This window comes from Nicotiana tabacum, chromosome 2 (assembly GCF_000715075.1).
Source record: "Nicotiana tabacum cultivar K326 chromosome 2, ASM71507v2, whole genome shotgun sequence".
Taxonomy (NCBI): Eukaryota; Viridiplantae; Streptophyta; class Magnoliopsida; order Solanales; family Solanaceae; genus Nicotiana; species Nicotiana tabacum.
This window is the reverse complement of record NC_134081.1, coordinates 34522745-34594833: the sequence shown is the minus strand read 5'-3', so window position 1 is coordinate 34594833 and position 72089 is coordinate 34522745. Positions and strand designations below refer to the sequence as shown.

The following is a 72089-nucleotide window of genomic DNA, read 5'->3' as shown; positions in this document are numbered from 1 at the left end:
TTTAATCTCCCTTTTTAAACTTTCAATTTCAAACTTTAAATCATCGAAAGAAGCATCTCTAGTTGGTGTAATTTTATTATTAAGTCGGTTATTAATTTCTGACAAAAAATAAGGCGCAGAATATTCAAATTCATTCTTTTGTTTTTCAAAAGGTTTTGAAGAACTAGAACTTGAACTTGCAGCCAAATTTATAATTTTTTCACGAAGTTTATCATCAGTAACTTCTTTTAAAAGTTCTATTACATTATCAGATGTAATAGTTTTCATGTTCAAATCTTGAAATTGAGATTGTAATTTATAAAATTCATCATCATCACAAGTACATGTATTACCTTTGCAAGCTGTACAAGTATTATTAATATTTATATCACTACCAGATAAATCAAGTAAATTGACTTCAGCTTTAGCTTCAGATTCTGACTCAGAATTATAATCAGATTCTGATCCAGAAATGTATAACAAACCATAAACCTTATCACGTAACTCATCGTCTAGTTCTAAGGTTTTCAGCTTTTGAAGCTTACAATTTGGAGATATATGGCCAAATTTTCCACATTTATAACACTTAATATCAGCAAGATCTCGCTTAGACCTATTTTTCGTAAATCTAGTAGACTTGCGATGAGCTTTCCTAGCATCACGCTCTTCTTTTGATCTATATCTCGATCTCTTTTTCTTATAAGGACTGTCTGGGTTAGGATATCTATGATACCTATTTTTCTTTTTCTTGCTATGAGCAGAAGTCTCGGGTAAACCGAACTAGGTGCAAAAGTCTCCTAATTGTGATTTTTCCTTAAGCTTATCTATCTTAAGCTGTCTAGATAATTTTAACTCATTACACAAGTTTAATCCTTCTTGTGTGCATACTCCTATTAATTTTTCATAGGTATAATCTTTGTACGAAATTTTCCCGTAACTACCCCTTAGAGTTTTTCTTACTCTTTCAGCAAATAAGGAGGAAAGGCCATCTATAAACTTAGCTTTCCAATGTTCATACTTATTTTCGGGTAATTTCATTACTCTACTCATAAAAGTATCTTTATACCATCTAAACTCGCTTAAGGTCCTACATCTAAGGCCATTTAGCAGAGTACGGACAGTCTCATTCTGATTGGTAAATCTACCATTGAAATGTTCTAATATGGTAAGAACAAGGGTGTAAACAGCATCTTCTCTATTTTTCACTAGAGTCATGCCTAAGTTATCAACTCCTTCATCAGTGGCTATTGCATTAATAACCATCGCATTTTCTTCAGTAGTTAAATAATTATCTCACCAGCCACGAAGCTGGCAAGTAAAACCTGCAATAATTATTTTGCAAATAGTTCTATCTGTATTTTTTTTACACTTTTACGGATAGTTGCATACATAAGCATTCTATGCACAAGAATAGTCAATTGTCTATCAGTTAAACTATCAAAATTCCATTCATAAATTTCGGAACCACTATAAGACGTATTAATCTGATTCCAATCTCATTCTTCTATTAACACATCTTGAGGAGTAGGGCGATTATAATAATAAGTTTGCATTCTGGGTTTATCAGCATACTTACTATTCTTTTTGGGATAACCTCTCAGTTTATTAAACTCTGACCAGACTTCATCTTTATAATCAGAAGTAGTATCTAATTTATCAGCAAAATTTTTTGATAAATCAATAGGTTTAATATTTAAACCAGATAACTTTTTATCAAGAAGTTCTTCTAAATCATTTAACGATTTGAATTTAAAATCCTGAATCTCAGGGGGTCTTTGAACATGAGTAAGAACAATTTGAGCTTCTGATTTGCTTCCTGAAGTAGAGGCAATATCAGTTATCTTCTTGCTAGTACTCATTTCCTTTATCAAAACTGTTAATTCATTAAATTTTTTAACAAGAGAACTGATATGTTCACCCAAAACTTTAACATATAAACTTAAATAATTATTTTGAGAAATTAAATTATTAATTTCTGCGATGCTGACTGCAGCAACATCTTCATCAATAAATTTTTAAAATGCAGTAAATGTAATACCTGTATTATTAGGTAAAACAAAAGGTACTTGAGGTGGGTATATGGCTTTAGTAATATTACCACTTCCATCTTTATAAGATCTTTCTAAAACCTTTATGTAAAGCGGTAAATAAGTGGTTATAAGCCAAGGAACAAAATACATAATTTGATTATGTAAAGCACAAGTTTCATAAAATTTTTGAGAAATATTATTTAAATCTTCTTTACTATAAGTATCAAATGGGGATACTTAAAATAGTGTGTAAAGATGCAGCATGATTTCGAGCTGGTCCATAGACTGGTTCAACAGGAGAAATATGTTGAATTGCAGGTAAAAGTCTATGATTGGAAAATGAATGCCTATTATAATTAGGACTAATAGTAGGCAAAAGTCTATTATTATAAAATGACTGCCTATTATAAGTGGAACTATTATCATCAAATTGAATGCAAATCCTACCATCCGGATTTTGAGTAATATGAGAATATTCAGTATTACTGACAGCATTTGTTATTTGACTTGGGGATATAACTGAATCCAAAGTCCAAGTAGTTGAGAAATTAATTTCTCCCCACTTAATAGGTCTCCTCGTGGTGACCTTAGACTTTGCAAAATTGGTTTCCACCAATATAGTCTGATCGGATGTATCATACAGTTTACATCTAGGGTTTAACGTAGATAATAATTTAAAATAAATTCTATAAGATAAACATATAAGTTCAGATCCAGGCGCATAATTATAACCATGCGTTTTCACATTTAATGTCAATGCATCAAGTATATTAACATTAGATAGAGATAATTGAAGATTGGGTTGAGTATTAAAATATACTGGACCGTAGGCCACAGTAGATTCAATAGAACCCATCAGAGACTGTCTAAAATTCAGATTTCTAGCATCTCTAAGAGCAGCCAAAAACATCTCTGGTAACCCTTTAAGGGTTAATGGCTTAAAAGCAATTTGAACCATACTAACATGCAGATAATTATACTGATTTTTATATAAATCTACATCTTGTTTCTTTAACAAACGAATAGTCTGTTCAGACGAGTTTAAAGCTAAAGATTGCTCAGTAGTTTTAACTAGTTGTTTTGAAGAAAGTTTATCAAACCATCCATAATCATAAATTATTTTAATAGGGACTTTAGGAATTGTCCATTTGTTTAATAAATCAAGGTTTTGAGGTATATCTACCTCTTCAAGTCTAGTATTTTTCATACTAGTTTCTCCTAAATTCATAACAAAAAATAACATATCTATGCCGAATACTTCAGATCTATCTCATATATACCATGAAAGTTCCTAGGCTCTGATACCATATTATATAGTATATATATAAGCTATATTCTATATATATATATATATATATATATATAAGCTTATATATATACTATACTATACTATATATACATCTTAAGTTATACTAGATATACTAGATATATATTTAGTATAGTTTAGTATAGTATAATATATACTATATTATACTATATATATAGCTTAAGATATATAAAAAGATAAAAATATTTTAAAGAGATATTCAAAGCAATGCGTTATAATTTTATTATAGCATTAAAAACTCATGGCAATATCTTTCTTAGTCTTCCTCCCCCCTATGGAATGAGCACAACAAAGTGCTAATACCACCATTGAGAAGAAAAATAACTAATCAAGATGTGCCAAAATACAAGTTACATATTAATTTACATGGTATCTCTTACAAATTTCATAAATCCTTCAAGGTCCAGAGGAATTTCCGTTGGTGGTGGCGGAAAAGAAGCTTGGTCATCACCGCTTCCAGGCAAAGCATCATCCTCCGCAAGTTCAGTTAGCATTTCTTCGTAAGCTTCGTCTACCTCTGGTTGTGATTCAGCAAGTCCAAAATTTCTTCTTTCCAAACGGATCCAATCTCTGAAAAGTACTGATTTTTCCAAGCTCTCACTCATAGACGCTCTATAATCACCGAGTTGAAGTCTTGCTTGACCGAAAGCGCTCTCTGATACCACTGTTGAAGCTTGAATAGTTAAAATATCTCGGGCCATCCTTGAAAGAATCGGAAAGTGTTTTTCTTTGTCCTTCCACCATTTCAAAATATTAAAGGAGCCGTCGGGATTCACTTCCTCAATTCCCTGTGACAAATAAACTCCAAGATCATTTAGTTGTGAAAAATCACTAGTACTAGAACCTTGAGAACCCCTGAACCCCGCCCAAGCAATAAGTGCTCTTACTCTCGTAGATCTTTTAGATGATTGAGAACTAGAAGAAGAAGGAGTTGGAACATTTGGTATAGCATGATCTAATGCAACTTGATAAGTATTATAAATAGTTTGAATATTTATTTTCATTGAGGCTATTGCGTCCGGAAGTTTAGACAACTCCTCATCTTCAAGTGTTAAACCATTATAAACAGTTTTATATCAAAATTGAGGATCTCCTAATTTCATAGTAGGATTTAACAATGCAGCAACACCATAAATAGGAGGAATAGGGGGAAAAAATTTAAACTTTTTTCTCATAGAATCAATAGCAAGTTGATAAATTTTTTCACCCTCTGAAAAATGATCAAACAAATTTGCTAGTTCTGCAATATAAACTAAACAGTTAGAAATAGTAGGATAATATTGCCCAGAAAATTCATTTATAGTAATATAAAATTTTTCTAAAAAATCTACAAGCATTTTAACATTAGCTCAATCCGCATTTGTAAGGTGCTCATCATCATCACTTACATGAGCATTAAACGTTGAGTTTATGGGGTTTTTATATTCATATGCAACAACTAAACTTTCATACATGTAATTCCATCTAGTTGGACAAGGTTTAGGAACCTTTCTTTCTCTTAGGCCAAATTCATCGCATCTTTTAAAATATTCTCTAAGTCTACTTTTACGGTTTGAATAAAAAAACCAATTAAGAGCCATTTTAACCTTTTCAATTTCAACATTTAAAATTCGCATACCATCACCCACAATTAAATGGTAAATATGACAAATACATCTAACATGAAAAATGTTACTAAATGCAGGACTTAGTGTGGTGGTAAGTAAGGCTACAACATTTATGTTACTAGTAGCATTATCCATTGAAACTGATATTATTTTATCACTAATGTAAAAATATCTACAAATATCCGTAATCGTGCTAGAAATAAACTGCCCTGTGTGGCGTGAATTAATTATTTTATAAGCAATAATACGCTTTTGCATTATCCAATCCTCATCAATCCAATGACTGGTAACAGTAAGGTAATCACACTCATTACTACTTCTACCAATATCAGTTGTAATAGCAACACGATAACTTATATGAGTAAATAAATAGCATAAATATTGTTCATATTCATGTTTATATTTATAAATATCTCTCTTTACGTTTGTGCGAGGAAAACCTTTATAAGTAGGATTATAAACTTTTCTAATATAATGCACAAAGTGAGGGTTAGAAGAAAAACTATAGGGTAAGCACATAACAGTAACCATTTTTGCCAATTCTTCCCGATCTTTTTTTGGATCATAATATAAAATACCATCGGTAACAGTGTTAATTCCCGGTTGAAATTGATTTGACCCGGTACTAAGGTCAGCCTGACTAGGTGCACTTGTCCCCTCGGCCAAAACTTTCATACGAAAATATCTAGCTTTATCTTGAGGGTGTAGCAATATGTGTCTAGTCAAACTTCTCGTCCCCCCCACCCCCGACTTCCAACATATTTAAAAACTAACTCTTTGCTACAAGTTTTACACTTAGCCCTATTTTTTTCTCTTAGTTGAGTAAAAAATGGCCAAACAACAGATATTTCTGCCCGTTTAGAAGGTTGTCTAGAAAAAGTAGGGGCATTAACAGGAGGGTCAGACGGGGCATCATTTGGATTATTATTAGTTGGGTTAACTTCAGGAGCAGGACTAGTGGGTGTATCATCATCCGGTTGCGTTTCATCAAAATCTATTTCTTCATCATCATTTTCATCAATAGTTGGATTACCATAAAGAGCATTCATATATTCATGGTTTAATTATTCACCGGGTGCAATATTATGGCAAAATTGACTCTCGGTAAATTATAATAAACTATTATCGCTATCAAGAATAGCAAGTGTAGGACGGGTAACAGGTTTGGGTCGGGGAGCCGGGGGAAGTGGAGGAGGAACAGATTGGCCACTAGATTCACCACTCGTGAATTTTTCCTTATTTTTACTAAATATTTTTTTTAAGGAATAAGCCATCTTAATTAATCAAGCAAAGTAAATAAAACAAACAAAACTATAATATTAAAACTTAAGAATTGGAACGAGTTTACCAAATTGATGAACAATTTGTTGAAAATTAATTATCGTTGAAGACTTGAAGATTTCAATTCACCAACTTCACAATTTTGCACAAATTATAACAATTAAGTAAGCAATTATAGAAGAATATTAGAGAGAGATTGATATTTTGTGAGAAAAATAAAAGAATGAGGGGGTATTTATAGTTGAAAATAGGGAAAAAGTGAGATTATAAAAAGTTTGGGGGGTTAAATGGCTAATTTTGGCAGACCAAACGGCTAATTTTTAAATGGCCAAACGGTCAAATTTATTTTTTTAAAAACAATTATCTGTTGGGCCTGGATAGGCCCGTTTAGGACCACTTGAACCGGCCCACTTCTCAGCCGGTCCCGGTCCCAAACGGTCCCGGTCTCGCGGGCCTCGCCTATGGGACCGACCCACTACCCAGCCCTCCTTTCCACGGTCCCGGTCCTATCCGGTTAGGACCGTTTGGGCCCACCGTCCATTTGGGCTTGCGATCCTGGGCCGATCCCGGTCCTAACTGGCCCACATGCCACACTTATTCTGAATAGATATTTATGTAGGAGAAAGTGTGAGATTTAGAAAATCGTTTGTTTTTACAAAGGCTTCTAATTTGTCTTAAAATACATAATTTAGAATTCACAAGATGAACACATAAGAATCATTTACTACTACAATTTGCAGAGGCGGATCTAGGATTTCTAGTATATGGGTGCACTACTAAAAAAAAGAGAAAAAAATATATTAAGTGAGAATTGATCCCTACTGCTCTTGGTAAATAACTCAACCTTCAACCAAGGTGACCATTACTCAAATGGTCACGCAACTATCCAAAATAACTTGCTAAAGGCATTTTTCTTTTGTTTGTAATAGCAAAGTCAGTAAACTATGCCTCTAGCACTGAGAAGGCCACTCAACTAGATTTCTCAGACTTTTGATTGCTAAATACCTATTTTACCCTTTAAATTATAAACTTTTATCTTCTTTTTATTTTTTTTTACTTTTTAATATTATGATTTTTTTTCTATTTTTAATTTATAAAATGGACTTACCTATAGAAAAAATAAATTTATTTGTAATTAAAAAAATAAAAATAGTATTTAAGGATATAATATTGGAATAATAAAATATTGAGTATAGTAAAAAAATTAATTAGAATAATTTGTTCGTACTAATAATTTTGATATTAACAACAAAAACTCAAAAAATTATTTACACAATTCAGAAGAAAGAAAATAAAAGTTTTATAATATATATTTCATACACGTAATATAAAAAATAATTATTTAAAATAAAGATATTTTTATAATATATATTTATATATATTTGAATATTAAACTCAATTATACTATTTTTCCGACGTTATATATGCTAGGAACCTAATTTATTTTATTTTATAAATAAAATTTATTTATTTTATAGGTAAGTCCATAATATATATTAAAAAGAGAAAAAAAATTATAATATTTAAAAAGTAAAAAAAAAAAAAAAGAAGATAAAAATTGATAATTTAGAGGGTAAAATAGGTATTTGACAATCAAAAGTTTGAGAAATCTAGTTGAGTGACATTCTTAGTGTTATAGGCATAGTTAAGTGACTTTTCTGTAACAAACGAAAGAAAAATGATTTTACTAGATAATTTCGGATAGTTGAGTGACCATTTAAGTAATGGACTTTTCAACCAAGTGCACAATTCAACCTTAATTTTGGAGCATGGATGCCAATATTTAATATTATACTAATTTTAAAAAATAGTATATAAAATATCTAATTTTGCGGAAAGATCATAGGTTCACGTGCCCTATAATTTTGCCTTTAAATCCGTTCCTCCCTAGTTGGATACTAATTTGGAATTATTAATTGAGACTTAGTTTATTGATTCTTTTAACTACATACTACAATTTTCAACATTGCGTTGGAAAAGTTATAACAGCAAAAAAAAAAAAAAAATAAAATAAAATAAAATAAAATAAAAAAGGGTTACTCATAACTTTGGTTCTTCTCCATCACCATCAAAACCCGAAATTTTGCAATATAAAAACAAAAAGAACCTGAATTATTCTTTTTTTCACTAAACTTGGCTGCAAAGCAAAGTGCAAGGTCTATAATCACTCGAAAATGTGAATTTTCTGCATTTGATTTTGCACAAACATTAAATTAACTACAATCATATCTAAATTCTAACCATTGAAATTAAACCCGTAAAGATCTACTGAATTTCTTCCAAAACCTTGGGTCCTTAGGATGTGGAGGAGCTTCTTCATTAATCCTATGATCTCCTATTTTACCAAGAATCGGTTTCAGCAACTTCTTCATCACCTTTTGGAACCCGTAACCACGGCGGCGACGGTGGCGGCACGGCCCTTGCTCCTCCTGCTTAGTATCTCCGGCCAGCGGCAGACCTGGTGGTGCTACGGTAGTACTCCTCCTATAAGAACCAGGCTCAGATAAACTCCGACCAAGAATAGCTTGGTTCAATTGAATTTCAAATGTAATCCTTTCATATTCATCTAACAATGTGCTTTTTTCATCTCCAAATTTTCTCGTTACTTCTGCTATTGATCCCATTTCTTCCCATCAAGTTATATATATAATATGATCACCAGCTTGATATTCTATATATATAGCATAATGGCCAGTGCTGAAAAAGCTTTAATTTCAGATTCTGTTTCTTGCTTTTTTTATGTATCAAACAATGGCTTGAAGGAAGCCGAGCTGAGAACTGAATTAAAGCTAGGTTATTAGAAAAGAAAGTCGTAAGAAATTGGAAAGACTGAAAACCAAAATTTGACTTACTCAGATATTTCAAAAGGGTCTTAATTTGTCTGTTGATTTTCTTGGAACTGTTGGCATGATTAATAACTATGGGGTCGTTTGGTTCCAATGAGATTTATTCAGGGATTAATAATCGTCACATGATTCTCATTCTAGGATTATTATCCCATATTCAATATTTGTTAATTAATACCATAATTTTAGTGTAAAAGATATACCGATATTAATTAATACTCATAACTAAATATAAAAATTATAATCTCAAATTTTATCCCGAGATCCGGTAACCAAACCTTTTTTAAGAAGGCTGAAAGGATAGAGATAAATATAATCAAGTTGGATGAGTATTACGATGACATGTTAAGTAATATACTTTTGTTATCAGTCTATTGATTATCATTCATTAATAAGATGAACTAGACCATTCACTTTTACCACGTGTTAGCTCACAATTTTATGCTCCCATAATACTATAATCTTATGCTCCCATAATACTATAATCTAGTACTAATTAATAATGTTAATCAAACCAATTATAATTGACATTCTTATTATCTTATGCATACTATATCCTCATATTGATTTTCTACGCTATTAATTAATTTACATTCGTTTTTTAATCATTTCCATGTGATGGTAGCTAGTAAGACTTTTAAATTCTGTCTTTATTTCCTTTTTTTTGTATGTTAAGAAAGGTAGATCATGTTTGAGATTAATAACTCCCAAAGCGAGTGAGCCGTATATACACAAGCCACATCATGCAGCCAAATTCTGTTCAGCATTATATGCTTTCTTGCTTGGTTAGGTTTATGTTTTCTACCTTTCTTAGGACTTGGGAGGAATCTTGTGTATTACTAAAGCAGCTTTGCATGTGGTTTTTTTTTCCCGTACTATGTTTATTTCGGTATCATCCACTCCCCAGAAATTAAGAACTGAGATGTTACCTCATATTTGAAGTTCAGTTAAGAAAAATTGTTATGGGTACGAAGTATCTTGCATTCACACAGAGTTAAAAGAAGATTCGTATTTTAACGGGTGTAATAGGGGCATATCTAGGTGAATAGTGGCAGACCCAGACCAGTATTTTATTCAAACGGGTCAATTAGACATTGTAATATTATTCCAATAATATTCAATAATAAATATTACTTTGTACAACAAAGTGAATGTTATATGTTGATCTTTTTCTTTTTATATAAAATGTTATTTTCACTTTTCTTTTTTTGTCTTCTCCAACTGATTAGACAAAAAAAATTATTATTTGTTAATTATTTTTAACAAGTTATAAGACTAAAAATTTCCTTTAAAGTCGTCAATTTAAACTTTTATGAATTACTCTTAATTAACTGCTAATAAAGTCAATCTAGCCATTTGAACCACCATAAAACAATAAACATAATAAAAACAAAGGATTTACTAAAACAACAAATAAGTAAAAGTACAAAACTGACCTCACCTTCACAGCTTCACGTAAGCCAAAGAGAGGAGAAAGTCGAGTACAAAAAGAAAAGTAAATAGTACGCATACTATTGTGAAAAGATAAGTCTGCGTTCCATTAGGGTGTATAAAATTCGAAAAATCGAAAAATCAGACCAAATCAGATTAATTCGGTACTTCGACTTTGGTTTTTCGGTATTAATTCGATATGAATTTTTCAAAAGTTCGATACTTTAGTACACCCCTCAGCGTTAAAGATATTGGTATTTCGGTACTTCGATTTAACCGAAATACCGAACTTTTTTTACTAAATGTTACTCCGTTTAGGTTTAGCCATTAGGAGGTACCAATAGCATATACAGCCATTAACTGTATCTTTCCCTTACGTTTAGGCGTCTAGCAAGTAGCATTATACTCGTGCAACGTATCATCTTTCCCTTACGATATTCCTGCTTTCTATCCTCTCTTTTTTCCTATTTGCAAATTTCATTGCTAATTGTCAATCCTTTGACTGTTCTGATTCTAAAGTCAGTTAGAACTTACATCTATTATGGGCTATTCGAAATGTTAGAATATAATGGGCTCTAAATTGCAAATAGTGTACTGTGCTCGTTAGTTGCACAACACTTGCTAGAGCTAGCTACTATGTCTCTACTCTACCGAAATGCTTTCCTAAGTTGACTAATGGATTATGTTGGAAAAAAGAAAAAAAAAACTATTGGAGCATGCATGGTTTTGAAATTTTTCAAGATTCAATGTGTGATCACAAAGTAAAACCAAAAGTTTTAAGCAATGAATGTCTCTGGTTCACTCTTTAATGCATGGTCGTTGCTGCATTTCTTATTTTCATAAGAAAATTTGTCATGCAAATTGATAAATCGAAACCGCACCAAACCAAATAAGAAATATTGAATTGTACCGAACTACTTTGGTACGATATGTAATATATATAATTGATAAATCGAATACCTAAGTCCCGAACCATAATTCTTAAATATCAAACCTATCGAATGTCCACCCCTACGTTCTATGGTAATTGTTGTAATGTACTACGTGACTTCAAAAATATAAGAAGTATTTGACAAGTTTTGAGCACACCAGAGCTCGAACTCTAGAACTCTTTAAAGTTTCTAACCTCGCCTGACCACTGAGCCACCATTCAATTATATTTCAAGCACGTTCATTTTATATAATATAACAGTTCCACATAAAATTCACACATATAAATAACAAAAAATTTCAACGAAGCGAATACAGTTGAACCCGCTTGCTCCAATATGGATATACTTTTATAAGGTGAAGGGTATGGATTCACGTGAACTCATTCTCCCCTCCTCAGACTATGAATAATAATTTTATATTTTCTCAAGATTACTTTAATATATATGTATACACCCAAGCTCAAAGTCTCCTATATGTAATAATTAATAGGCGCACCTCAAGAAGTGACAACTTCCACATCTGTCTTTGTTTTTTTTCTTTCTTGTTTTTGAATTGAGTCAAGAGGTACTTTTTTCTTTTTCTTTCTTTCATTGTCGGTTTGTTCTTTCAAAATCATCAAATCTGACATACAGAAATTCCTATTCCACTTTGTCCTATACGAGGCGTGATATCCCCATTAATCTCCATATTTTCTTGTATTACTGACCAAAGATACTTGAAACTTTCTCTTTTGGGAATGATTTGTGCATCAATCCTCATATCCATGTCCGCTACCTGGGTCATGCCGCTAAAATTGTACTCCAAATATTCTGTCTTGGTCGTGCTCAACTTGAAACCTTTAAACTCTAGGGTCTATCTCCAAACCTCCAGCCTCTCGCTAACACCACCTCGTATTTTGTCAATCAGAACTATGTCATCTGCAAATAACAATGCATACACTATGGTACCTCCCTTTGAATGTGTCTCGTCAGTGCATCTATCGTCAAAAAAAAAAAGGGCTAAGGGTTGATCCCTGGTGTAACCCCATCACAACTGGGTGTTCTGGGTCTCCTCCCACTGTCCTTAGCCGGGTGTTAGCTCTATCATACATATCCTTAATCGCCCTAATGTAGGTTACATGCACACCTCTAGCCTCTAAGCATCCCCATAGAACCTCTCTTAGGACTTTTTCGTATGCTTTCTCCATATCAATGAACACCATATGCAAGTCATTCTTTATCTCCCTATACTGCTCCATCAATCTTCTTACAAGGTGAATGGCTTTCGTAGTCGAACGACCCGAAATGAATCCGAACTATTCTCGGAAATAGACACACTCCTCCTCACCCTCACTTCTATCATTCTCTCCCAAACTTTTATAGTATGTCTTAGAAGCTTGATACCCCTATAGTTGTTGCAATTTTGGATATCACTCTTGTTCTTATACAACAAAATCATCGTACACCGCCTCTATTCTTCGGGCATTTTCCTTATCCTAAAAATGACGTTAAACAACCCAGTGAGCCACTCCAAGCCTGTCCTACCCGCATTCTTCCAGAATTCCACAAGGATTCGTCTGGCCCGATTGCCCTACCCTACTCATCTTATGCATATCCCACTCAACCTGCTGAACTCTTATGTTCCTATAATACCCAAAATCTTGACGACTCTCGAAATGCTCCAAATCACCCAACTCAAATTCATATCCCTCTCTTCATTCAAGAGTTTATAAGAGTGTGTATGCTATCTTCGCCTAATTTTTGCCTCTTCCAGCAAAACTTTGTCTTGCTCGTATTTGATGTACTTCACTTGATCCAGGTCACGGGCCTTCGTTTCTCTGACATTGGCTATCCTATACAGCTTCTTATCCCCGTCTTTGACCCCAAGTTCCTCAAACAAACGTCCAAACTATGCACTCTTAGCTACGATAACCGCTAACTTTGACTCATTCTTAGCCTTGCTATACCACTCCATGTTCGTCTTCTCCTCCTCCTTGTCTACACTCTCAACTAGCTTCAAATATGCTGCTTTCTTGGCTTTCACTTTTTCTTGGACCTCTTCACTCCACCACCGGTCCCCTGTAACCCTTCGAAATCCTTAATACCTCTCTCGCAGCTACTCTAATATAGTTCTCTGTCATGGTCCACATAATACTCGCGTCCCTTATGCTCCTCTAGGCCTCCATAACCAGGCCCTTCTCTCTCAACTCTTGAGCTTTGTCCTTGGTCAAGGCTCTCCACCTGATCCTAGGTTGGTCATACATAACCTTCTTCTTCCTCTTCCTCATGATCTCTAAGTCCATAACCAGTAGCCTACGTTGAGTCATGAGATTCTCACTCAGTATAATCTTGCAATCTGTGCAAAGACCAGTATCACACTTCCTAAGGAGTAGATAATCAATCTGGATCTTGGCCATTGTACTCTGAAAGGTGACCAAGTGCTCATCTTTCTTCACAAAGCACGAGTTAGGAATTACCACATCAAAAGCTTTAGCAAACTCCAATATTGAAGCTCCTCCTCTATTTCAATTGCCAAAATCGAAGCTGACATACATATCATCATAACCCCTAGAAGTAGTTCTGATGCAGCCATATAAATCTCCTTTTATAATTAGCTTCTCAGTGTGTGGAATGCCACATACCAACCCATCTAAATCCTCCCAAAAGTGCCTTTTAACCTCCTTGTTCAACTCCACTTGAGGTGCGTAAGCACTAATTATGTTTAAAGTAGACCCTCCCACAACTATCGTAATAGCCATCAGCCTGTCATTCACCCTCCTAACATCTACCACTAGCTCTCTGAGTTCCTATCAACCAGGATGCCTACTCCGTTCTTGCCTCTCACCCCTCCTGAGTACTACAGCTTAAACCCGTCTACATCCCGAGCCTTAGTTCCCGCCCATCTAGTCTCTTGGACACAAGCTATGTTGATCTTCCTCTTCTAGAGAATCATCGCTAACTTTATAGACTTCCCTATCAAAGTCTCTATATTCCAGGACCTAACTCTCAACCTAGAGGCTCTCCTACAACCCTTTCCCCCCGCCCCCCGACCTACCCGCGGACATGACCTTATTCTAACATCACTCACCATAGCCACTATGCTCTAAGAGATGCTAATATAGCGCTACCACTTACACAAGTAGAGACTTAAACTAAAAAAATATAGATTAAAACTTACAACTTAAGGCACTAGTTACACATATAACTAAGAAGGTTCAGATGAGCACACGTTTGATGCAACTATTATACTTTAGCTATCCGCAGTGACAAATCTAACTACAAATATACAAGAAGGCAAGTCGAACCAAATAGGAGGGTCGAAACCAAACAAATACTATCACACGAGACAAACAAGTACTAAAGCAAGCAACAATAGAACCTGGATTGTAGAAGGTAGGTCTCCGGAGTTCTTGCCAGAACAGTGAAGGTCGCCGGAATGTCAAAGGCTTATTGCCTGAAAAGGGAAAACGAAAAAAAGGGGAAAGGGGCAGGGGGAGGGGGACTCGCGTCGGCCAGAAAAGGAAGAGAAGAAAGGGAGAGAGAGCAGGAGATGGAAAGGAGAGAGAAGGGATCGTTGGCTAACCTCGTCAGAATTCGACCAGAAAAAGAGAAAGGAAAGAGAGAGGGGAAGGAAGAAGAAGAAGAAGAAGAGGGACGGAGAGAGAGAATGGAAGGAGGAGAGATACGAATGGAGGGCTGGAGGAGCCGCGCCGGTAACTAGTCAGATGACCGTTAGTCTAGGAGAGAGAATAAGGCTAGCGAGAGAAAATATCACGACCCAAAATCTAATTTGTCGTGATGGAACCTAACCCCAACCACTAGGTAAGCCAAATAGCAACAATCTAATATCAATGAGATTCACTAAGAGAAGTAATGATAATATAACTGAACTTTTATACAAAAAATTTCTAAGGACTGGTAGTACAAATCATGAGCTTCTAAGATTTAGAGTTTACAAAGCTGGTATGAAATAAATACATTATCTGTTTGAAATATACATGAACAGATTAATAATTCTAAAGCTACCAAGAACAAGAGGCGGCTATGACCGGAACGCATGTATATCTTCAATGCCAGCTCCCGCCATACACAGCAACATCAGCATCCAAAATCTGCACGCAAGGTGCTGAAGTGTAATATGAATACAACCGACCCCATATACTTAATAAGTAACAAACCTAACCTTAGGTTGAAAGCAGTGACGAGCTTGGACAACGGTCAGAGTCCAACACCAATAGCTAGGGGTGGGCGTTCGGTACTTCGATACGGTATTTGAAAACTACGATTCGATACTTCAGTATTTGGTATATCAATTATGCATACTAAATACCATACCAAAGTAGTTCGGTACGGTTCGGTATTTTCTTGTTTGGTTCGATACGATTTCGGTATGGTTTGATATTGTACCATGACTTTGTGAACTTTACAGTATTGAACTACTGAACTCTAATTCTTTAGAAAATTTCTAATTACGTGATAATGAGTATAGCAACAACAAAATGTGAGCAGTACCTTCACTTCTTCTAATAATTTCTAATAGAAATCACTACATGTGCTTAGCAATTGAATGTGAGTAGTTCCTTAATTTCTAATAATTTAAAAAAGAAATCACATCATTAGAAAATTTCTAATAAAGTGATAAATGAGCATAGCATCAACAGATGTGAGAAGTTCTTTACTTTTCTAATAAATTCTAATGTTAGGTTGGGTCATTAGGCTTAGTCTTAGTGGGATTTTGGGCTGGAAATTGATAATTTGGGTTGGGCAATGAAGGAAGGTGTACTTAAATAATTTGGTATTTCGGTATTTCGGTATACCGAAATATCAAAACCTCAATGCCGAGGACCGTACCGAAATAACGAATAACTGAAAATCCTATACCGAAGTAGTACCAAAATACCGAATAAACCAATATTGAAATACCGAATTAATTCGGTCAGGTTCGGAATTCGATTTTTCGATTTTTATGCCCACCCCTACCAATAGCCAAGAACAACTCGTAACAATATAAATAAAGCAGTACAAGTAATAACTCAAAGATATGATGCTCAGCTCAACTCGTTCACAGTTACGAAAAAATAGGCATGTTTTCAGGTATAACAGTAAAAACCCAAATATTTCACCAAAATCACCAAAATGTGAGCATATCTGAAAACTATGATTTTTCCCAAAAACTTTCAACAACATATAGGATGTTTCATTGTTAGATGGCATGAGGAAAATACATCTATATGCCTACATGTCAATTTGCATGTGAGGTCATGAATGGCACAATACCGTACAGCATGAAGAAATGCATCGCTATGCCTACATGTCAAGTATGCATGTCAAGTGTAATGCACCACAATGATAAACTCATGTGCTCATGCTCTCGGAGCAGTCAACCTCACTCAGTATGCTTAGTCACTCAGTCCTTCCAATCACTCAGACCTCCAAGTCACTCAGTCCTCCCAATCACTTAGCACTCGCACTCAGTAGGTACACGCGCTCACTACTGGTATGTCAGACTCTGGAGGGGCGGATCCTGCACAAGTGCTAATATAAGCCAATCATGGCATGAATCAATAAATCTTGTTACGGCGTGCAACCCGATCTCATAAATATCAATCACAATCAGTCCCTCGGCCTCACTCAGTCATCATTCTCTCCAGTCTCTCAGCCTCACAAATCTCATGCCAATCAGCCCAACAATGATAGCATGATGTCACAACAAGCAATAACAGAGACTGAGATACGATATGCAAATGAATGAATATGACTGAGTATGTAACTGTAATTTAAGCAAATAACTCAACAGTAGAGATGACCTCAGTGGGTCCCAACAGGATAAGTATATAGCTTAAACATAATTTCAAACATGGATCACAGCTCAATTACTCTAGCACGTAAATATTTCATGGATAGAAACAAGATTAGGTCACTACATAGTACCACAGAATCAACCGAGTCATAATTCACACGGTGAACACCCACACGCGTGTCACCTAGCATGTGCGTCACCTCAACACCAAACACATAACATGTATATTTAGGGGTTCATACCCTCAGCACCAAGTTTAGAAGTGTTACTTACCTCGAACAAGCCGAATCCAATACCGAGCAAGCCAAACAATACTCTAAAAATGCCATCCCGCACGTCCTGACCTCCGAACGGCTCGAAACTAGCCAAAAGCAACTCAAGAACATCAACTAATGTCAAAGGAAATAAACCAATCAATAAAGGTTGAATCTTTAATCAAAAGCCCAAAGTCAACCAAAAAGTCAAACTTGAACCCGCACCTCGGAACCCAACGAAACTCACAAAATCTGATAACCCATTCAGTTACGAGTCCAACCATACTAGTTTCACTCAAATCCGACTCTGAATCGATGTTCAAAACTCAAAAATTCACTTTATGAAATTTTAGACAAAATTCCCCAAATTTCACTTTGAAATCATCAATCAAATGTCAAAACCGAAGATGGATTCATGAAATATAACCAAGACCAAGTATAGAACACTTACCCCAATCCATGTGGTGACAATCGCCTCCAAAATCAGCTAAATCCAAGCTCCCCAACTCAAAATATAACCAAATGAACAAACCCTCGATATGATATGTTTCTGCCCAGCTATTTTGCCTCATTTCTTATGCCAAACAATCTCGAAACTCACTTTTTATGTCTCCAATGGATTTCTTGTGAAATTTCAGTCAAGTTAGGCTTTTGAATCACTCCATTTGACCTTATAATGAAGGAGATATGTTGGTTTCAATATTTGACAATAGTGCAGATTTTTAAATACGAATTCATTGGCAATTTCGTAATCAATCTCAAAAATTTGGCAACCCAATTCTTAGTAAAATGACCATAAATTCCTCATACGATGTCAAAACTTGATGATTCCAATTGCTATGGTTCCAAAATTACGATACGGATCTAATGCTTCAATCAAAATAGAAATGAGAGCTCATTTGCTTAATGTGGTACTATTTATGCTTGAAGAAACGACATCGAAACATCAAAAACGAGCGCAACACACCAAACCTATCCGAACCTCACTTGAGCCCCTCGGGACCATGTCTGAACATACCAACAAGTCCCATAATATAACACGGAATTACTCGAGGCCTCAAATCACGCATAACAATATAAAAACCATGGATCACACCTCAAATCGAATATAATGAACATTAAATCTTTCAACTTCCAAAACTCGTGCCGAACCTTATCAAATCAACTCGGAATGAACTCAAAATTTTCACACACGTCCCAAATGACTTAACGAAGCTATTTCAATTCCCGAAACCACAATCCAAACCTGATATCGTCAAAGTCAACTCCCAGTCAAACTTATGAACATTCCAAACCTTCAAATTTCCAATATTCGCCAAATAGTCTAAAACCTTCTAGAAATATTCAAATGCAAATACGGGCATACGCCCCAGTCCAAAATCACCATCCGGACCTAACGAAACCATCAAAACTCTAATCCGAGGTCAAGTACTAAAAAGTCAAACTTGGTCAACTCTTCCAACTTAAAGCTTCCTAGTTGAGAATCATTCTTCCAAATCAATTCTGAATAACCTGAAAACCAAAATCGACGATTCACACAAGTCATAATACATCATACGATGCTGATCAAGACTTCAAATAGCTGAACGGAATGCAAATGCTCAAAACGTCCGGCTGGGTCGTTACACTCTCCCCCACTTAAACATGCATCCGTCCTTGAACGTGCCAAGAGTCGTTCCAAAGCTATCAAATCGCCGTGTAACCTTACCATGCACATACCCGGGGTGGTCCCACATCAACCCAATCCATGTAAGCCTGACAACACATCATAATTAAAGATCATTACTTTAACCTTAGTCCGTAAGCCTTCGAACCCAATTTCCAACATCCGAAATTCCTTATAAGACCCGAATCTCGCATCTACACATTGTACGAGTCTGAACATATTGTATCAATCCATAACCATAACCCAAGATGTAATCACATGATATACCTCACAACTCGCATACTCGTATCAATAATTCCCGATCATAGTAGCTGCTAAAAACAAACTCGATACCGTTAGTAAACCTTATATCAAATAAAATCGCGTTCAAAACCTTCATACACTGCCGATGATGAAGGAAACACGCAGAAACTCATAACCACTCACCAGATCCACAAGTCATGGAGCTCTCTCTCTCGTCCGAAAAGAACCAAATCCAAATCCTAAGCTGACTTTTGATATTATTCTTCTAAACATACCGCAATCAAATATGATAGTATCCATTCTAGGTCTAATGACCTTATCTAATCAAACACAACTACTCTATTGACATGCCATACCAATACAACCTAAGGCCACAAATTGTGCAATCCGTGCACCAATAAGCAACTATTCAAAATGTACTCAATCATTGAAAATGACTCAAATAAGGGAACCGTCCCGCAAGCGCAACAAGTACCACCACAACGCAATGCTATGAACCCATCACACATAGTAGGACCAAGACACACGAATCTAACACAAAGGATCATATCCCAACATAGCCCCGCTGCAATGGGTGACCCATCCAGACATCGGTCCATATGAAATACCTCAAGCCACAATGCTCAAAATTAACAACTACACGCAATTCGATATCAAGTACATGAAGTGCATGACCATAACCATGGAGAAGCGAATAACACAATATAACACAGCCCGAAAAGACCATAACCAAGGAGCAATCGGCCATTCAATACCCCAATAACCATCTCACTCTAATTTCGCTATAAGGCCCAAACAGAACCGCACCATGTATTAATATAGCCAACGAATCACCACCCCTCATAGCATAGAAGAGTAACACATAGAACATATCAGAACACGAAGAAGATCAACTCTAATCGAATGACTCACCCCTCAATACTAACAGTTCTGAGTCAATAAATTTGACCCAGTGTAGAATGCACATCCTCATTGGGCCTATCAATGGGCCCCCAAACCAACTACGGTCATCCCCAAATGGATAAATGCCCCTCCAAAATCCACAATGGCCTAACTATAGAACGTACTACCATCTAGCAAACTTTGGCCACATCTTCACAGTCCGCAACCCTAAAACAATCTGCTTGTGAGAACTCCCAGTCTTCAAATCCATAGAATACATGAATCACCATAGCCGATCCTAACTCCACCACTCGAATGACTAGCACATCTCTCATACATAATCATCCCCACTAGAAATACTTCTATAATTCCTCCATGCCACAAAGTAAAATCTCAACATCAATAGTCGATCAACCAGGCGAGTACCGCAATACCAATGAAGCATTCGTAAGTCAAAACACATTGCGCCTTCTGAAATATGCACCCTTCTCAAGCAATACCAAGTAGTAATAGCATTCATATAGTCATCTGAAATCATCTATGTTGTCTAAGAATTCATGACCTTCCCTTCAAAACTGAACCGTGACCTTGCACATGCAAATCTCAATCCCACACAACACACCGCATCTATCATGCCATCATATGAAAAGCACGAGAATCTCATAATCAACTTTGAGTCACCAGTAGAATACACACCCGATCAGTCAAAACCTTCCATTTGATCCCATCCAGGAGAAAATCACAATACGCAACATGATCCTCATGCCGGTAGGAAATATCCATCTCAAACTGTAGTAAAAAAATCTAGAGCTCTTCGAAACCCATTTGCATATAACCAAACCATCAAAACTAACTCCACCAAGCCACACAGGTCGCCAAACCCCAAGAGTATTTCCACAAATACTTGTAGAGACTCACCACATCATAAGTACCCAAAAAATCGATCATATCCATTACCGTGCTGATATTGTCCTATTTTTCTGAGTTCCTTCTGAATTACCCTTAAGTTGACACTTTCCCTTGTCAGAACACCACGATCCTTAACCAAAGCACACCACCAGAGATCCTAGCATAAAACCACACCGCCCTAAGGCCCATAAGTTGCTATATTCCCTCTTAAGCACCCCAAAAGTACCACAACCGAGACACCCACTTTGAAGAGACCTTCTGTGAATCTAAAGTTATTTCCTTCACCTTCCTGATACTGAAATATAAAATCCATAGTGATATAAAAATATCGAGTGTCCCTACACCATCCGATGCAAATCTCAGATTCTAGCCATATACAAGTCCGGAAAATTCTCATTGCTTGAATCCATTAGAACCTTCTCGAGAGTCATCCACTCTGCTCAAATCTCAATTGCACTGACCAAACGGATCGAACGACCTGTGCCACATTAGAGCGACAACACCCCAAGAAGTAATCCATACCTCTAAGCAACTGAGTGAATCCTTTTCTTGGTATATTACATCCATCACGAACAACAACCCTAGACCATTTCCAAGACTCCCATATATCTATAAGGTGTAATACATCATGAATCCAGAAATTCCTTACTCAAGTCATCCTCAAAACCAACCTCTACAAGTCATAACCGATCCACAAGTATGCCTTAAACCGAAACCAATACAACACATAACCATGCAATCAAATCATTGATAGCAAACAACTTGGATCAAAGCCATAGAATAAAATATATGATAACTCACAATGGCCCTACTCTATTACGGCCATAATCCCGCAGTGAGATTCAACTAAATCCTTCATAAGCTCAAGTAACACAAACCATACAATACCTCAAATCATCTGTTAATCTCGCATTCATCCTCGTAACAGTTAAGACAACTTCTTCAAGTGATCCAAACTCAAGTTGCAACACATATAACCCACCGGTAAGAGAAAACTCTCCATAGAAACAACATAGGGATCACACAACCTCAAGATACCCCGCAGGAGATAACCCACCTTCTTAGCCTCATACTGGTAACTCTTACGTCCTACCATAGCCATAACCACTAAGCATTCACTAAATCTTCCCGAGTCTAAGCTCGTCAATAAAACATAAGAATCTACTTCATCCCACGAATGAACAACATGAAACTTCCCTCAACACACACATAACTTGAGATTGTACAACACATCAAGAAAGAAATCAAACACCCAATAGTCCTTTTCACATCCCAGACAGACCCTTCTCGTCACATCTAATCCATCTGAACACATCTTGCAGTCACATCATACTCATCATATAACCATCCAACCACTCACCATGCCATAAGCCCCAATCCTAGGGACACTACCGGACATAGAAGTCCAAAAACACATGCTCACACAACTGAAACCACCGAGTCCAAGCTATGGTCAAAACCCGATGTTATGTCCTCCAGACTGGCCCAACTCCAAACACAAAAAGAACACATATGATAAGTTGGTATTTTATTAACTTACCTCTTCTTGATATTTAGACTTTTGCATGATTTTGTTGAGAAACTAAAGAATTTATTGAGGTTTATTGGCATATTTCAGGTATCATATGATTTGGAGAAGATACGGAAGTAAACAAGCCAAAATATGTTAAATTGTGACAAATAGACTGTTGTCAGTTATTGCTCTGTGCGATCACGGAAGGTTACATGTGATCGCAGAAGTCCAGGAGAAAGAAGCTACGCGAACGTGGTTGAAGTCATGCGATCGCGAAGAAATAAAGTTGGTCAGCACTGGTCAGACGTTCTACGTGAATGTGTCTGTCTCTAGGCGATTGCGTAACTTTGCAGACTTTGTTCATCGCGATCGCGGTTCTCTCTATGCGATCGCTTAGCATATTTTCTGGGCAGAAATGGAATTTCACATTTTTATCCTCAAGCCATTTAATACACGACCTAGATCACATCTTTGGCTAGTCTCTGCACATCTTTAACATCTCTTGAGAGAGAACACAAGTTTTGGAGCTAGGGTTCTTGTACACACACTTGGGTCTTGAAGATTTGAAGCTTTTGGTTGAGAATTTCTTACCCATTTATGTTCATTTCTTCATTTTCTTGCTTTGTATTGAATATCTAAGTGTGTAGTATTTTTTTCCAACACTTGAATCTTGTTTATGGGAATATTCATATTTAAAGTGCGGATTAAATATCTTGTTGTGCTTATGTATTGAACGATTTTTATTTATTATGAAGTGAGTTATTGTTTCTTTAATATTTCCAAAGGAATTAGCTGACCCTAGGACTCGCCCATTCACTTCGAATTAATTTTGGGAAAGATAATATGGGGTTGGGAAAGATTAATTAACAAGAACTTGAGGCGTTAACCCTCACTTTATAGATTCTACCTAGGGATAGGATTGAACTACTTATAGCCATATTCGGGTGTTCTTAATCTCTTAATTATTTTAGGGATAATTCAATTAGAAAGTCTTGTTAGTCTTCGGAAAAAGCTAATATAGAATTATTACCCGAGGCTAATTAACTTAAACCCGCTCATAATTGCAAAATCACGAAATACATTTGATTGTTACTTGAGTGCAATTCCCTATGCATCCATACTTGTAGCCATTGATCATTTTACTTGCTTTCTAGGTTAGTTTATATTTTCGCATTCAGCTATAATATTTTCACAATCACCCTTTAAGTGTTTGGCTTAGCATAACAAGTGATAATTCTCTTACACGCCTAATCGCCTACATATTGTTCTCTGTGATATTCGACCCCGACTCATAGTTAGGTAAATTATATTGCATGCGACCATGTCCATTTAATTTTTAGTAGTGGATTTGGACGTCATCAAAATTGGCGCCGTTGTCGGGGAACAATTTTGCTTATTTAGGTTATTTGAGAAATAAGCGTACGTGCTTTGGTCCAAACTTGTGAATATTTGTGTAAATAGTTTTCTCATCTTTTTCTATTTTTCTTGTTGTTTTCTTGATTGTTTCTTATTTATTTTCTTAGTTTTTAAAAATGGCATCGCATAATGAAAATTGACCGGATGGTAGTTGTTCATACTTTGATGGCCCTTGTCCTTATTATGAAGGACCACACTCGTGAAAAAATTATTTAAATTCTCCCGGAGGTAGATTGTGCGCACAATCTCAAACCCATGAGTGGAGTATATGTGATAAGTATGGTGGTCAAAATGGCTATTGGGATAATTGTGCTTATTTGTCCTTCCCACCCCGAATCCCCGCTATGATGATTCTACTTTTCGTGATGATAATTATAGGGATATGAAATTGGAAGAAAGTTAGCACGGTCAAAATGGAGAGTTCAAGCTCATGATAGAATGCCTACTTGAAGGAAGAAGCAAAGAGAAAAATGCCTTGGAGGAGCTTTTGAAAAATAGTCTCCAAAATGATTTGGCGCTTGAAAGGTTGAACTCACAAATAGGAGAAATGCTTGAAGCTTTAGAGGTCCAAAAAGCCTCAGAAGTGAATGATACCCAAGAACCTTCCTTAGAGGTTGAAGCCGAAAATCCTTCTTTGGCACTTGATCAAAACCAAGAAGAACTCTCAAATGCTCTAAATGAGAAGATGATGCTCATGTTGGAGACCATTCTTGAAAATGAGGAGAAGCACAACTTGGCACTCGAGGACTTAAAACAAGCACTACATCGAAATGATGAGACTATCCGCACTTTTAAAGATCAAATGAAATCATTGATTGATGCTCATTATGCCTATCAATTTGAGAGTGTGGAAAGAGGTGAAGAAGAGTCCAACTTCGAGGAAGAAAGTGAGCTTTATATCGAGGAATCAAGAATTGAACATCCACCAACCGACTCCATGCTTGTTGGTGATGCCAAAAAAAATATAGAATTAGATTCAACCAGTATAATTGAAAATATGGTTGAAGTTGCCTCTAGTTCGGGGGACCAAGAGGATGTCAAAATCCAGAAAGAATTGAAATTTGGAGGCTTGATGTCACATTCCAAGTATTTCTCAACATTGGAGTTGTGTGGTGATATGGGAATTGAATTGCACGAATCAATGAGGTTTTGCGAGGGGGAAAGGCAAAGGCCATACATTTTACAATTTGAAGGCACAAGAAGGCGAAATGACATTCCTCACATGAAAGCCAATAAATGCAAAATGAAGAAATTAAAATTTGGCTTGATCATCCACTTACCACCCCCCATCGCTCGTGGTCACAAACTTGATTCCAAGTTAGGTGCCCAGTTCATATCTTCCAAGTAGCGAAAAAAGTGGTAAAGTTGATTCGCGTCGTGCCACGACGTTAAATGCGGCGCTTGGTGGGAGGTAACCCATCGTTTTCAAAAATTTTAGTCATTTTTGAAATTTTATTTTTAGAATAGCTTAGTATATTGTTTTTGACTAATCTGCCATATTTTAGAATTTTGGAGTTGATTTGCGCAGGTCGGGGTGACCGGACAGCCAAAAATCATTAGCTGAAGAAAATTGCAGAAAACTGCAGAGAATCGCGATCGCGTGAAAATCAAGGCGCTCGCGAAGAACAATTTTTCTGTTACCCTATGCGATCGCAAAATCTAAAACACGGTCGCGAAAATATGAGAAACTATATTCTTCGCGAACGTATATATTAGTCCGCGATCGCGACTCTACGGGTAAGTCTCAGAAATTTAAAACACTGGACATCAAAAATAGACACCATACTTCTACCCAAAACATTCTAACAGTTCCTCCTACTCCTCTAACACCTGAAATCATCCCCAACTCTCCATTCTTCAATTCCATTGCAAAAATTTCACCCATCACTCTCAAGGTATGTGGATTTCTCTCTTATCTCTTAGATTTTTTTGTTTCTCCTGCTCCTTTGCTAAGTGTGAAATGATAAAATTGCAGAAACTCTTGAGGTTTTAGGGCTTGAGTTAATATTCTAAATTGAATATCTTGTGTGCTTGTTTGCTTGGTGAGATTGGTTGAGAGATTGAGTGATTTTATCTGTGAAAAATCTGGGTTAGATCCATGCCTTAATTCTCTGAAATTGCTATGAAAATCTAATGCCCATTATGTGTTTGTGGAAATGCCTGAACGAATTGTTACTGGAGAAGAAGAAGACCCTCGTGATCGCGATGTGCCATTCCACGATTGTGTAGGTCTAATTTTGCTAACCAAAATGCCCTTCGCGATCGCGTTGACTATTCCGCGATTGCAGTGCTTTCAAGGTGAGGAAAATAAAAATGCTCTTCGCGATCGCATGAATGTTTTTGCGATCGCATTGCTTTAACCCCCAGGAAGCAAAACAGTAGCATTGAAAATTTGAATGCTGGTGCTTTTTGGTCATTTTCTTTAGCCTAAATACATCATAATACAGTGTATTAAGTACCCTTCCAAGCATTTAATATGTGGTCTACTTTTGTAGGTACTTTGAGCATTAAATGGCCTCGGGAAATGATGAAATTCTACAAGAGCCTACTCCCCAAGCTGTGGAAGAGGAATATTTTGACCGGGCCAGATTCACAGCTACTGAGTGTGAAAGAAACTATGACAAACTCATGTCAAAGAGCATCATCAAAGAGAGGGGCATCCATTTGGACAAACTTGAGGCAAAGATGCCAGATTTTTTCCGAAGATTGACTGACAGTGGATGGATTTGCTTTTCTCCTGAACCAATCATAGTTCGTGAATTTTATGCCAATGTCCTGAAGACCGACTTCCAAGGGAAAGTATTTACCTTTGTTAAGGGCAAGAGGCTCAACTTTGGTCTTGAGGTAATAAATGCACACTATATTCTTCCCAATGCTGACAATGAGGTATACAGAGCCAGAGCAAGGGAGAGAGGAAGCCAATGTTTGGGGGAGAAGCTTCATGATGAGGTAACACCGACTTGGGGAAAGATTGTACAAAGGGGTTGATTTTTCTGAATTCACAGCTGAATCCAAGACTTGGCTGTCTATTATCGGTGCCAGAATCCTGTTGTCTAAACATGAGTCTGAGGTGATGCTTGAGAAGGCATTGATGATTGTAGCCATTATGGATGACTTGCCAGTGAACGTGGGCCAGCACATGGTGAGTGAAATTGAGGAAGCAGGTAACGGGAAGTCTAAGAGTCTATTCTTTCCCTCATTGATCACTCAGTTGTGCTATGATGCTGGGGTGCTAAAGGACCCGAATAATTCTAAGAAGGACCCAGGCACAATAATTTTTCCATTGCTCAGAAAAGGGCCAACTGGCAGGAAGAAGAAGAGGAGGATTGATGTATCATCTCCTTCATTTGGGCAGTTTACTGAGACTGCCACTGGGCCCGGTGGTTCTTTCACAGCTGCAACAGGGCTACATGACCCCATTGCTCTACTTCCTTATGGACCTCCCACTATGCGGCACCTCTCCAATCAAATCTATAGCATCGATGCACACATTCGCCAACTTGTAGCTAGCCTTTCGTCTGGTCCATCTGGGGAGGGCACTTCTACTAGAACTGGTAAGAAGCCATCTCTGGATGATGTAGTTTAGGAACAAAAAGCAATCAAAAATAGGTTGGAAGACATGAGCTGGAGACAAGGAAAGATTGAGGGGCAATAACTGAAGTTCAAGGAGTATGAGAAAAAGAAAAGCAAATTCCTATCCAAAATGATGCACAAGCTGAGATCATTCTGTGGCTCATACGAATCAGAGAACGATGATGAGGAGGATTTGGTGCTCAAATTTTCCACTATCTCCAGCTCCGAGTGATGCAGTTTCAGGGAGCACCTCTTTTATTTTATCTTGGTTTGTTTAGTTGCATTAAGGACAGTGCAACACTTTAGGTTGGGGGTGACTCATTTATATGTGATGATGTATTTGGAGCATGACTATTTTTTGTGAACTTGTGTAGAATAGTTGTTTGTAGGTTATTAGTGATATTTTGTAGTTTATTTCTAGCATGTTAGCATTAGTTTTTATTTTCTTATTTTGTTACTTTATTTACTTGTAGTCGTATTAATTAAACTCCTTAATTTTTCTTTATGCCACGGTTCTTTTTCAAGAAAATAATTTGTGTAGAACCGGATGACTTTCCCTATGATGGATGGCGTGACAATTTTCTTATGGGATTAGTCTTGTCTAGTTTTTCTCTTGTTAGGTATTTTTTTTTTTTAGTTTAGTAGCTAGTAGTGAATAAATTGGTTATTGGGTGTGATCTTTTTGTCCATAAACCAACATGTGGCTTGTTTGGTACCAACATGATTTAAACTTTGGCATATGAAGTCTTGATCTTTAAAATGAAAAATGATTGAAGTGATAATCCTTGTTGTGACTTTTAGGTTCTATTTTTGGCTCTTTGATTTATTAAATAGTCTTTTCGACTATATGTGATTTTCTTTGGGTTCATTGATTTTAATTGGATTTTGGATTTATATGTCACTCGAGTTTGCATGTGCCATGTATGGTGAGATTTGTTGTGCTTGCATTATTTATAGTCTAGAACTTGTCCGAAATGTGCTTCAAGGCGAAATCCTAGACTAGCTTGGTTTGAAAAATGATGTTAGGCCTTCCTTGGATCGTTATTGTGCCTTAAATTTCCTACCCTTGCATATTTTCCGTAGTCAACCCTTTTTGAGCCTTTAAACTTTTTCTTTGGCAACCATGTTACAAGCTTTAGCCCTTAGTTATTTATTGATCTATCTTTTGGCATCCTACTTCCCTAAGTACTTTGAAAGTGTAAACATAGGCTAAAAGCCTAAGTTTGGGGGAGAAGGTTGGAAAAGTTGTAAAGTGAAAGTTGCTTAAAAGATGAAAGGTAATATTAAAAAAAATATAGTGAACCTTCCTTGATTTTTGAAAAACAAAAAATGAGTAAGAAAGAAGAATAAGGAGTTGTGAATAAATGGAAGATTAGGTGTGGAATGAAAAGTGAAGAAAGGATGAAAAAGGTTTTTGAATGAAGTGTGCTTTAATTGTTGCAAATTATAGTGCTTAGGGAGGTTTTTAGTCACTCTCCAAATTGTGCCCTACCGTAACCAAAATCCTACATTACAATCCTTTAAGTCCTACTTGATTTCGAACCAAGTGTGTCTATATTAGTGGAAAAATACATGAAGGGCAAGCCTATGGCACTACTTATGTGCATTTGAATATCTTTGTGAGAGAGAGAGTTAATTTTTTTCCATTCGATATCCCATTTGTGTTTAAATTGCAATTTATAAGTTGGGATTCTCTCTTAAGTGTGAGAGCACATGAAATTTTGGGTTGTGAACTTAATCCAATCTCCAATTGGGAATAATGAACAAAAAAATATTAATGTGATAATGAGGCAAATTTTGAAGCTTTAGTGTCATGACTTAGTTGCTACTTTGATTAATGTGGCGTTTGAGCACTTGAATTGAAATGAAATTTGTGAGAAGTTATTGGCAATTCATATGTTTTGGATTAATTGTTGGTACCAACCGAAGTCTAGATTGTGTTTAATTTGAACCTTTTTGGCTTAAAATGATGTTTGGTATGTCATTGAGCTTAATTAATGATTTTATTAAAGGATGTTCTTAGTTGTTGAATTGCTTGAGGACAAGCAATAGTTTAAGTTTGGGGATTTGATAAGTTTATATTTTATCAACTTACCTCTTCTTGATACTTAGACTTTTGCATGATTTTGTTGAGAAACTAAGGTATTTATTGAGGTTTATTGGCATATTTCAGGTATCATATAATTTGGAGAAGATACGGAAGAAAATAAGTCAAAAAGTGTTAAATTGGGGAAAATGGACTGCTGCCAGTTATTGCTTTGTGCGATCGCGGAAGGTTACATGCGATCGTAGAATTCCTGGAGAAAGAAGCTATGCGAACGCGGTTGAAGTCACGCGATCGCGAAGAAGTAAAGTTGGTCAGCACTGATCAGACGTTCTACACAAATGTGTCTGTCTCTAGGCGATCGTGTAGCTTTGGAGACATTGTTCATCGCGATCACGGTTCTCTCTATGCGATCGCTTAGCACATTTTTTGGGCAGAAATGGAATTTCACATTTTTATCCCCAAGCCATTTAATACATGACCTAGCTCACATCTTTGGCATCTTTGGCAAGTCTCTGCACATCTTTAACATCTCTTGAGAGAGAACACGAGTTTTAGAGCTAGGGTTCTTACATACACACTTGGGTGTTGAAGATTTGAAGCTTTTGGTTGAGAATTTCTTATCCATTTATGTTCATTTCTTCATTTCCTTGATTTTTATCGAATATCTAAGTGTGTAGTGTTTTTTTCAACACTTGAATCTTGTTTATAGAAATATTCATATTTAAAGTGTGGATTAAATATCTCGTTGTGCTTATGTATTGAACGATTTTTATTTATTATGAAGTGAGCTATTGTTTCTTTAATTATTCTTTTTCTTTAATATTTCCAAAGGGATTAGCTAACCCTAGGACTCGCCCATTCACTTCGAATTAATTTTAGAAAAGATAATTTGGGGTTGGAAAAGATTAATTAACAAGAACTTGAGGTGTTAACCCTCACATTATAAATTCTACCTAGGGATAGGATTGAACTACTTGCAGCCATATTCGGGTGTGCTTAATTTCTTAATTATTTTAGGGATAATTCAATTAGGAAGTCTTGTTAGTCTTCAGAAGAAGCTAATATAGAATTATTACACGAGGCTAATTAACATAAACTCGCTCATATTTGTAAAATTATGAATTACATTGGATCGTTACTTGAGTGTAATTCTCAATGCATCCCTGCTTGTAGTCATTGATCATCAAACGACTCGAAACTAGCCAAAAGAAACTCAAGAACATCAGCTAATGCAAAAGGAAACAAACCAAATCAATAAAGGTTGAATCTTTAATCAAAAGCCCAAAGTCAACCAAAAAGTCAAACCTAGGCCCGCACCTCGGAACCCGACGAAACTTATAAAATCTGACAATCCATTCAATTACGAATCCAACTATACTAGTTTTACTCAAATCCTACTCTGAATCGATGTTCAAAACTCAAATCAAATGCCAAAAATAAAGATGGATTCATAAAATATAACTAAGACTGAGTATAGAACACTTACCCCAATCCATGTGCTGAAAATCACCTCCAAAATCGTCCAAATTCGATCTCCCCAACTCAAAATATGACCAAATGAACAAACCCTCGATATGATATATTTCTGCCCAGCTATTTTGCCTCGTTTCTTGTGCAAACAATTTCGAAACTCACTTTTGATACCTCCAATGGTTTCCTTGTAAAATTTCAGCCAAGTTAGGCTTTTGAATCACTCGATTTGACTTTATAATGAAGGAGATATGTTGGTTTCAACATTTGAAAATAGTGTAAATTTTTAAATACGAAGTCATTGGCAATTTCGTAATTAATCTGAAAAAATCTAGCAACCCAATTCTTAGTAAAATGATCATAAATTCCTCATACGATGTCAAAACTTAATAATTCCGATTGCTATGGTTCCAAAATTACGATACGGATCTAATGCTTCATACAAAAAAGAAATTGGAACTCATTTGCTTAATGTGGTACCATTTATGCTTGAAGAAACGATGTCGAAACATAAAAAACGAGAGCAACACAACCCAAACCCTGAAACTCACCCAAGCTCCTCGGGACCCTGTCCGAAAATATCAACAAGTCCCATAACATAAAACAGACTTACTCGAGGCCTCAAATCACGCATAACAATATCAAAACCATGAATCGCACCTCAAATCGAACATAATGAACTTTGAATTTTTCAACTTTCAAAACTCATGCCGAACCTTATCAAATCAACTCGGAATGAACTCAAATTTTGCACACATGTTCCAAATGACATAAAGAAGCTATTACAATTCCCGAAACTACAATCCGAATCCGATATTATCAAATTCAACTCCCAGTCAAACTTATGAACATTCCAAATTTTCAAATTTTCAATTTTCGCCAAATAGTGGCGAAACCTTCTAGAAATATCCAAATGCAAATCCGGCCATATGCCCAAGTCCAAAATCACCATCCGGACCTAACAGAACTATCAAAACTTCGATCCGAGGTCAAGGACTAAAAAGTCAAACTTGATCAACTCTTCCAACTTTAAGCTTCCTAGTTGAGAATCATTCTTCTAAATCAATTCTGAATAACCTGAAAACCAAAATCGAAGATTCACACAAGTCATAATATATCATATGATGCTGCTCAAGACTTCAAATAGTTGAACAGAATACAAATGCTCGAAACGACCGACTGGGTCATTACAGAAAGAGAGTTTTAGAAAGAGAGAGAGAGAGAGTAGTTATGCACCTAATATGTACATCTCAACTAATTAAAGAAATTAATCTCCAACCTGCCTGTTTGCTTTTTCATTATTTTTGCTTTTTATTCCCTCTCATAATCTGATTCTTCTTCTATTACCTATAAATGTTTACTTATTGTTATAATAAAATAGGCAAATGAAAGAGTTGTAAGGGGAATTAATTATAAAGAGATATAGTAGTAAATGAGTATAACAAATAGGCCAATGTGGTCATGAATTTACAAAATGATTGTTAAAGAAATTCTTCAATATCTCTGATGCCAAAGTTCAATAAATACATATGTGATATATTTAATTTTAACTAGTCTCTGGGCGAGCGCATTGCACACATATCCCATATCAATGAATTTAAAACTTTTAAAATATTATAGCAATATTATCAAAATTTATATTTGAGTTACAAAAGTTAAAGAAAAAAATATAAGTTCTTGATATCTTATGGTGATCTGGATATATGTGTTAGATTATTTCAAAAAGCCAAAACACCTTCAAGGTGGAAAGAAAGCTACATACTTCAAGTAAAAACTAAAGAAATCATACGGAAAAACTATTTTCCTGAACACAAAAAAAAAAAAAAAAAACGCTTAGCCGCATAGGATCTTTGATCTTTGTAGCAGACATTATTAAGCTCTCATTGGCACAAGAACCTCTTCTAATTTGGTATAAGACCAATAATTTCCAAAGGCACCACCATACCCAAGAACTTGTTAGATATATTATCCATATCGGTAAGTGGTTTGTTAGGCTCATAAGATTGAAGTACAAGGGAGGGGGTGAATTGTCTTCCTTTTTTTGTTTATAGATAATTAGTCGACTAGTTTACCAGTTAGTCAACTAGAAACTAGTACGAGGTGAATAGTAAGAGCAGAAAATAAAATGCAGAAAGTAAAAGACACCAAAAAAAATTTATATTGGTTCGGATTCAATATGAATCCTAGTCTAGTCCCCTTGGGTTGCAAGAGGATTCTCTCTTCAAAGCTCATTAAAATTTTCCGTACAAATGAGTTGATGTTTTGAGCACACACCAATCTCAGAACTTAAGTAAACTCTTTATGTTTTGATACAATGCCTTACTAATATGTTTCTCTCTTTCTTCTCTCCATTAGTTACATAGAAAATATATTACAGACTGTGTTACTTGTTTAGAGAAGAACAAAGATCTTGAGGTTGGTTCGATCAAAGTATATGTCTTTTCCTTGATCTCCGACTATAAATACAACTAGAGGGATTTGCTTTGATTCTTGATTGAGGAGGATCTTGAGAGATTGGCAACCTCAAAGGAATTGATCCTTAGAATGAATCTTGATTGATAATTCTTTCCAAGAATAAGTGCGGAGCTTCCATCGATTAATCCTTCAATCATGGAGAATGACAGGTTTCCTTTAATGACGCGATTAAGTTAGACGAGCGAATTTTCAGGCTGACAATCTTTCCTTCAGTAGCTTGATTGACAATCTAAGCGGATTCTCAGGAGTAGTGATCTTCCTTGATTTTAGACTTTCCTTCCTTGACGCGCATGAATTGCGTTCTTAGAGGATCTTCGATTGATTTGAGTCTTCTATCTTTGAAGCATCATGGGTTAACATCTTACTTTGCTTCTGGAATATACCTGCAAATAAGAGTGATGTTATTTTTCATCATTAAAACTTGGATCTCACAATTTTCTCCTTTTTTATGATGAAAAAATAACAGAGGTTACTTCAATTTACTTCCATGTTAATGTTAGTCGACTTCCTTTAGTTGTAGTCGACTCCATCTCTGCTTGGGCAAGTAGTCGACTCTACCTCAACTGGGCAGCTCCTCCTGTGTGAGCATGTACATATCATTAGTCAACTCCCCCTCAGCTGGGCAGCTAGTAAAAAAACTTTACCTGCATCTTACTTTTCCCCATTTGGTATCAACAAAAAGAATTATTTCAGTAGAAAATATTTAAACAAGTAGATAAGTTCTAAGTTAAGCATGCAAAAGCATGATTAATTGTATAATTATTACAACCCCATGACTGGATAACCAGTCCAAAATGAAGCATAAAAAATTGTTTTGAACATACAACAACCAACAACTACATTAATGACGCAGAAAATATATGAGAGTGTTGTAGATAGCCTTCTTGAGGCAGTCAAAGCTGGCATTCACAGTGATTGATATCCCGTTAATTCCGTCATGGACTTCTCTAAAAGCTTTTACTGCATTTTGTGTTGTTCTTAGAAGTTTGACTCGTATCTTGGATACATCTGAACCTGTCTCCTTTGAGATGTGATGAATGTCTCCAACTATTGTTTGAGCAGAGACGAGCAGGTCTTTGATGATTGTCAATTTTTCATCGATGTCAGTCAGCTTTTCCACGAGATCAGGGTCACAGACACTGGGCCGGGAGACAGAGGCCTTAGCTTTGGAGCCTGACAGGACAATTTTGGCTTCACCATCCTGCTTCTTCACCCACGTGCCCTCCATGGATACATACCCCAAACTAGCAAAGGCTCTAGAGTTATAGGATTTGGTTACAGTGACCTAGGGATAGTTGGAGAGTGGGCTTCAAGGAGGTGGGTGATAACCATGCCATAGGGAAGACTTATAGTGACACGACCCAAAATCCATTAAAGGTCGTGATGGCGCCGGACACCGCGGTCAGGCAAGCCAAAAATAAATACTTAATTTGGTTCTCATTTTTAATATTTTTGAAATCATATTTCCTTCAATTAAATAGTAAAAGATGAAATTTATAAAATAAATAATAATATCTTTAAAAATTCCAATACAGTGCAACCCATAATCGTCCAAAATCCGGTGTCACAAGTGCATGAGTATCAACTAGGAATATAAAATAAAATACAACATCTGTCTGGAATACAAATTGGACAGGAAAATATAAATACTCTGAAGGAGACTATGCTGGTTGCAGACTCATAACGTGGAATGCAGCTCATCTAATTCCCCGCAATAACCGCACCTCTACGCCCACAAGGCCACTAGACATATATGCACCTGCACAAAACGTGCAGCAAGTGTAGCATGAGTACGTAAATTAACGCGTACCCAGTAAGTATCCCGCCTAACCTCGAAGAAGTAGTGACGAGGGGTCGGCTCCGACACTTACTAAGGGCCAACAATATGATAATATGAAATTCTAATTAAGCAAGATATATATAACAATAAAACTCAGAACAAGAAATAACTGAACAATTCATCACCATATTTAAGAACCCAAATCACTTCTTTCATTAAAAACAAATGATCTTTCAAATAAAGAATTTATACCAATTAAAAAAGGAACTTCCAGTTCTATTATCACGCACAAAATTCCACTGAGGACGTCCAGACCGATCCAATATAAATATAAAATGTGCACTGTCGAGAGTCGAACGGCATGAACCATAGATGCATCTATTAACCTGCCGAGGCGAACGACCCGCTCCCATGAGAGTAGTAGAGAAATACCCCGCTCGCGGATCATACTTGCGACGCGGTCAAATATAAATTATCAATAAATCATAATTCTTTCTTGATTCTTTTCAAAATAAAGACAATTCAACTTGAAGCTTTTAAATCCTTAAAATCCTTGACTTAGTTCCATTTGATACAATTAACAAATATAATCAAATAACGGTGTCCGCAAAGCATGGTGTAAACCTAAAATTACCCGGACATAAACAGGAATAGTAGCTACGTATGGACTCTCGTCACTTCGTGCGTATGTAGCCCCCACAAATAAAAACATATATTAATTAAGTTCACCTATGGGGTAAATTCCTTCTTACAAGGTTAAAAAAGAGACTTACCTCACTCCGAAGTTCCATCACCAGCTCTCAAGCCCTTCCAATAACTCAAACTGATGCCCAACTCTCCAAAACTAGTCAACAAACGTGCAAATCCATTAATACACGCTCTAATACTTATTATAATACAATTTATAACAATTCTTAAATCCGTTTGAAAAGTCGATAAAATCACCCTCGGGCCCACGTGCCCGGATTCCAAAAATTTTCAAAGATAAACCTTATCCATATCACCACAAACTCAAATATATAATTTATTCCAAGTTCCACGCCCAATTTCGTGGTCAAAATCTAAAAATAAAATTTCTAGGTTTTCTACCAAAAACTCCACAATTTCTAACAATTTTCATGCTTAAATCCTCATAGAATCCATGTAATTAACTTATAATAAGTGGAAATCACTTACCTTGTGATGCTTGATGAAAATCTCCCCTTGAAACTCTCCAAAATTGCTCCAACCAGATGAAAAATGAGAGAAAATGAGCCAAATCCCGATTTTAAAAGAACCCTTCTTCCCAGACGACTTTCGCATCTGCGGAACAGTAGCCGCACTTGCGGCGTCGCTTCTATGACCACGCCTCTGCTTCTGCGGAACTCACCCAAACACAATGCCTCGCACCTGCGCAACATTCCCCGCTTCTGCGCCCCATGCTTCGCTTCTACGTTTGCGCAGATGCGGCCAAAACTCCGCACCTGCGGTCCTTCCCCGGCTGGTCTTCTCCACTTCTGCGAGCAATTCGCCGCACCCGCGATCTCGCACCTGCGGCCAAAGTCACGCAGGTGCAATTACACCAGAAGCATTAATCTTCAGAAATTTTTAAGTCCAAAAATCGACCCGTTAACCTTCCGGAATCCACCCGAGGCCCTCGGGACCTCAACCAAATATACCAACATGTCCCAAAACACATTACGAACTTAGTCGATTCTTCAAATCATATCAAACAATGCTAAAATCATGAATCGCACCCCAATTCAAGATTAATGATCTTTAGAACTTCAAACTTTTACCTTCAATGCCGAAACCTATCAAATCACGTACGATTGACCTCAAATTTTGCACGCAAGTCATAATTGACATTACGGACCTACTCCAACTTTTGGAATCAAAATCCGACCCGGATATCAAAAAGTCCGCTTCCGGTCAAACTCCTCAAAACCTTCAAAGTTCCAACTTTCGCCAAATGACCCCGAAATGACCTACGAACCTCCAAATCCACATCCGGACGTGCTCCCAATAGCAGAATTACCGTACGGAGCTATTCCCAGACTCAGAATCCCAAACGGACATCGATAGCACTGAAATGCACTCCATTCCAAATTTATGAAATCTTTCCAAAATACCAACTTCCACAATAGGCGCCGAAACGCTCCCGGGTCATCCAAAACCCGAACCGGATATACGCCCAGGTCCAAAATCATCATACGAACATATTAGAACCTTTCAATCATGATTTTGAGGTTGTTTACTCAAAAATCAAACCTTAGTCAATTTTTCCAACTTAAAGCTTCCGAAATCAGAATTTTCTTCCCAAACTAACTTCGAACTTCCCGAAATTCAACTTCGACCATATGTACAAGTCATAATACCTGAAGTGAAGCTGCTCATGGCCCCAACTGCCGAACGATATGCTAGAACTCAAAACGACTGGTCGGGTCATTACATGTAGGATCATCAGTGTGGCACTCTATTTTGCACGAGTTAAAACAACCTACAATTTATGATACTCTACAAGGTTAATTGGAGTTTAGAGTCGCCGCCTAGTATTTAAGGTATACTAGGATACTTATACTACAATATATAATGTATACTTAATTATAGTCTCCGAAACTATTGAGATTCTAGGTAACTGTTCAAATTATCTCGAGGAGAAGGTGTTAGGCATCCCTCAAGATCTACAAAATATGGTTCCGGTGGACTCAATCAAATAAATAGGGGGTTAAAGATAACTAAAAAATACTCACAACTATTACAAAGAAATAGAGAATGATTAATGTGTACTCAAATGAATAGTAATGATAATTAAATATGTAATGCATTGTGTGCGGATGAAGTATGCAAGTGTATTCCAAAAGGATAAGCTAAATGTGAAGGTGGGTTCTAAATAAAGGATAGTAAAATATTTGACAAAATATATATGTAACAAAATGTAGTGTGTAAAAGAGTTAAAGTATATTAAAGAATGGTATTTAGTGTAAGTTGAATAATATGAAAAAAAATTGTACCTAAATATTGCATGTTAACTCAAAGTGTTTGAATAAAATTTGAACTTACAAGAATAAACTTACAAGGAAAAACTTAAAGGACAAGGTGATCCCCTTTCCCCTTCCTATTTGTATTGGGCATGGAGTACTTAAATAGACTGCTGAATTTTTTGAAGACTACCCCTGGATTCAAGTGATGCGGAACCCAAGATCAAAAGATATATGATGTAAATATGGTAGGAAGTGACGTAGGATAATAAGAATTAATATGGAATTGAAAGATAAAATTGTGAAGCTTACAAGGACATTAGACCCCAAGATTAGAAGCGCAAGCAACCATGGATATATTAAATCCATAACCTCAATAGAAGTAATCAAGTAACCTAACCTATTACCTAAGATAGAAGATTACTTATAAGGAGAATTTATCCTTGAAGCAAGCAAAGACAAGTTCTTGGTAGAACTTAAGGAGAACTCTCCTAAACTCTCAAAGAGATAAATATATTTCATATAACACTCAAAGGTATGATGATCTTACAATGAAAGAGTGATGGATATTTATAGATCCATTTCAGCTACTATTTATCAAACTACAAGTATGAAAACAAATACTAAAATGGTCTTTAATAGTGGCTACATGCAATCTTCAATAATGGAGGCCTTAAAGTCATCTAAGAAATCTTATGGAGGCCTACAAACATAGCCATACCATCTAACTACTTGATGCACCTTTTAAATGAGTTCACATGAATAATTCAATTCAATATTTTCCACCAAGTATGAATGATTGAATCTCTTGTATTGGAAATCTCAGCATATTGGTGCAGTCTTGGTAGAACGCCTATATTTCTGTCTAGGAGTGTTGAAATTGTACAATTCTTGATTCTCTGAAAAGAAGACATATTAGGCTACACGTTTGATAAGTTTCACAGCTAAATTCATCTTATGATATTCCATAACTAATTTTCAAGTTGACCAATATGATTCTGTCCAGATTTGTACAGCTGTAGCTTATATGGCCATAACTTGATGTAGGAAGCTCCAAATTAAGAATGGTTTGGCTCATTAGAATCTAGACTTCAATATCTTTAATCATGATGAATTTTGTAGTCCCAATTTGATCTACGTATATGAGGCCAAAAGAAATATTCATGCAATATGTCCAAAGTTTTTTGAACACCAAAATGCCTCATCAAGCCCCCAGAATGAGCTTCTCTTACTAGTAAATCTCTTATAGAACACATAGGAATACATAGTTTACCTTCTCTGAATAAATAACCTTCGTGTCTATAATATTTACCAAAAGAAGTATCTCCACATGCTTCAAATATTTGACAAAAATCATGATCTTTAGTATACAAATCTTTAATATGTTCAAATCCCAACAACTTAGAAGTAAGAGTTGACAGAAGGGCATACCTACGAGATAGTGCGCCAGCAACTATATTTTCCTTGCCTTGCTTGTGTTGAATCACGTAAGGAAATATTTCTATAAATTCAACCCACCTGGCATGCCTTCGGTTGAGCTTTCCTTGGCCTTTCAAATGCTTCAAAGGTTCATAGTCTGTCCGAAGAACGAACTCCTTAGGCCAAAGGTAGTGTTGCCATGTCTCCAACGACCTCACCAATGCATAAAGCTCCTTATCATATATTGAATAATTCAATGTAGCTCCTCCAAGTTTTTCACTAAAGAATACAATTGGCTTTTGATCCTGCATTAGCACAACACCTATCCCGATTCCTGATGCATCGCACTCAACCTCAAAAGCTTTGTTAAAATCTGGAAATTGCAATAATGGAGCAGAATAAAGTTTTTCTTTCAACAAATTAAAGGCATTCTCTTATTCTTTCCTCCACGTAAAACCCCTATCCTTCTTTATGACCTCAGTCAATGGTGTTGTAATAGAGCTAAAGTCCCTAACAAACCTTCGATAGAAACTAGCTAAACCATGAAAGTTTCGCACCTTGGTCACAGATTTTGGCATTGGCCAATCCTTGATAGCCTTCACCTTTTCCTCATCTACCTCAATTCCTTTACTACTGACAACAAACCCAAGAAAGATTACTTTATCCGTACAAAATGTGTACTTTTTCAAGTTAGCATATAATCTTTCTTTTCTAAACACTTCCAAAACACATTTTAAATATTTTATATGTTCATCAAGACTATTTCTATAAATAAGGATGTCATCAAAATAAACCAGAACAAACTTTCCAATATAAGAACGTAAAACATGATTCATTAAACACATGAAAGTGTTAGGTGCATTAGTTAATCCAAAAAGCATCACCATCCACTCATACAAATCATGTTTAGTTTTAAAAGTAGTCTTCCATTCATCACCAAGTTTCATACGAATTTGGTGATATCCATTTTTAAGATCAATTTTAGAGAATATGCATGAACTATGTAATTCATCAAGCATATCATCTAGTCTAGATATGGGATGACGATACTTTACCGTTATCTTGTTAACGGAGTGACAATCAACACACATTCGCCAAGTTTCATCCTTCTTTGGCACTAAAAGCACTGGCACTGCACATGGACTCATACTTTCACGAATGTGTCCCTTTGCTAAAAGCTCCTCTACTTGCCTCTGCAACTCTTTTGTCTCCTCGGGATTGCTTCGATAAGCCGGCCTATTTGGAATAGACGCTTACGGGATGAGATCAATTTGATGTTCAATTCCTCAAATTGGTGGCAATCCATTTGGAACATCCTCAGGAAATATATCCTTAAATTCCTACAAAAGAGAAGAAGCAACACTAGAAAAAGGAGTGGTTAGTTCATTAGCGCTCAAATAAGATCCCTTATACAAAAAAAACCACAAGATGCGACCAAGATTTGTAAGCACTCATACACTCTCTGAATTTTGCATGTAGGCTTATTTTGCTCTCTTTTACCTCATCTTCTTTTTTCCCACTAATATTTTTCATTTTCTCTCCCCTCTTTTTTTCTTGCTCACCGGGTCTCACAATTTTCACAAAATCATCTTTTTTTTGTCTCTCATTTATTTTATTCTCTTCTTTTTTCTTATTCTCTCTTTTTTTCTCTTTCTCCTTACTCACACGAGAACCTTTTAACTTCATTTGATCTTCAAAAACTTACTTTGGTTTTAAAGGTGAAAGTGTCACCTTTCTTCCATCCTTTTCAAATGAATATCTATTCTTGTAACCATCATGCATTGCTTTCCTATGAAGATCTCTATAGTAGTGTGAAGGAATAAATCGTTTTCTCATAATAGCCTTCATCTCTTCCCAAGTAGAAACTGGTCTCTCCAAATTTTTCTTTCTATTCACCACTATCTTATCCCACCATGTTGAAGCATAATCGGTGAATTTGGTAATTGCCAATTTGACCTTTTTATCCTCCGAGTAATTATGGCAATCAAAAACCTTCTCAACCTTTCTTTCCTAGTCTAAATAGGCATCCGGATCACTCATCCCTTGAAAGGAAGGGATGTTCATCTTAATACTACCCAAATTCCTATTAACTTCTTCTTCATTCCTAAGTCCCCTTTGTGGTCTTCCTCTTCTTCTATCCCCTCTTTGACCATGTCTTCCCATATCAACATAGTCATTATCACTATCTTCTTCAATGTCATCAAAGTGTTCTTCACCAACCCGTGGTTGTGCACGTGGTTGTTCTTGCCTCCTTTCGTTCTCTGGGACTCTTCTCCTATTTTCATTTTCTTCAGCCTCTCTTGCATATTATCTAATCTCATACTCTTCCTTGAAAATTCTCGTTGCATTTCTTGAATGGCAACCAATATATTTGGATTGGCATTTACACTTCCTGTGCTTTCACCACCATTACCTGTGTGTGACATGTTTATACAAAAAAAAAGTTAGGGCCTCACAACACTCCCTCACGTGTTTACACTCTCTCAATGTCACACAACCCTCGTGTTTGTCCCTCAATAGTTTTGGTCTTTTTTAAAAAAAATCCCTCCACTTAAGCCCTTTACTACTATAGAGTTTTCCTTTGTAGTTCTGCCAAGTAACTAAATCAGGACGACTCCAAAAGAACGTTTCTATTGTAAAATTCCAATATAAAGAGCTCACGTGTTGACAAGAGAAGAAACAATGATGCTGGAAAAAAAAACTAAGGGAACAACAAAATTCAGCAAGAATAGCTGAATACACAAGATTGACTATGTGGATTTAATCATAACTTGAGCTACACGACTAAAATGATTTGATTCAGAGAGGACAAAAAAGATCACAATAGGTAGTATTTAAGTAAAATACTACTTGTTGAATAAGAAGAATAGATGACAAAAAATCCAGAAACAAAAGGCTGCTCTAGATTATAGTATTTTTGGACATTTTTTTTTTGTTTTTTTGTCTTTTTATTTTTTTGTTTTTTTAAACAAAGAGCTCAAAACTTGAAAAAATATAAGATAATATAATCAACTAGGCTCTGATACCAAATGATGCGGAACCCAAGATCAGAAGATATATGACATAAATATGGTAGGAAGTGACGTAGGATAATAAGAATTAGTATGGAATTGAAAGATAAAATTACGAAGCTTACAAGGAGATTAGACCCCAAGATTAGAAGCGCAAAAAACTATGGATATATTAAATCCACAACTTCAGGAGCAGTAATCAAGTAACCTAATCTATCACCTAAGTTAGAAGATTACTTAGAAGGAGAAACTATCCTTGAAGTAATCAAAGACAAGTTCTTGGAAGAACTTAAGGAGAACTCTCCTAAACTCTCAAAGAGATAAATATATTTTATGTAACACTCAAAGGTATGATTATTTTACAATAAAAGAGTGATGGCTATTTATAGAGCTATTTCAACTACTCTTTAGCAAACTACAAGTATGAAAACAAATACTAAAATGGTCTTCAATGGTGGCTACATACCATCTTCAACAATGAAGGCCTTAAAATCATCCAAGAAATATTATGGAGGCCTACAAACATAGTCATACCATCTAACTACCTGCTGCACTTTTTAAATGAGTTCACAAGAACAATTCAATTCAATGTTTTCCATCAAGTATGAATGATTGAATCTCTTGTATTGGAAATCTCGGCATATTGGTGCAGTCTTGGTAGAACGTCTATATTTCTGTCTAGGAGTGTTGAAATTGCACAATTCTTGATTCTATGAAAAGAAGACATATTACGCTACACTTTTGATAAGTTTCACAGTTAAATTCATCTTATGATATTCCACAACTAATTTTCAAGTTGACTAATATGATTCTGTCCAGATTTGTACAGCTGTAGCTTATATGGCCATAACTTGATGTAGGAAGCTCCAAATTAAGAAAAGTTTGACTCATTAGAATCTAGACTTCAACATCTTTAATTATGATGAATTTTGTAGTCCAATTTGATCTATACTTGAACAGATTAATATTTAAAATTGGACCAATGTTCGGACAGTTTTGTGAATGTTGGATAGCATTATATATCACTCCTTTGCTCCAATTCTCCCAAAGTATTCACCAAAAGTTGCAAGCCTACAAAATAAAATAAAAATACACTCAAAGTAATATATTCTAAAAATAAAGTACTACAAAATATATTATTAAGAGAGAGGCTAAATAGTCAATCACAAGTTAATTCATCACCATTTTGATTAAGAATCATGATTATCTCCATTTAGGCTCACTTGAGATACGTGTATAAATTTTGAATTCTCATCCACACCTGTGACTTTCGATCTCATATCAAATAGCTTCTTTACCAATCCATGCATTACTTCTTGAGCTTTTCTAGCTTTAGCTCTCGTGATTGGTCAAGATGGTAAATATAGTTCCTTGATTATAATTTCGTCGAGTGTGCTCGTATCATCAAGTATCATCCTAGGTGTGCCAAGCTCAATCTGGTCCAACTTGGTTTTGCAGAATGTCTCTGCCTGTTTTGTAGAGGAGATGTCCAGTCAGTTAAAGCCTTATATGACAAGTTTCAGATGTTCTCCAAAGCCTCAAGACTAATACCTAATCCCAGCAACAGCGCAATCTATTTGGAGAGGTCAGCCTGACAACACAATGGTAGATTATGGATATCCTAAACTTTGCTAGAGGTGAGTTACCCTTCAGATACTTAGGGGTACCCCTAAGAACCAAACTACTATCTATATTATAATGTGAGCCATTAATTGATAAGATGCTGGGGAGAATAAGTTCATGGACAACCAAGTTTCTTTCATATGTTGGTAGAACACAACTGGTCAAGAGTGTGCTGTTTGCCATTCAAACATTCTGGGCACATGTGTTTATCCTCCCAAAGAAACTCATCCAGCTTATTCAAATAATTTGTAGAAGATTTTTATGGACAGGTAATGCTAAATTCTCCAGGAAATCTCAGATAGCTTGGGACAAAATCTGTGCTCCAAAGACAACTGGGGGGCCTAAATTTACTCTATGTCAATTACTGGAATAAAATTGCTATAGGCAAGCTCCTGTGGTATGTATACAAGAGGAAGGAGAAGCTCTAGGTAATTTGGGTCCACACGTACTACATCAAAGGGAGGTCAGATTGGGATATAGATCCTAAAAGTGCATCATGGGTAGTGCAATCAATTTTCAAATCTAGGCACTACTTAGAAGCTGCAGAATATACCTTCACTGAATTTTAACAGATGACGAGCTACTCAATTAAACAGGTCTACCAAAAATGCTAAGGGACTTTCAAAAGGTATCGTGGAGGAAACTCATATGCAACAATCAAGGAGCTGCTAAATGGATCTTCATCTTGCGCTTAACTGTGTGGGGTAGATTGGTTACAAAGGATAGAATTGCTCAATGGGGCATCACCATTGATTTACTATGCCCCTTATGCTCTAGAGCAAATTAGACCATCCAACATCTCTTTTTGGATGTGAGGTGGCCAGGAATATATGGAAGAAACTTTTGATGTGTCAAGGTATAAACAGGAGTAGCTTGCTATGGAATGATGAAGTCCAATGGACACTAAAAATGTGTAAAGGGAGGAGTGCAGGGGCTGGCATCTATCGCATTATTTTGGCTGTAACATTGTACTACTTGTGGCAAGAGAGGAAAGAACCAAATGAAGACAGCAGAAATTACTGTTTGATTGATCATTCAGGAGATCTATTTTCGAGCGAGCGTATCCCCAAGTTGGCTACTTACATACAAGAATTGAATTACTACCTTGTATAGAATGTGAATCCAACAAAATATGAATAGCTTGTAGGTGTGAGGCAGTAGAAGGCTTTACTGAGGCATTAGTCTAATGTTATTTTCTGTGTAGTTATTTGGAGCTGTAAAAACCTCACAATTTTAATATATATAAAATACGATAATTTGACCCCCCAAAAAAGGATATAGAAATCTGTCAACACTATAAGAATAGTTTTACAACAAAATCCGTATCCAACCATAATAATCACATTTATAATTTAAATATCATCTTCAAGAATTTAAGCTTTTCTTTAATTTTAATTTATAACTCAAATACGTTATTTAATAATATTTATGTAATTTAAAAAAAAAAGCTATGCACAAATCCAGCATACAGTCAAATTATATACACATAGGTAATACTCCTTATACTAGAAAATGAAATGCAACTAAACACAATATAAAATATAATGAACAAAATGACCCCTAAAATATACAAAATTTAAATTCGACTCCATGATAAATTCTAAATTATTTGAATCTCTGCAACACCGATATTGGGATATAGATGCGACAGGCACAAGTCAAAACGACGAAAAGGCCCTCGAAATTCTCTAGAATTTCATATTCCTCATCCTACAAACCCTAGATAGGATCTCAACGCGCGATCGATTTCGCTAGCACTTCGATCGTATTCCACTGCGTGATTATCAAATTATTGTCAATTTTTGGTGAAAAATGACAGCTTTATAAGATTTGATCCGACCGAAGTTCGAATTATAGCTGTGGAATGGGCAGAAGTAGAGTATTAGCGGTAATTTTCACATTACTAATCGTTTCAGCAACTTCAAACGCAACATTATTCAATTCCAGGAAGTTAGTTGATTTGGCTCCTACACAAAGCAACAATTCATCTGAACAGGTAAAGTTCCTCTCTTTGCATTTTAATGTATGTCTTTGTGAATTTGTGATATAGATACATCTATATGTGCTGTAAATCGGTTTTTTATATAGAACTATTAGCTAACAATGAATTGTTTAGATTTACGCTTAGTGAATTGGTGATGTAGATACATCTACATGTGCTATAATTTGTTTGTTTTGATGGAAATATTAGCTAAGAAATGACCTTTCTGGATATATATGCTCAGAGGCGGATCTAGGAATTGAACTTTATGGGTTCGAGTTCGAAAATCTATCATTGGCCATTTGATTAACTGTGTTCGAAATCTGTTAGTTGTACTAATTTAGTGAATTTTTAACACGTATAAGAATCTGAGCTAAAACTACTTGGTTCAAATGAACCTGTATCTATTACCATACATCCTTCCCTGTATATGTTAGTGAATAGATGATATAGATACATCTATGTGTATTATAGTTTGTTTTTTTCGATGGAATTATTAGCTAAGAATGATTTTTATCTAGATTTCAGCTTCAAATACTCCAGTTGAGGGTGAAAAGGAAGTTAACGCCAGCAAAGTTAGTGATAAGAAACCTGAAATTGGAAAAGAGAAGCCTGAAAATCCTGAAGGAAGTAATGATCCACCAAAACCTCCGCCGGAGGAACTGAATTCAACTAAAGTCAATGATGGGAGCTCAGTAACTGAAAAACAAAAGCCTAAAGATCCTCAGGTAAGAAACGATGCACCTAAAGATTCAGTGGACCAGAATTCAACTACGGTCAATGATGGGAGTCCGATAGCTGAAAGCGAACAGCCTAAAGATGCTCAAGGAAGCAATGATCCATCAAAACTCGACCCAAAGGAACCAAATTCCACTGTAGTGGATGGTGAGAGCTCTAAAGGTGAAAAAGAGAAGCCTAAGGATCCTCAGCCTCAGGGAAGCACTGACTCACATAAATTGGATCAGGATCGCCCTAAAAGTGATAACAACACGGCTGCTGAAAGCCCTCCACCTGCTGAGAAGAAGGAGACTGAAGAAAAGAAGAACCAAGATGATAAAATAAACTCGGAAGTGAACACTAACGAAAGCTGTCAGGGGGCTACTAAAATGTGCAGGGTTGAACAAACACTGATTGCCTGCATTCAAACTCCCCAGAATGGTAAACCTTTTCGCTCATCAGATCACATGTTTCACTGAATTGGAAATTTGATTGAACTGTTGTGGTGCTGGCAAACCTACCAAGATGTAATGGATTGACAACTGATTACTAACTTTAATATGTTGTAACCTGAAGAATTTAGACTTTAGAGCCTGACAATTTTGCTAATAGAGATATAAGAAGAGCTAGAGTGACATCATATGGATCACCATTATCTAATATTTCAGTAGGGCAGTATTAGAAGCTTGCAACTAACATTGTCCATTGGAGTTGGGTGGTACTTGCTGTAGTTTATTCCCATCAAAAAGGATTCCTCCTATATGTTTGCAATTTTTTGATTTCTTTGTGAAAGACTTTTTTCCGAGAAAAAACGAAATTACATGAAATGTTAGTATTAGGCAATTCATTATCAAGGAAAATGTTAATATTAGGCAGTTAAATGTAGCATTTTATCTAGGATTATTTATTGGAATAACTTAAATGTGACCATTATGGTTCATGAGATCTTAAGATATTGTTCTAATACCTTAAATTTTGAATTCTTGCTGCCTGACTAGGACCATGCTCCCTCATCCTAACCCAGAAGGTTGGTGGTTTTTTTTTTTTGGGGGGGTGGGGGAGGGGGGTGTAAGTAAGAGAAAAAGATCCAAGAGAAAAATGGGAACAAGGGGCAAACATGTGGGCAGTCCGAATATGGATCAGTTGATCTTCATATCTCTGTTTAGATGTCTTCATGAAGAATCGTAGGTCTCCAAGTTCTTTTCAAATAATCGGGCATGTCAAAGTGTTAAAATTATCTAAAAGCTAGTTGTCTAATAATAGTTGTCGAGATCGTCGAGAGAGTTCTTGGTTCTCGGCAATACTTCTTAAGTATGCCAGCATATATGCTTCTATATTGATCACTTGCCATCCAAAAAAAAGAATAATTTTGGTAGAGAAGCACTTGTGATTGGACTGTTGCTTGAGATGTGAATACATGAGCAGATGTAAATGCTGTATTTAATAGGGGTAGGGTAGGAGAAAAGGATTAGTTTGAAACACTTCCCATATAGCATGCCTATGTTCTGTATTGGTGTGGTCTGGAAAAACTTTTTGTCATCTTTTCCTAAGTTGCTCGGACTCTTCATTTTTGGTGTTGCACCCGTGTCGACACGACATGGGTGTGGGATCCGTACTGGATTTGGTCAACCAATTTTGGGTACTTTGACCAAAATCAACGGAGAAATTCGGAACAAATACAATGACTTCTGAAATCAAACTAAAAGCTAGGGTGAAATTGAAGAAAATGGAATACCTTGTATATAGAAATTACTATGTCAGTCCTTTTCCTTTTGTCTCCTTCCCGCATTATCCCCTTGATCAATATTTTCTCCTTCTCGGAATACATTGTAAGTTTTTCACATAGTGTCTCATAATGTAGACATATTTTTATAACTCTATTTTTAGATGTTTATATTATTTTTAGCAGAATCCCCGCACCCGTATCCGTACCTGGATCCGTACCCCCGAATCTTAAAATTTAAATAATGAAGGATCTGACCTCTAGATCCGCACCTGTATCGAACACCCGCACCCGAGTCCGAGCAACTTAGATCCTTTCAAAGGCTTATTATGAGCACTTCATTCTTACTGCTATAATCTTTATGGTATTTATGATGGTGGTTATTGTTGCCACTTGTTTATAATGGAACTTACATCATCTAAACCAAGTTGTATATAAAGGTGCAAAACATCTAGGTAATGATGTCGAAGACTCGAGCTATCGCCCTCGGCTTAGAATATCCATAACCACTCACCTAATGTCATGTTTGTTTCTGCTTAATGGGGATTTTTTAATCTGAATCGGTCAAATCTCAGCCTATTAAGTGCACTTGTTTTTTTTCTCTTAACCACGTATTGTTCTGGATAAATCTAGTTCATTAAGATCTTGTACATAGAAAATCATCAAAGATGTTCACTTAATATTCCCTGCAAAGGTGACCTTTTACTACCACTTTGTTCAGTACTATAGCACAACCACCGCCACCAGCTTACCGCACAACCACCATCACCTAGCACCATTACCATCTTCTCCACTGATGACCGCCACCAGCCACCACCGCACAAATTATCCTGAAATAAGTTGTTGAATATGATCAAATGTCAATTATTATGGTCCCTATCAGAACGTTTGATGAAGTTCGTGAGACATGTTTGTTTGAGTTGTTCATTTCTCCAAGAATGTGCTCTTCTTTGTCTCCTACCTTCTGTAACTTGGTTATAGGCGATAAAGAACAAGGTTTTACCTTAACAGATTTTGGCCCCGCGTTCATCATAAAAATTTATTTCCTCTAATTGCTTTTATACTGGAAAAGTGAGCCTGAAGACATAAATGCATGGGTGAGCAGAGAGAAAGGAACAAGTAATATATCATCAAGAACTTGTAGTTTTTCATCGTACTCTTTGCATCTTCTTGATGCCCTTTAATGAATCTAATTTACTTCATCAAAAAAAGAACTTGTAGTTTTTCATTGCTTTTTGCATTAGACTATATAATTGGTGTCTCTTGTTTTTGTTGCTACCTTGCCATCATAGAGGCACAGACTCTCTTTCTCTCTCTTGTTGTGTAATCATCCTTTCAGCTCTCCCCTCGCTGACCTAGCTAGTAAGCTTTATATTAGTCTTGTCATAGTAAGTGAAAAATATCTTTGATGTCTGATAGCTTTACTTTCTATGATTTAACAGGATCTGCTGGATTGTTCCTTGTGGTGCAAAATGAAGGGGAAAAAAGAGTGAAAGTAAATATCAATATCCAACCTCCTCTGGACAGTTCTCTACAAGCTATTAAACTACCAAAACATCAGTCAGAAAAGGTATGCAGTCTCTTGATGTACTTGCTATTGACTCACCCCCCTCCCCCCCAACCAAAATTCTTTTTTCTAAATTAGCAAGACATCTGGGAGTCGATAGAGAAGAATTAACTTGGGCATTTTGCATGAATTTGAACTTCTCCTGCTACATGAACAAAGTGACAAGTGTTTCTTAACTACATGGGAAGTGATGGCAAAAACAACCTTCAGGGAATAATCTGTGTGAGATGCTTGTTTACTTACCTCATAAAATTATATCTGGAGTGAAATTGCGGCCAAATTTTTGGTTGTCCCGTGAATGAATGTGCTATGGTTAACTTATGTGAGGCAGAAAAACTTCAAATCATGTTGAATTATTTTAGCTCCAATTGTTTCTTATTCAATTCTTTTTAAGCAGCTCAAATGAATCATGTGGGAATTCCTGTCACAGTTTTTACTTACAGTTAGTTTTTTGCGCTCTTTATCCAGCTTTACCAGTGGAATACAAGGAATGTGTCACGACCCCAAAATCCACTATAGGTCGTGATGGCGCCTAACGTCGCCGTCAGGCAAGCCAACAGTGATTGATCAACTTAATTACTCACTTTTATTACTTTTGAAATCATAATTTCTATTAATTAAATAGTATAAAATAGAATTTACAGGGTAAAATGATGATATTTACGTGAACTACAATAATGAACAACCAGTAAGAACTCCCAAAACACGGTGTCACAAGTGCATGAGCATCTACTAAGGAGTACAATACAAATACAACATCCGTCTGGAATACAAGTTAGACAGGAGAATATAAATAACTCTGATGGAGACTATGTATGCTACGGATCGTAACATAGAATGCAACTCACCGTAAAGTCCCCGCAATAGCCGCGCCTCTGCACCCAGAGGACCACCGGAAACATATATATACCTGCACAATAAGTGCAGCAAGTGTAGCATGAGCACGTAAATCAACGCGTACCAAGTATCTAGCCTAACCTCAGAGAAGTAGTGACGAGGGGTCGACATTGACACTTACTAGTGGTCCAATAAAACATATACAATAGAAGTAAACAAATGTGAGGCAGAGTAAATAAACAAAATAAACAAGTATAAATACGTGGTACAATCCTCCTCTCAACAATAAACTTAAGCTCTCAATTAGCAGTTACCTCATCTACCGGAGTGTATATACAATGGACCTCACCAGATAGGTCGTCATAAGTCAAATCAGGAAAACTCACAGATACTCTGGCTTCTTGTCAAATATTACGCACGATTCCATAAGAGTATTTTATAGAAATGCCGAGGCGTACGACCCGATCCCATCATACTGTGAGCACTGCTGAGGGTCGAACGACACGAACAATAGGTGCATCTACTATACTGCCGAGGCGAACCGCCCGCTCCCATGAGAGTGGTACATAATCCTGCCGAGGCAAACGACCCGATCCCATTAGAATAAGAAGTTTTAACGGGTCATTGACCCCACTCACGAATAAACGTGTGAATTATGAATTTTTAAGGAAAACCTTTCGATGAAAACGCATAGCGCGGGAGAAATTCGTAAGAGGAGCACAATTATTCCGCGGCTAATCATGAAGCTCGCCAAATCTCTACTTTAGCAAGTCTATCACTCCACGCAAGTCTAGTCTCAAGTCGTAACGTAAAATAAAGGAATTTAATAGGCAAGGGACAACTCAAACAGTACAGTTGTAGCATGGCGGGAACCTAAGTCTACCCGGACAGAACATGAATCTAGCTACGTATGGACTTTCGTCACCTTGTGCGTACGTAGCCCCCGCAACAAGTAGCACATATCAAATACATCACCTAGGGGTAGTTTCCCCCTCACAGAGTTAGACAGGAGACTTACCTCGCTCTAAAGTTCCATAACAGGCTCCAAAACCTCTCTAACGCCTCAAATCGATGCCCGTCGATCCAAAACTAGTCAAACAATGTGCAAACCAATAAAGATATACTCTAATACCTATAATTAATCAATTTATAATAATTCCCACCTCTGCTCGAAAAGTCTATAAAGTCAACCCTCGGGCCCACGCGCCCGAATTCCAAAAGTTTTTGAAGATAAACTTTACCCATAACATTACGAACTCAAATATATGATTTATTTCAAATTCCATGACTAATTTCGTGGTTGAAATCCAAAAATACCAAATTCTAGGTTTTCTACCAAAATCTCACAATTTCTACCAATTTTCATGTTAAAATCCTTATAGAATCCATGTATTTAACTTACAATATGTAGGAATAACTTACCTTGCCATAGATTGAAAATCTCCCCTTGAAGCTCTCCAAAAATCGCCCAAACCAAGAGAGAAATGAGTGAAATGAGCAAAATCCCGATTTTTAAACAATCTGCCCAGTCGATTTTCCGCACCTGCGGAAGCTACCTCGCAGATGCGGCTTCCCCTAAGGTGCCAGCTTTTTCCGCTTCTGCGGACATTCAATCGCAAATGCGCATCCGCTTCTGCGGAAATCCCCCGCATTTGCGGACTCCCCAGCTCGAGCAGCACTCCGCACCTGCGCGCCCATGACCGCACCTGCGGCTCCGCAGGTGCGCTACCACACCTCGCCATTCCAAACCACTTCCGCTTCTGCGCTCCTCCGCCCGCATCTGCGAGCCCGCAGATGCGGTAAATTCATCGCACCTGCGAATCCAACCAGCCTCAATCCCAACCGCTTGGCCGCTTCTGCGGTCTCACACCTGCGGTCATAACCTCGCAGGTGCGATCACACCAGAAGCCTTAAGCTTCAGCAATTCCTCCGAGTCCAAACTCGATCCATTTCCAATCCGATTCGCACCCGAGGCCCCCGGGACCCAGTCCAAACATACCGACACATCCCAAAACACGATACGGAATTAGTCGAAGCCTCAAATCACGTCAAACAACATCGAAATTACGAATCGACGGCCAAAACCTTTCATTCAACTTTCCAACCTTCAAACTTCGCCGAACGCGTCCGAATTGCACTTAAACATCCCGGAATGACGCCAAACTTTACGTGCAAGTCACAAATCACGATACGAACCTATTCCAAGGCTCGGAACTCCAAACGGACATCGATTACACCAAAATTCATTTCAAATCGAACTTAAGAAATTCTTAAACTTCCAAAATGCCAACCTTCCATAATAAGCGCCGAAATGCTTCTGGTCCACCCGATACTCAACCTGAATATACGCCCAAGTATGAAATCATCATACGAACCTATTGGAACCTTCAAATCCCGATTCCGAGGTCGTTTACTCACAAGTCAAACCTTAGTCAATTCTTCCAACTTAAAGCTTCCGAAATTAGAATTTTCCTTCCGAATCAACTCCGAACTTCCCGAAATTAAATTCAGACCACGCGTACAAGTCATAAAACATGAAGTGAAGCTACTCAAGCCCTCAAACCGCCAAACGACGCGCTAGAGCTCAAAACGACCGGTCGGGTCGTTACAGAATGTTAGGTAGAATGCCCAATTATTCTTTACTCTCTGTTTTCGTAATATTCTAGTTAGATCATTTTGGTGAGGTCCCTTACCATAACTGAACAGCTCCGGAAGGATCAGTCTTTTCTTAGGATTTACATTACGTACTGCACAAATACCTTTTCCTTTCGCAGCCCATCATGATCATGGTGATATTACAAAACGGGGGGGGGGGCCCCCCCCCCAAGTTGGAAGAACAGTTGTAGTTCAAGTGTAGGAATGAGATTTTAAGAGTTACTTTTCTCATGTAACAGATTGGTACACTTGAGCCTTGTTAACAGCTCTGTGCATCTTTGCTAAAAATCAAATGTATTTGAGATACTAGTTGGTTTACAAGTGAAGATTTATATTGCTGGAGTTCCAGGGCTGTAAAGTTGGGCTACAAGGCCTGTATGAATGGGATGAGGCCCACAAAGCAAAATGAAAAGTGGATTATTAGAGGATGATAAGTAGCTTAGGATAGTATAGATTAGGGTTTCTTGTCTTCTAGGTGTCAAAGGGATTTTGATATCTGAGAAAAATGACTATGATACTCAAGAAAATTCTTGTGTATGTGGTGTAACTGGAAATAGGGAGGTTTGAGTTTGACAAAAGCTGGATAAATAGGAGAATAAAGATAATACAGTTTTAGGAACAACTCATTTTTGATAAGGAGTTTTAAGCATTATTCTTAGTGTCTTACGGGCATCAAACTTCAGGTTGAGTGGCATCGCATAGTTCAGGTGACAGAACAGTGGCTGAAGGGTTTTTTGTTTACTCAGCTTTGTCATAAATTGGTACATTGAAGAAATATTTGCAAACTTTCTTTTAAACAAAAGAAAGGAAAGAGATGCTGTGAAACTTGAAGTGCATATCTTTATTGTAGGATTCAGAAGCCAACTTGAAATAGGTAAACCCGAAATAATAATTCTTTTTTTTTAATCAGGAAGGAAATGGTTGAACCCGAAATGATAATTCTTTCCACTGAAAACGAATAATCTTATTTCTTTGACCTGAAATATGCTGGCTCATTTGCAGAAACTGCCAGTTGTCTGTCATATAAACTTGATCTTAGCCACAAGGCCGGTAAAGGTATTGTCTGCCATCTAAACTGATTTTGTGCACAAACTAAGACAGATTATGATCTAGTTTGTTTTTTTGAGAATGGTAACAACGATTATGATCTAGTTTACAACGTCCTATACAATAAAGTGCATCTGCATTTGAGCAAGCTTCTGAAGTAAAAGTTTCCTCCGTGATATCCCCCAAGTTGTATGAGGTGTTCCGCAATCTAGCCATAAAGAGAGCCTGTGCTACGCACTTGATTATGAATTTACTTGAATGTTGTATAAGAACTTCTGGTGTTCTGGTTCAGTGTTAAGAGCGCAGCGTGATGCGTTGATGAGGCGCACGCCACAGTTTGAAGTTCGCGACAGAAAAAAGCTTGGTATTTAAGTGGAGAAGGATAAAGGGACGGGACCATTATCCACTGCGTTTCGAATTGTGTACCCACTGTCGAGGATTTCTCGATTATCCCAAAAAAAAGAACTATGGTGGTAACTAAAATAAAATAAGGAGATTGTATAATTTGAAATTACAGACACTAGTTATAACTACTTCTATATATCAGTGCATTTTGCGTTGAAATGAAGTTCTAAAATCTCAGAAGTTTCCACTTTGTCTAAAAATGATCTCACACAAATTCGCTATGCACCTTTTGTACTTGTAATTTCTACCAAACACTTACAAATTGTTACTTTTGCTCCAGCCATGGTGGCTGACGTCCTATGTGTACTGTGTTCTTAATTAAGCAACTTTGTGCGAGTACAAGTTTGCTTATTCCATATGTTATGCTATGCTGGAGGTCCGTTCTAATATTATAAATCTGCTATGATAGATCGATATCTCATCAATCATGGGCAAAGGTTCTGAAATAGTGCTGAATGCTGGAGATGGTAGTTGCAGGCTTCAATTGGACCGCCGTGTATCTATGGATATTCTGCAGCAGGTTTCTCTTTATTCTAAGCGCGTGACCCCTGTCTATGGTGCATACTTCCTTTTTGTTGTAACCCTACTTTTTGGTGGGACATGGGCTTGCTGCAAGCTAAGGAAGAAGAAACATCAAGATGGAGTTCCATATCAGGAATTAGAGATGGGAGTACCAGAATCTGCCTCAGCTACAAATATTGTTGCAGCAGATGGTTGGGATCAGGATTGGGATGACGATTGGGATGAGGAGAATGCAGTGAAGTCACCAGGTGGACATACTTATGGGAATATCTCTGCTAATGGCCTCACGTCTAGGTCTTCTAAAAAAGATGGATGGGAAAATGACTGGGATGATTAGTAATAGAATATCCAAGAGAAAGAATGTTTTTTTTATTGTTACAGGAGGTACATACACCACGGAAGAGCTAAACAACGTTTAAAGACCTTTTTGTAATTTAAATCTTCACTTTTTATTTTTGTTTTTACCAATTTGGATATTCTTTCTTTTAGCACATTCTTTTGACAGAAGGTTTTGGTTCTAGATACTACAATATGTTGTTACATATGTGTTTTCATTGTTGAAACGAGTTTTGTACACGATTTGGAATGATCCTTTAATTGAAGTGCAATATAGCAAATTATACCTACTTGCTCAATTTCTTCTTGAGATTTAAACCCTAATGTGGTTCAACTGCTTGTTGCGTTCGTCGTTTTGGAAGTTTACACTGATAGAAGTCTTGTGGACTAGCTTCTCTTTGATTGATCCTTGAAAGCCTAGGATTTAGCATTAAAGAAGATTTTTTTCTTTTACTATAACTGCTGTTTATAATTTGAGGAACAAATTTAGAATAGATTGCGACCTTTAGACTTTGAGGATGAACGGAGAAAAGGTAATAGGAGGTTATCAATCAATCTACCAAAAAGAGCACTTGCCTTGGAACCTAAAGGCTGAAAATGTTCCACTATCTTATCATATTGTTTTTGGACACTCTCTTAAGTGAGTCCTTTTTTAATTGGCGTGACATCAAATCCTAGATAGCTGAATTGTGAAAGTTCCCATCTGTTTTCTAGTACTCATGCTGCTGAGTTTGTTTTTCTAAGTGAAAAAAGATTAGTGTATATGTTTTCTTCTTTCAGGTTGACTTGGTAAAAAATCTTTTACTGAAAATGTACATAGTTAGCCATAGATTCATACACCAACTTTGTAAAGTTTGGATTGCAGACGAGTCGTTTGACTGAGAGTCTGATACCCCCCACCCCTTATGTGCGATGGTGTGGGTATAACTAATTCCGGGATTAGTTATCTCGGAATTGTAGTATTTTTTTTATTCTCATGGGAGGGTGGAATAACTAATAATTAATCATGGGATAACTTGTTTCCCAACCAAACGACCCTTAAGAGTTTAATAATACCAGGTATTCCCTCCGTTTCAATTTAGATGAGGTAGTTTGACTAAACACGAAATTTAAGAAAAAAAGAAGACTTTTGAAACTTATGGTCTTAAAAGCTTTAGGGGTAAAATCTTTGTGGGGCCATAACATGTGTGTGGTTATAAAAGCTTCTCATTAAGGGTAAAATGAGTAAAATGAAGAGTTTAAAGTTGGATTATTTCCAAATTTAGAAATGTGTCATTTATTTTGGATGTGGGCAAAGTTACCCGTTACATATGCTGGTAGAAAGTAGTAGGTACTCGGTGAAAGTTGAGTTGAAAATCGGAGTCTTACATTACAATCTTCTTTCTAGCAAGTGGAGTAACACTTGTAACTGGGGTGAAGTACACGAATAGTTTACAAAGTAGAAGTTCTTGAATTTTTGTCATCGTTTACCTATGGCACTCTTCTAAGTTTTTGGTTTTGGTTGTAAAAGTTGTCAAAACACTTACTTCCCTTTTACTTTTGTATAGGGTACGTTGGCCAAGTCTTCACTTTATTCCATGAAGTGAATAAACAGATTGAAGGTTATAGAAGCTTTGTCCCCACTCGTGAAAAACCTTTAGTAAAGCAAAGAGAGCACTAGCAGATTAGTGAAAGTTTAACATGGAATCCATCATTGTGTCCTGATAAAGTGAAAAGCCAAAAGAGAAAGAATTGAAAGAAAATTCTTCTTGTTCTATACACTTGGTTCGCTGTCCAAGATACCCTTTTTTTTTCTTTTTCTTTTTCTCGCATGTATTTTTTATTTATTTTATAATCGTACCTTGATTAATTCAATAATATATTTGCTGCCTCCCATCAGAGGCGGATCCAGAATTTAAATTTTATGGTTTAAATTCTAAGGTTTTTAGCATTGAACTTATTATATTTTTAAAGTTAAAATGGTTCATATACTATATATCGCAATTTCAGTGATGTTTCATACATAAATTTATGTTCCACATCAAAAGTTATGGGTTCAATTATATAGTTGTACATCCTCCCATCAACACATGTATCGAATTGCTTTATCCACTAAAGTTTGGACAAATATAAAGAAATCAACTAATAATAAAAAGTTGAAACACTAGGAAATTTAATCATCTCTGTTGTCGTAAGCGAGTCCCCCTGATCATGGAGGGTCTGATGATAGTATTTAGAAATGTATTACTTACACCATAATCGATCCAAGATTAAGTTGGACGTGAATTATGAATAGACGAATTGAATGCTGGTAGGCTCTGCTATAATGGTTAATGATGGCTATTTCTTGATTAGGCATAATGCTTAAACTAAGACCAAGTATGGCAGGACAAGTGCTTCAATAATCATTTGAACTTGCACAAATAATATTGTTTGTCGGACTTGTAGAGCAAGAAACATCAATTTTGCTTTAGGATTTTGCATCTTTTATATTTATCAACCAAGTATATTGTTGCGTTTAAATTTCACTTTTGCATAAATATATAAAGCTCTTTATTGTTAAAACTGGGCCATTTTCATGCACATGGGACAAGTAGAGTTAAGGTCCCCCCCATATTGCAGTAAATCATTAGGTCCTCGTCTAGTCTTTAATTCATTGTAGTAAAGACTTGACATCGAAGCATTAATTATTTCACCAACTTCGATCTCTCTTACTATATACAACAAGTGTGGTAGACTAGTGAATGCATTCTTTCGGTACCTTTTCTGATTATTCAAAAAAAGGGATAAGACCCACCCCACCTATAAATTATTACCCTCGAAAAAAGTTGCATGTTCAAAATTAATACACGAAAACATTTTCTAGTTTCGAAATATAAAATAATAGTTCTATAAATAATGTACAGTAAACTCTTGAAAACCACAAAGTGGATAATTATTTGGCACTGGAGGTGAGTTGGGGATGTGTTAACAGAATGATGTTAATGGGAATTTAAAATTTAATATACACATTTAAAAAATAATTTAACCTATATATACAATATAATTTTCTATATACACAATATAATTTTTTTACGAATGACCACCCTTCACTGTATGTGGCTACGCCACTGATGATGTGGTATACTTTTTTTTTATAACTGAAATCTACCGAGGCCATTAGAGCATAGTTCAAAACTCCGCATAGAATAAGCCGCCCCTTTACCTTTCTCCATTTAAATATTAGGCTTTTGTTTGCGGCAAAGTTCGAACCAGTAATACACACCTAACTCACATATCACACGTTGTGCTCTACCCCTCTACCAATAAACAAAAGCCGCTGGGGCAGTATGCTTAATTTGTGTAAAAAGAAATTCAAGAACTGCCACTGAATGGTGGCCTACTTTGATGTTTTCATTTCATCACAAATCCATGTGGGGGCTTAAAAAGGCTTCTGCTACAAAAATACAAAGGATGTATTTTTCAGCTTTGTATGGACAACAACATCAAACAAGCACAAACAATTCAGAGACAGAAGTTGGATGTCTCAATACTACATAAAGACAATGCCAGTCTATCAAAATCTAACAAAGGTCCCCAAACTGGAGCTGGTGAAGAGGAATCCAGTTATTTAAATAACACCACATAAAAGATTTAACAAATAAGATAGATATTTGGATATGGTAAATAACAACAGGATAGTGACCTTCTCCAAATGTATTTCCTGTCTTCTAAGAAACTAACTGAATTCCTGTTCACCACAAAACTCATTCTCTATAATCTTGTTTTCCACAAACACCTTATAATATTACTCTATCTCCTCTGGACTTTCTGATGGACATCGGATTAACTCCAAAATTTTGATCACTTCTTCCATATCTGGTCGATTTGATGGAACTTGAGATGCACATATTAAACCAAGTTTCACAACTGGAATTGCCTCTTCGACGGGGAAGTTACCTTGGAGCCGTTGGTCAATGCACTCTTCTATCCTGCCTTCTTCCAATGCCCCCCGCACCATGTCACATAATACAACCACATCATCTTCCATGTACTCTACGGGTCTTTTCCCTGTCACCACCTCAAGAATCAAGATACCAAATCCATAGACATCACATTTCTCAGTTATCTTTACTGTTTGGCATGCAAATTCAGGAGCCATGTATCCAAGTGCACTCTGAATCTTGCTGCTCAAGATGTAACGATCCAAGACGGGTAATAAACGAGCCAAGCCAAAATCTCCAACTTTGGCATTGGCAGAAGCATCGTCTATGAGGACATTGGTTGACTTCATATTGTAGTGAATAATGCTCAGCTGGTGCAGATAGGCTAAGCCCTTGGCCGTATCAAGAATAATGTTGAATCTTTGCTGCCAAGAGAGACTGCTTTTAGAGCTTTCCTCATGGAGTAATTTGTACAAGCTTCCACCAGATACATACTCATTAATCAGGAGCTGAAGAGGAGGAGTCCAATAATAACCTTCAAGTGCCACTAGGTTCTGGTGTCTGATGCTTCCGAGACTTTTCATTTCACTCTCAAAATCTTCTTGTGACTTGATCAAACTTGTAATGTTGAGCTTCTTGATAGCAACAGAACGTCCATCTCCGAGTTCTGTCTTGTAAACGGCTCCGAAACCACCACGTCCAAGTTCGTTACCCTTGTTGAGCAGTGCTTGAGTTCCAGCAACAAAATCTGCATCACCAGAGAACATAACAAGTTTGCCGAGGTTGGCTTCTGTACCATGTGAATGGCTATAGTCATCGCCACCAGATAAGGTGAAAGTTGCAGCAGAGAGTGCCATAGAAGAGCGCACGTGTAGATTGAGAATACTGACAACCACTACTCCAAGAGCTATGAAAACTGCCGCTCCAATGGCAATGAGAGATGATATACTGAGCATGATTCTCTTACGACCAAGCGAATTAACAGAACCATGACTCGAGTCAGATGAATTGGGGTTCAGTACAAGAGGCTTGGGATGGACCGCAGGGCAAGAGTGGTTGAGAACAGAACCACAAAGGGATGGATTACCCACAACAGATGAGGGAGAAATGGTGTTGAAAAAGCCACCTACTGGAAGTTCACCTTTGAGATGGTTGTGGGATACATTAAATGTGACAAGGTGGGAAAGGTTGGTTAGTTCTTTAGGCAAGCTCCCAGAAATTTGGTTAAAAGAGAAATCCACTACCTCGAGAATGGTTAACTTAGCAATCTCTGGAGGGATAGGGCCAGTGAGGTTGTTGTGTGACAGGTCCCTACATAATCAAAAATACACAACAGGTGACTCTTAGAATCAAACAGCCATAACAATTGCAAACAACATGAAAGAAGAAAACATGATCGAAAAAGCTAAAAACAACCTTACTTGATGTAACAGTAGGTAAGAATACAAAAAGGCACACATTTAAGAGAATATGAGATGGAAGTGGATAGAAACTTACAATGAAGTTAGAGCGGAGCAATTTGCTATATCCGCAGGAATTGTACCACTCAGATGATTTTCTCTCAACTTCAGTTCCAGCAATGAAACAGCACTCCCAATTTCATGGGGAATGCTTCCATTAAGTTGATTGTGACTTAAATCAAGAACTCGGGTTGCATTTAGTTTACCTACAGCTTCTGGGATAATACCTGTCAAAAAGTTCCGGGAAATATTCATGACCTGCAAGCTAATGATGTTCCAAATGGCAGACGGTATTTCACCAGATAATGCATTGGAGGACAAATCCAAAACTTGAAGGCTTTGATAGGAAGCAGCTATGGACATTGGCGGATAGTCTATACTTCCGGTAAACCTATTCCCGGAAAGGGAAATGCTCTTTAGTCCCAATGTGAAGGCCCAAGAAGGAAGATTACCAGTCAAGAAGTTGTGCCCAATGTCCAAGATTACAAGGTTAATGCACTTCATCAAGGACCGAGGCAAGCTTCCAACAAGCAGATTATTCGACAAATTCAGTTGCATTAGCAATGGAAGATCTCCCATAGAGCTTGGTATCCTACCAGAAAGATTATTTGCAGAAAGATCCAAAACTTGCAGGCTTTTCATTTCAGCTATCCAATCTGGAATCTCCCCATTGAATGAATTTGATCTTAAATCCATAGTGGTACATAAACCAAGTCTTCTCATAGATTCAGGAAGGCCACCACTAAGCAAATTCTCACTGAGATCAATAGACTTAAGCTGCACACAGTTCCCAATATTTTCAGGCAGCCAACCAGTGAACTTGTTTTTCTGTAAAGTAATTGACCTCAAAGAATATAAACCCTCAATTGATTTAGGAATCTCACCCTCCAATAAATTATCAGAAACATCGAGGGATCGAAGAGAGCTCAGGGACCATAACCCTGAGGGCAATTGACCTGAAAGCCCGTTCGACGAAAAGTTAAACCTTTCTAGTGTTGAGCAAGAGGTTAAAGAATCAGGGATTTGGCCAGTGAGATTATTCTTGGCAAAGGAAACAGCTTGTAGAGACCCACATTGTCTAAAAAATTCATCAGGAATTGGCCCTGACAAACTGTTGTCACTCAAATCAATAACCCTCAAACTTGGTATTTGGGCAAGAATGGGATTAATATTGCCTGTAAAGTTATTCTTAGACAAAGATAAAACCCTCAAGAATTGTAACCTCAACAGGCTTCTCCCTATATGCCCAGAAAGAGAGAAATTGTCAAGCAGAATCTCAGAAACTCTATTGGAATAAGGATCACATTTTATACCAACCCAATTACAAGGAGTAGCATCATCTTCAGTCCAAGATGTAAGCTTTGATTTAGGGTCAGTGAATCCAGCTTTGAATACAATTAAACCCATTACATCATCATTAAATGCAGGGTCTAAACACTCCACAAGAAATGGAGTTAAGGATAAAACAGTTAATATATGCAGTAACATTCTCAAAACAAAATCTCTCCTTTTCTCCACCAACAACAAAAACATAAAACAAAAACAAAAGAACCAACAGTTGTGTTGTAATAAAATCAATAAATGAAAAGGGTATTAAGAGGAGATGTTAAAGAAATGACAAGAGGGTGTGAGGAAATGAAATGCAAATTGCATATGTAACAGAAAAGAAACAAAATCCAGCAAACTCAAAGCTTAAAGAAGATTCTTCACTGAAATAGGTAAAGATAAAAAAGAAACATTCTCACTGCTTGGAGATATAGAGGAAGAAAAAGGGTGCTTTGTTAAGTTGTAAATTCTGCTGCAAGAATGTGACACCTTCACCACAAAGCAAACAACTTTGAATTCAAGAACCACTAAAGAGAGAAACTTTTGGTGTTTTGGGTAGAAGGGGGATGACAGTTTTTAGAATAGAAGAAGAGGAGACTGATGGGGCAATTAAAGAGTTTGTCAGTCAGTAGTGTATGTGTGTGTGAGAGAGAGAGAGAAGCTCAGACTGGTTCCTTTATTTTTTTTTAAATTCTGCAGTTGCTGAGTACACTCTTTTATTTGATGTGTTGTATTGGGAGGAAGAGGGAATTAAAAGCTGGTGGATTCAATGATTTTGTTTAGTCAAATAAAGTATAAAGTGGTGGGGTTTTTTTGTGAGTTTTTAACCAAAATTATAGGAGTAAGTCCTTAATATTTCATCTAGAACTCCTTTATTTTTGCTAAAATGGAGCACATATAGTCTAGTTAACAGCAAACCCAAATAAAAGGCACAAAACTGACGGCTCTTTTCCACGTGCAATGCATGTGACAGTAGAACACATGAGCCTAATAGAGGTCGTTTTCTCCAAATAACCAATTCAGCGTACTTGTATGGCTGCAAAAGCAAAACTGCGTGGAAAACCCAGATGAAATTCTTCTCTGAACACAACGTGTAATGAAGGATTAGCATGACTCGTGACCTAATCAGTCCCAAAATGGGCAGAATTAAATTATACCATCAGTTCTTATCTTAAAGGAATTATTAACAACACTTTTCTCCTTTGTTGTTCTTGAAACTGTTTATAGGTTAGGAATCAAAAAAATTCTGCTCACCCCACAATAGCATAAATATGAGTAATTCAAAAGCCAAGCAAATTATAATATTTGAATTGGACAAAATTTTGATATGATTAGCCAGTTTATTTACTTGAACATGGAGCATTAACAGTTCCATATACAGTTTCAGTTTACATGACTAATTCCTATACAAGTTTCGAGCCGTCGGGGTTGAGTTTCTCTTTCATGCAGCGACGGAGTCACATGCACCCAAGGAATTCGTTGGAAAATTATACTGTTTAAGTCGATAATTTTTAAAAAAAAAATATACATATACTATATAATGACACCCCTTGACTTCTGATAAGTTTATTTCTTTATATTTTGATACGTCTTAATAAAAAATTTGCCCCGCCACTACTTTCATGACCTCAAGATAGAAAGTTGTAGCTTAGCAAGTAATTAGGGAACAAGGAAAAATGGTGTTTTAGGAAGACCACCTCTATTAGGCTCATGTTTTTACTGTCATGGGATGGAGCCGTTAGTTTTGTGCCTTTTTTTGGGCTTTGATGTTAACTAGCCTATATGTGCTCCATTTTAACAAAGATAAAGGACTATATGTGCTTAAGGTAAAGTATGAAGGACAAAATTAGATCTACTCATATACTTAAGGGATAATTTTAGTTTAAAACTTGAATAGAGAGTATAACGGCGAAAAAGCAGCAGTTGTCTGTGCTGCGTGGCCTTTATTATGCCCCGCTACTTTGCCAGTTTCTACTTGGTAAAATTCTTCTTCTTATTTACTTCACCAGTTCAGTTTTTAGTAACGGAAAAGGTCCAAAAATGCTATTATACTATGAAAAATAGAGCAATAATACCCCTCGTTAATAGTAGGGCTCAAAAATGCCATTGTTGTGATTGAGTTGGCCCAAAAATGCCACTCGGCACTAACAGACTCAGATTTGACTTAATTAAGCCTTTAGAATCTGATTTAAATTTTAAAAAATTACACCTATCATAATTAAACTCCCTTACCCTCTGTTTTCACATATCCCCTCCCCGCCCTACCTTTTTTTTTTACCAAACCCCATGTAATTAAAGACCCAAAGTCTCTACTTTTAATCACCCGTTCAAATCTCTTTCCCTTATCCCAATTGTGTCGGCTAGATTCCCGGTGACCCTAAAAACTTCTGTGACTTCTTCAATTCTGATTTAGTGTTAGAGCTTATTTTCTGATCATATTTCTCAATTTCTTTTCTGAATTATTGCTGGTGCATAAAATTACTGCTTGAGATTGGAACCACAAAAATAGAATAAAACTATTTGCCCAATTAACTTTTCACCCCTTCTTGTACTTGTCTATTTTTCCAATGCATCTATCAGTTATTTGTATTTACATCTATTGATTCGCTTGCCTTCAACAAATTAAGGCCAATTGTAAAGTTACTCTACCACGTACAAGAAAAACAAGAGGAATTTTTCAGCAAACAAGATAATTTTCATTCAACCAAGAAAATACCTTTACATTGCATTACATATCCAACATGAACCAATGGTAAGTCCTAAGATAACTAAATAATAGTCTACAATTTAGTTCATTTCATCATAAATGCTACCATGAACACACCAAAGCAACCCAACAACAAAAAAATGATGACCAACTAAAGGAAAATTTTTGTCCTCAACTTTGCTATTCTTCCAACATTAATAACAGCAACGTATAGTCTCATAATCAGCTTCCTTCTTCCTCGAAATATTCCTTCCAATTTGAAGAGTATCGTTTACTTTTTTAATTCAGAGAAGAAATGGAGAAATTGAGAAAGATGATCGAAAAATAATTGAAACAATCTGATATTTTCTTGTTTAATTCAGAGAAGAAATTGAGAAAGATGATCGGAAAATAAGCTCTAACATTAAATCAGAATTGAAGAAGCCACATAAGCTTTTAGGGTCACCGGAAACCTAGCCGACGCAATTGTGGTAAGGGAAAGAGATTTGAGCAGGTGATTGAAAATAAAGACTTTGGGTCCTTAATTACGTAGGATTTGGTAAAAAAAATGGTGGGGTGAGGAGGGGGATATGTGAAAACAGAGGGTAGGGGGATTTAATTATGATAGGTGTAAATATTTTTAAATTTAAATCAGATTTCAAAGGCTTAATTAAGTCAAATTTGAGTCCGTTAGTGCTGAGTGGTATTTTTGGGCCAATTCAATCACGACAATGGCATTTTTGAGCCCTACTATTAACGAGGAGTATTACTGCTCTATTTCCCATAGTATAATGGCATTTTGGACTTTTTCCGTTTTAGTAATAACTTTTTATCCAACGAGCTACCCACGTTGTTCTCTTGGTGGCTCGAACCTGCAATCTCAGAATTGGAGGTGAAAAGTATTTACCATTTGAGCAACTCTCTCTTGCCATCAGTTCGGCTTTAACTTTGCCGTTGGCATTTTTAGTTTCTTTTTTGTTTTTAGTTTTGCACCCGATGTCCGGCTTTAAAATACGATTAATTCAAATTCGCGCCGAAAATCCCATTTTGGAAGATAAAACCTCCTACCAAAAGCGATCTTTTTTCAGAGCTCTAACATGAGATCTAAAGAATACTTAGCACCCTACTATAATTTTTTTTCTTATTATATCAAAAAAAGTGGAAGAGTAACGAAAATAGAAGGGGCACAATGAAAATTTAACTTTCATTTATCGTGTGAAATATCTCACCATTACTACTAAACAATAAGAGCCGATTCGACCAAATAGCCAAAAACTGCGTATTTTGAAAAGTGCTTTTTGAAAAAGTACTTTTGCAAAATAACAGTTTGTATTTGGCCAATTCGTTTGAGTATTATTTTTTGCAAACTCATTGTGTTTGGCCAATCTTTTAAAAAAGTACTTTTAAATATCAAATTACGAAAAAGGACAGTAAAGGTTTCAATTTGCGATTAGTATTATTTAGAAAAAAATAAATTTAAACATTTATTAGAAAAGAATTCAATTAAAATGTAAAAAGTAAAGTAAAAATATAAATTAAAAATTCTAATTAATATAAAATATAGTTATTCTAAAGCAATAATATTGAGTGTTTAATATTACTTATTATTTACATGATAATTTAAATATGTCAAAATACATCATTCAATATAAATTTAAAATCTACTATTAGGAATAGGAGAAAGAGAATAAAAATATGATTAAAATAAAAAAGAGAATAAATGTATAATAGAAATAAAAAAAAGAAAAAATATTAAATTAATGAGGGATAATTTGAAAAATATAAATTTATTGTAAGGTTATTTTTGTTTTGAATAAATTAATATTCTGCTTATGCTTCTGCTTTTTTGAAGAAGCTAGGATTTGTAGCTTCTCTCTAGAAGCAGAAAAACTGCTTCTGCTGATGCTCAGAAGTACTTTTTTATTTTGGCAAAACACCTTAAATTTTTCAAAAAGTACTTTTTTAACCTCCCAAAAGCTTGGCCAAACAAGCTCTAAGTCTATTAAGTCTTGGAGCCTGACAATTTAGTCTTATGTGAGTTTTTTTATCCTATCATATTGTTTCAATGTAACTTTCTTTTGGTTGCTATATTTTTACTTTTAAGAAAGATGGATCTGTAAGGGAAAAGATAAATATATTATATATAATATAAATAAGAAGATAGTTTGATTTTCTTATTTGCATGTATTCTCTAATATATAAGAATCAAGCTTTTACCCTTCCATAAGCCATTAGTATTAGCCATAAGCCATTAGTATTAGCCATAAGCCATTAGTATTAGCTTCTTTATTTTCCTTTTCTTCTTTTAACTTTGTCCAAGTATATATATATAGTATGTTTGAAACCCGGATAGTTGAGAAAACTTATGGTAGATTAGTGACCAATCTAAGTAATCAAATTCACGAAATTTGTCAAAGATCTAAAGGGGTTTAGATTTTGATATTTTAATTAGTTGCTCTATCGAACCTGAGATTTTTTTTTCTCAAAACCTACTGGCTCCTTTTAACCACCCGGGGCGGAGTTGTAGGCATATAAATTTTATAGGAATTAAATTCGTAAAATAATTGGGACTTTATTTTAAATTCAAGATATATTAGATCAAATAAATTTATTGGGCTAATATAATTGGATTAATTATAAGTCAAATATATATGGATTAAATAAATAAGTCTTAATCCATTGGGCTAGCCCATTTAATTGGGCTAAAGCGATGAGCCCACTTCATTAAGCCCAAGATGTCATCTTCCTAGAGGCCCAGTTCGGTGCCACGCGTGAAATGACGTGGCACGCCAAGTCAAACGGAAGAGCCAATAGGATCGGGCCACATATCAAAATGACAAGGCATGCCAAGTCAAATTAAATGGCCAATGAAACTGCGCCACATGTACAAGTGACATGTTCTAGGCAATCAAATGCGCTTTTGTCACTCTTCAATTAATTGGTCTGAAAGAGTTTGTTCTCATCACAACTCTCTCCTCCCACAACTATAAATAAGGGTCTTCATAACCCAGAAAAGACACCAGAAGTTATAGTAAGAAGCAAGAAGCAAGAAAGAGCTCGTGGATCAAACGCTGCAAATTTCTCCACAAGTTTTAAGTTTCAAGTTTCAAGCAATCAAGTTCAAGTTCAAGCTCAAGAACGAAGAACAAATCAAGTTCAAGCTCAAGAACGAAGAACAAATCAAGTTCAAGTTCAAGCAATCAAGCTCAAGCTCAAGAACGAAGAACAAATCAAGATTCAAGGAGTACGAGTTCAAATCAAAGTTCGTGCTAGTTGAATTCAAGATCATCGTTCGTGACAACAAATATAGGTTCAAGATCAAGCTCAAATGCCCTTGAATTTATTTACTATTGAAAAGAAGAATGAGAGGATTCATAAATATTGTACACTCAAATATTTGAAATCAAATACTACGATTGTTGCAATATTTTTCAGTCTCGATTATTTTCCTGACGCAAATTTATTGTCTACAGGAGTAACAAGTCAATTTTGGCAGAATTCAGTAGCTTTATGCTAGATCTGTATTTATGTTTAAAGAATCACTTAATATATATTGTATTAATAAATTATTCAAAACCCAATAAGATATTTTTTACTAAAATTTAAAACCCATAAACTCAAAATGTTAGCTCCGCCTATATTAACCGCTGCTTCGGCGAGTTTACCAATATTCTTTTGTTAGTGCAAACACAGTTTACGGTCAAAGTGGAATCTTTGGCATTAGAGATCTCAAAATTGAAACTATTACTTGGTTACTATGAGGAATGAAGTCTGACATAACCTCTCTATAATATTTCGTAATCTCATTTTAGGTGCATACTTTTTTGATTTAGCCCTATTATCAAGAGGAAAGGTAAAAATATATGACTTTATATTTTAAGCAAATTAAACAATATTTTATTTAGTGATAGTCCTCAAGTTAGAATTGGACAAGTATTTAGATGGATAGAATATTAACAAGTGGCGAAATTAGAATTTTTACCGAGGATCTAAAATATAAATAAGTAACATACGAAGAAGTCAAAGGGATTTATCATCTACTATATATACATTCGAAATAGTTTTGAACTTAGAGATTCAGATTCCTAGTTCCGCCTCTAGTGTTAAGTACCATAAATTTGGTTGCAAAGTATTAGTCCTAATAATTCTTGCTTGTTTTGTGCTCCTGGCATCACGATCACTTTCATCTAGATGAGATCTTCATTTCATTTTTTTAGTTAATGATCGTCAATTAATCATACGTTTCTTTTATAAATAGGGTATGGATGTTACTTAATGTGTACATGAAGGTGCTAAAAAAAGAAAAAGAGAAGGAAAATTGTAAGTAGGTAATGGAATAGAATAGAGTGGTTGAAATTCTATAATATCTCATTGGAAAATGGATAGAATCAGCTCAAAAACGATAGAATAGCAATGAAAATCGAGAACTCTTTTATGAATTGCACTCCATTTAAGCTACGCCAAAGGCTAAGTTTGTTTGACTAACAATATACCTATCTTTGAAAAGTGTAACATCTCCACAAAAGAACAAATATAAGTATTGTTTTGTTTGGATTCCGCAACGTTGCTTTTGTTCCCATTTGCTCTTTCTTGTCACTTAGTTTGTAAATAAAAAATGCCAAAGAAAACTAAAACAAAGAAGAAAATAACAAAAACAATCTTACTTCACATAGTTAATAACGATTAAAAGTACTAAAAAATATTACAATATAGTAAAATCACGTTAATATACTTTGACCACCAGAGAAAAAGTTTTCGTAAACTTCTTATCTTTAACCACATGAAGATGAATGAGAAAAGTTAACATTCCTCTTTATAAGTTAATTTTAACTATTAATCTAGGGATAAAAAATATATGTGGCAGCAATAAAAAGATTGAGCGTAATAGCCGACAAAAGAGAAAAGAAGAAAGAAACAAAATTGGGCAGTGAAAATGGTTGATAGATGAGCCAATTTTCTCCTTTTCAGATAAGAAAAAGAGTGAACAAAACATAGAAAGGTGGACTTCAAAATAAAAATGCAGCTCTTAACTGACCATTTTTGTCTTAAACAGACTATTCTTCAGATTAGTTGGAGCAGTGACGTTGCTTCAATTTAGTATAATAGTACTCTAATTAATGTCATTAATTGACTTTACCATAAAAGTTAATAGTTTAATGATTTAGGTTGATTTGATTATTGTAATCGAAGTTTAAAAACTATATATATTCAAAGATGACTTTGTCTCTTAAGCAGAGGGATTTCAGTTCTCGGGGATTGGCTTTATGGAGGGTAGTGGCAATGGCGTGAATGGCGCGCTGTCCTAACTATTTGATTAGTAGTAATAAAAGACACCGTAGTTCCGTAAACCAATATATTAATTACTCGAAAAAATACTTAATATTTACACCAAACTAAGCAACTTAACCTTAATCTTTAAAAATTAAATGAAAATACGTGTTATTTAACCACAGTTAAGCAATAAATAAGTTTATAAAAGACAAATATCTTATATTGTTTGATTTGGTATAAACAATGAATGCAAATTTATTTTTATCTTAATTACTTTGTCCATTCTATCTTATAGACATAGGCAAACCCAATATAGAGAGTAATTCCATTCAAAAATAGTGTGATTATATTATATGTAAATATTTTAAACTTATTTCTCATATATATAAATAGTTCGAATGAAAAATAAAGAATTTAGCAGAACTTTTAGTTTACATTTAAATCAAAGTAAACTGTTTAATCAAAAAATAATTTTTGTGGTCAAAGCAAATAATATAATAGATCGGATTTCTAATAACCAATTTTACTTCACTTTTCCTAATATAGAAGAATAAGAAATAATGATAACCAAATATTTAGAGAACAAAGGAAAGAAAATCTTATTGATAATCGTAGCCTTCTTTCACGAGTTGAGAATAAGAATCAAGGAGAGAAATAAGACTAATAGTATATATTTGAGAATTCCTTGATGACCGTACAGAGTATGGAAATGGGGCGTTTATAAGGATACAATATGTAACTGCTTTTCCATATTTAATTCCCTCTCTTTACTAATATTAATTACATTGATTGCACGTTACTTGAGTAATTTATAACGGTTATGGTAATAATAATCAATCACGCTAAATCAGGGATCATGTTGATTTTCTTTCCAAATCCGCGGCTATTAATGAGTTTTCTTTCTTTCTAGTCTTTAATTGTACATCCCGCGCCTATCTCTTCTTTCCTAGTTGTTAGATACAGTTTCTTTGTAAGCAACCCCGTAGGTGTTTTCCCCATGCCTTTTTTCAACTTCCGTTTTTCTTTATTGTTCTAACTCTTGTGCCACCTGTCAACGCATCATTAATCCACATGTCAAGTAAATTTTTTTCACTAATACAGATTGTCTCTCCACTTTCTGAATATTCTCAACTGAATATTCGATAAGTGGTACGTATATTTATGGCGGGAATATCTTACTGCCTTTTTCCCATATCATTAT

At 36.1% G+C, this 72089-nt stretch overlaps 3 protein-coding genes and 1 pseudogene across 3 annotated transcripts; 1 reads left to right on the top strand and 3 right to left on the bottom strand.

Moving 5' to 3' along the window:
• Window positions 1–13586: 13586 nt before the first annotated feature.
• On the bottom strand, window positions 13587–14171 carry LOC142166431 (uncharacterized). The gene is made up of 2 exons (XM_075225703.1): window positions 13962–14171; window positions 13587–13862 (listed from the first exon to the last, which is right to left on the bottom strand). The coding sequence occupies exons 1-2, from the start codon at window positions 14169–14171 to the stop codon at window positions 13587–13589; spliced, it is 486 nt and encodes a 161-aa protein (XP_075081804.1).
• Window positions 14172–39500: 25329 nt separating this feature from the next.
• LOC142166429 (uncharacterized) lies at window positions 39501–42245 on the bottom strand (annotated as a pseudogene).
• A 3797-nt stretch (window positions 42246–46042) lies between these two features.
• Window positions 46043–56542, top strand: LOC107822365 (uncharacterized). Its single transcript, XM_075232478.1, has 4 exons — window positions 46043–46449; window positions 46956–47592; window positions 50317–50444; window positions 55795–56542. Exons 1-4 carry the CDS (start codon window positions 46318–46320, stop codon window positions 56242–56244), a joined length of 1347 nt encoding a protein of 448 aa, XP_075088579.1. The 5' UTR covers window positions 46043–46317; the 3' UTR covers window positions 56245–56542.
• A 3033-nt stretch (window positions 56543–59575) lies between these two features.
• On the bottom strand, window positions 59576–63656 carry LOC107772099 (leucine-rich repeat receptor-like protein kinase PXC2). The gene is made up of 2 exons (XM_016591586.2): window positions 61643–63656; window positions 59576–61456 (listed from the first exon to the last, which is right to left on the bottom strand). The coding sequence occupies exons 1-2, from the start codon at window positions 63136–63138 to the stop codon at window positions 60010–60012; spliced, it is 2943 nt and encodes a 980-aa protein (XP_016447072.1). The 5' UTR covers window positions 63139–63656; the 3' UTR covers window positions 59576–60009.
• Between the last annotated feature and the right edge of the window lie 8433 nt (window positions 63657–72089).

Bases quoted from the DNA above. Each gene is read 5' to 3' on its own strand.
- LOC107772099 (XM_016591586.2), bottom strand. From the start codon at position 63,138: ATGTTTTTGTTGTTGGTGGAGAAAAGGAGAGATTTTGTTTTGAGAATG. The intron at 61,457-61,642 runs GTAAGTTTCTAT...TTGATTATGTAG, and splicing joins TGCTCCGCTCTAACTTCATT to GGACCTGTCACACAACAACC.
- LOC142166431 (XM_075225703.1), bottom strand. From the start codon at position 14,171: ATGGCTATTACGATAGTTGTGGGAGGGTCTACTTTAAACATAATTAGT. The intron at 13,863-13,961 runs GTCAGCTTCGAT...TGCTTTGTGAAG, and splicing joins GGGGTTATGATGATATGTAT to AAAGATGAGCACTTGGTCAC.
- LOC107822365 (XM_075232478.1), top strand. From the start codon at position 46,318: ATGGGCAGAAGTAGAGTATTAGCGGTAATTTTCACATTACTAATCGTT. The intron at 47,593-50,316 runs GTAAACCTTTTC...ATGATTTAACAG, and splicing joins CATTCAAACTCCCCAGAATG to GATCTGCTGGATTGTTCCTT. The intron at 50,445-55,794 runs GTATGCAGTCTC...CTGCTATGATAG, and splicing joins CAAAACATCAGTCAGAAAAG to ATCGATATCTCATCAATCAT.